The sequence below is a fragment of the Musca domestica genome, unplaced genomic scaffold (assembly GCF_030504385.1).
Source record: "Musca domestica strain aabys unplaced genomic scaffold, Musca_domestica.polishedcontigs.V.1.1 28, whole genome shotgun sequence".
In the NCBI taxonomy this organism is placed as follows: Eukaryota; Metazoa; Arthropoda; class Insecta; order Diptera; family Muscidae; genus Musca; species Musca domestica.
Window position 1 is genome coordinate 3,297,697 of NW_026712293.1, and position 72,089 is coordinate 3,369,785.

Here is a 72,089-nt window from a genome sequence, read left to right on the forward strand (position 1 = left end):
GAGTCGTTTTGGCTGTAGGAACTGCAGTCAACGACACATACCATGCTGCACAAGGGAACGGAAACCCAAACCACAGCACAACCCACAGAACGATATGAAGAACGCCCTAGTACAAGTGCTTCAGCTCTTGCAACGCTCATACAGTCCACATCGAATGAAGAACCACAGAACGTTACTACATTGACTCTCCAGGAAAATGGGAATAACAAACAAAATTTTGGAGAAACATTACTTTTTACGGCAATTGTGCAAATTGAAGCAAATGGCCACTTTTATGACGCTAGAGCAATAATTGACTCTGGGTCTCAGTCAACATTCATAACAGAAAAGCTCAAAAATCGATTAAGTCTGCCAACAAGAAGAAATCTTGTGCACGTTTCAGTCATAAATCAACTTGTTGCCGAAACATCAATCAGATCTTGCGTGTTTACTTTACGATCAAGATTCGAACCCAGCTTTAAATTGGAAGTGTGGGCACCCGTGTTAAAATCGTTGCCATCTAATTTGCCGCCATATACTTTGGATAAGATTCAACATAGAGATGCCACAAATATGGAGTTAGCAGATCCTAAATTCTATATCAGCCAACCAGTCGATCTTTTAATTGGAATGGATATAGGCCCACTTATTTTTAAAACTGGAGCTCCGATGAAATCAATTGGTACTCTCTTAGCCCAAAGAACAGTTTTTGGATGGATTGTTGGCGGACCATTAAGAGATGGATCACAGAAACAAAGGCAAATTACACTCTGCAACACAATATCTCTGGAGAAAATATTAACACGTTTTTGGGAGGTAGAAGAGACTCCAAAACAGGTTTTGAAGTCAGAAGATGACGTCTTTTGTGAACAAAATTACATAGAAACCACTAGAAGAAACAAGGTTGGAAGATACATTGTTACCCTCCCATTTAAAAAGTGCGAAGAACTTGGGATTCGAGGAATATAGCACTCGCACAATTTTACAGGATGGAAAGAAAATTAATGAAAACACCTGAAATTAAGGAACTTTATGATAAAACGATCCTGGAGAATCTTGAATTAGGACATATGAGGAAAGTTTCTGCCCAGGATATTAACAAAACCCCTAACTATTATCTACCTCATCATGCGGTTATTAGACCCGAAAAGGTAACATCGAAGCTCAGGGTTGTTTTCAATGCCTCGAGTCCAACATCAAATAAAAGGAGCTTAAATGATAACTTATTAGCGGGACCAATTTTACAACAAGATATTGTTTTACAAGTGTTGAAATGGAGATTTTTTAGATATGTCTTCAACGCCGATGTGACAAAAATGTACCGGCAAATCTTGCTGGACCCCAATCAAACTCAATATCAAAGGATCTTATTCCGGAAGACGCTTGAGGATCCAGTGGAAGATTTTGAATTACTTACTGTAACCTTTGGAGTAAATTGCGCACCTTTTCTAGCTTTGCGGACTCTAATACAATTGGCTGAGGACGTAAAGGATACTCACCCTTTAGCATCAAAAATAATACTGGAAAATTTATATGTCGATGATGTGTTAGCCGGAGGGCACACGTTACAAGATACGATTAATTCTCGAAAACAACCCATTTCCGCGATGGAATCTGCAGGATTCGAGCTAATGAAGTGGACGTCAAACGATCCACAGATTATTAATGAGTTACCAGCGGAAAAATTACTTCCTGTAAACTTACTCGACATTTCTGATGATGCATCTACAAAAACCTTAGGGATCCGTTGGAATATCATAGGAGATTTCTTTACATTCAACCCACCAGACATGGAAAATAAGGATTCTTATACAAAGAGAGAAGTACTTTCAACGATCGCGAAATTATTCGACCCCTGTGGTTGGCTTGCACCTATTGTAGTTGTAGCGAAGGTAGTCATGCAACAAGTATGGCTAGATAAGATAACCTGGGATGATATCCTAAAACCCCTCACAATGCTAAATTGGAAAAACTTCGTCAAAAATAGTTGCGATATAGAACACTTGAAAATACCAAGATGGATTCATTTCTCACCAGACACAAATATCGAGATACATGGATTTTGCGACGCCTCGGAAAGTGCCTACGCAGCCGCCTTGTACATTAGAGTTGAAAAATTCAATAAAGAGATTGAAACCTTTTTGCTAACGGCTAAAACGAGAGTTGCACCTAGTAAGAAAATCTCCCTTCCGCGGCTGGAGTTATGCGGAGCCGTTTTACTGTCAAAGTTGACCCATACAATCTTAAAGAACCTTCAAATTTCAAACTTTTCCACCCACTATTGGACAGATTCTACGATAGTCCTTGCGTGGCTCAAAAAACCTCCGTGTCATTGGTCAACTTTTGTGGGAAATAGAATATCTGAGATTTTAGACAATGTGGGGAATGAAAATTGGACTCACATCGACTCAGCGGATAACCCAGCAGACATAGCTAGTCGCGGTTGCTCACCCAATGAATTGAAAAGTCACCAGCTGTGGTGGCATGGCCCGCAATGGTTAAAATTCCCGAAAGCCAGGTGGCCATTAAAGGAAGTTAATGAGGAAACTAATCTAGAAGCAAAAACTGTAAAAATTCTGGCGATTAACATCGATGAAGATCCCTTGCAGAATTTTTCCTCTCTATCAAAACTTTATCGAACATATGCGTATGCTTTGAGATTTTGGCGGAATGCCGGTGGAAATAGGCGACATCATCGAGTTTCATCGTTGGAGCTTACAGCAGAGGAGATTCAAAACGGAAAACGAGCCGCTATTATACGAACCCAGAAATTCTATTTTCCCGATGAGTACGACATATTGCAGAAGCGGGCTCGAATATCATCAAACAGTTCTTTGCTGACTTTAAACCCTTTTCTAGATACAAAAGGCATTTTGCGCGCAAATGGTAGACTCGCACAATCGCCGGCACTAACCTACAATGAGCGTCATCCTATTATTCTGCCTTATAATGCGAAGTTGGCTCAGTTGCTTGTTGAATTTTCACATAAAGTCACCCTACACGGTGAAAACCAGTTGCTAACACGCATATTGAGGTCTGAATTCTGGATATTCAGATTAAAACCGTTGATCAAAAAGGTTGTCAACAACTGTAAGCCGTGTATATTGTACAAAAGTCATGCTCAAAAGCAGATAATGGCATCTCTGCCACCAGAAAGGACAATGTTATCACGGCCATTTACCACAACAGGGGTCGATTTCGCTGGACCGTTCAACATAAAAAACTTTACTGGAAGAGCGTGTTTAATCACTAAAGGATATGTGTGCGTCTTCGTTTGCTTCGCGACCAAGGCTATACACTTGGAAGCAACTAGCGATTTATCAACTCAGTCGTTCCTAGCAGCATTCTCTCGATTTATTGGTCGACGAGGCTGCCCATCACGCATGTACTCGGATAATGGAACTAACTTCGTCGGAGCTGCCGAAATCTTGAAAAAGGATAAACTCAATTTTCTAAAAACACTACAAAATTCGGTTATTCACCAAAATATGCAGTATAATCTCGCTTGGAAATTCATTCCTCCTGGCGCTCCACATATGGGCGGCCTCTGGGAGGCAGGTGTCAAATCCTTTAAAACTCATTTGCGCAAATCTGTTCCGAAAATGAACTTTACTTTTGAGGAATTTTGTACTATATTAATACGCATTGAAGCATGCCTGAATTCTAGACCCCTCAGTCCTGCTAGTGAGGACCCTAACGATCTATCCCCACTAACACCGGGTCACTTTTTGATTGGCACGCCAATTCTTGCTCCACCTGAACCTGATTTGTCAGACAGCGATATAAACTTTGCAAACCGTTGAAAACGACTCAAGATTATTTCCCAAAATTTTTGCCAGAGATGGAAGTTAGAGTATCTTAGGGAATTACAACGTAGAACTAAATGGAAATATCAAAAGGACAATTTAAAACAAGGAGATTTGATAGTCATTAAAGACGACCGACTGCCTCCTAATGAATGGAAACTGGGAAGAATAGAGAAAACATACCAGGGGGTAGACACCAATGTTAGAGTTGTAGATATCCGTACTACTGGAGGAACAGTGACTCGACCCATAACAAAAGTCGTCAAACTATTTTCTGACTAACTGGTCGGACCCCCTTTGTTGCAAAATCTTGGTACTCGCCTCTCCCTCTTTTCAGACATGGCAGCATACTTGGAAGAACCCAACATGGAAGTTAACCACCGAGCCCCAAGACCAGCCCAACCACGATCCCGTTCATCACATCGCCAACACCTGCAGAAGCCTTCAGGAAGCCGGTCTTCGTATCGCCCCCATCGAGTTGGTCGCCAAGAACATCCCAGCTATTGGCAGCGTGCCTGCGGTCTTTGCCAGGAGGACCATGCCATCAGCTCATGTCGAAGATTCCTGAGCCTCTCACCCCAACAACGTTATGAGACTGTTGAGAGACGGAGCTATTGCAGAAATTGTTTAGCCAGGAGCCATTTGGCGCCAGACTGTTCATCCCTTTCAACCTGTCGCAAATGCAACGTCCGACATCACACGCTCCTCCACGATGCTCCCCAGACAGAGGACCCCCAGCCACCTTTGCTTGATGTGACTAACAAGTTTACCTGGGATTTGGTTTTTGTACCTACGGCTATGGTACGTGTGATGGGCACTGGCATAGAGACGTATGCCACCCTCAGATCCCTAATAAACCAAGCCTCAGTAATGTCCAGAATATCATACTCGTCCTTCAGAAGACTTGGTTTGAGATCCTTCCTGCACAAGGAGCGCAGATTCACAACCTTTAAAATCATGGGGCGAAATACTAATGATACGTGGGCTTTAAAGGTGAATGCTCTCATCACGAATGAGCTCCCTTACCGGCCGTATGATGACCCCATCATCGAAGACCCAGCCCATGATATTCCTAGCAACCGTCTGGCTGATGTGGACCCCAGAGGGAATACCCCAATAGAAATTGAGCTTGGTGGCGATACTTACTCAGCATTAAGGCGTGAAGGTAGACTATTTACTGGTCTTGGGGACGTCTATGCCTACGAGACTGCGGTGGGCTTTGTGCTATCTGGGCCAATTAAAAACATGCCGAGAACTTGAGCGGAGATTTCAACACTGTGTCACTGTGGGGGGGGAAGAATGTATGGTCTCGGACCATATTCTTTGAAACATCAATGGGGGAAAACTTTTGTTCCCCACTGTCCTGTTTACTGAAAGTATGTTTTTTGGTTAACGGTTTGCAACGGTGTATAACATACATACATACACCAGCAACTGCTCTCATAATTTCTCGTTGCCTTCCAATATCTTGGAAAACATAAGCTGGTCTTATAAGCGATCGTTGCAACGAAGTAGCTCTCTAGTCTTTTACCGGTATTCAACGCGTCCGTTTTTCCCCCGCAGTGACAAAACACAAAATTGTATAAAAAAAAAACCAAAAATTGTTAAAACACACAAATTGTTAAAAACACACAAATTGTTAAAACACACAAAATTGTTAAAAACACACAAATTGTTAAACGCACAAATAGTTAAAAACACAAATTGTTAAAAACACAAAATAGTTAAAAACACAAAAATTGAACAAACATCCATGTTGTTAAAACACATACACTTGTACATACAATTACACAACAGTACAAACAGCATAAAAATTGAATTACACATACTTATCTTCTAATTAAAAACATAAATAATATAAATAATTCAAAAAGTTAAAATACATATCCATTTAATTTGCACATCCCTAGTTGGCCTAAAATTTACTTAAACCTAAAAGAAATTGCACATACACCCTTGAATTACAACATTACTTACACATAACCTATTGTACATACCACATTGAATTACACCAACAGAAAATACACTACATAAAATTACAAATAACACTTATTATTTCTAAGGGTAAAAAGGTTTGTAAAGAAACACCCCACAAAGTATTTATTTTCTTGATCGGCATAAAATTCTGTGGAAATCACTCTAGCTTCCGAACGAATTGAAGTAGATTGATAAAATTTTACTCAAATGTGTGTTATGTCTGCAGGACTTTTGGTATTGAAAATGGGCCATGTAGATCCACGTTGTGGTATAGCCCCCATATAACAGTATCGATATTCGGTATTTTGATGATTTTAGCGACATTTTTCACCGGAATTGCTTGAAATTTGGTATTTGAGATTAGTAAGGGATACTACAGCCTAAGACAAAAAATTGTCTGTACCAGTCCACGTCTTCGTTTAGCCCACATATAACGGTAGCTCCCGATATTCTGTATTTTGATGACTTCAGCTATATTGTTACCGACTTTGTTTTTGAAGTTTCGCCTTCGCCGGTCCATGCTGTAGTATAGACCCTAATATGACAGCTACATTCGGCATTTTTAAGATTTTAACAGAATATTTAATGGATTTTATTGTTTTTAAGAATTTCCAAATTCGTTCCAAATGGTGGAGGGTATTCAAAGTTCGGCCCGGCCAAACTTACAGCTTCTTTACTTATTTGTTATTAGCGACGTAGTCGTATCCGGGGAGGGGAGGCAAATAGACCGATCGTAGAATTCAATGTCTTTGCTGCGCAGCTGTTGTTTCTTGCTTGTTTGTTTCCTCGTTAAGGTAGGAGACAGATTGTAAAATCCGTGTCGATCGGAACAAAGATTGCGTAGCAATGAAAATATAAGACATTGGAAAAAAAAAACAAGTAAAATAAATATTGAATTCGGCCGAGCCAAACTTTTCGTGCCCTCCACCATAAGGTAAAGGAAATATGTTTATATAAAAGTATCTGAATTAAAGCCTGTTTCACTTTTAACTTCATGGACCAGTTAGATTGTTTGGATAATATAAGGTAAACTGATAAAAAAAAATAAATTTAGTGAGGCCATACCAAAATATATATATATATATATATATATATATATATATATATATATATATATATATATATATATATATATATATATATATATATATAAAGCTTCCAAATATCCACTCACTCGTAAAAGCTTTTCTCTTGCTTGGAAATCCCTTCACGACACCTACGACAATAAACGAATTCTGGTTAATAGTCCATTGATTCGATTCTTTTGATCTTCCATCGGTACCAAATGAGAGGAGTTCTGGTCTTAAAACACTACAAAGAGGCATAAACGGTTTTCTAGCGGCTATGTCAGTTTATGATATTGCTACAGAACAATGGGACCCTATTTTAGTGTTTTTCTGTACTCAGCGTTTACCAAAACTTACAGTGATACTCTGGGAACAGAGTCTCACGGATAAGTCCTCCTTATCGTCATGTTCTCAGCTCGATTTTTTCCTTGCGGAGAGAATTCAGACGCTTGCCTGTTTGTGGGACATAAAAGATATAGACTCTTCAAAATCGACTTCGCGTAACGTTAAAACACATTTGGTAAAATCAACTGACACAATAAAACCTTATGCGAACAATCGCTGTCCTCTTTGTCCTAATGGAAATGATGCAATATACTCATGCCTCCGTTTCAAAAGGCTTACTTTCGATCAAAAACTAGCTGCTGTTAATAAAAAGAACCTATGTTTTAATTGTTTGTCAAGAAGTCATTCAGTTAGTAATGTAACTGTAATGTATGTCGTGGAAGGCATCATACACTTCTACGCAAACTAAGTCGAACGGACTCCGCAATGGATCCCGCTAGTAGTTAATCGTCGGGTATATCATAATGCCCACCATTCCAATGTTCTTCTAGGAACCGCCATAGTAAATCTGGTTCACCAAGGTAAATGTAAATGGTTCATCCGCAGTCAAGTCTACGAAAAATTGTCTTATTAGTCTCTTTTCTCGTTTCGATTCCTCCATACTATTGAATACTTAAGCTTTTGAATACTGAAGCTTAAATCTCTGGTGACTTGCCCTAGATATCCGCCTGATATCCGTTTAGCTGACCCACATCTTTTTGATTGTCGTTCAGTAGATATATTGCTGGGTGCTGATATGTATCCTCGCATTTTGTTGCCTGGAATAAAACAAAACCTTTGGGTTCCTTATTAGCGCAAAACACGGTCTTCGGATGGATCCTCTCGGGTCCCATCTCTCGTTCTCCTGTGCAGGTCTTTACGGTCAGTTTAGAGGTCAAGGTAGAAAACAGTCTTAATAAAACTCTTTTACGTTGTTGGGAGTTAGAGAAACATCCCAAACGCAAATTGCTCTCTCAATAAGACAAGTATTGTGAGGAGAATTACAAGTCCAACCCCACTAGGAATTCCGAAGGTGCCTTTTTTGTTACACTGCCCATCCGTGCGGTTTTCATAATGTTTTAAAACAGTCCATCCGCAAAGAAAGTTCACTTTTGTGCAAACCTTCTATTAAAGAGATGTATGACTCTGATATTAGTGAATACTTGGAATTAGGTCACATGCGTTCCGTCTCCCCATCACAACCGCCTTTAGTATGTTATTTATCCCATCACCCAGTGATTAGTTTCGAAAAACACAGCTCCCAATTGCCCGTAGTGTTTAATGCCTCGAATAAAACTTCAAACGGTACAAGTCTAAACGATATTCTTCATGTGGGACCGACGCTCCAATCAGACTTGGTTTTACTGATATTGTGATGGCGTCTATATATATTTGTTTTTAACTGTAACAGCACTCAAATATATCGACACATACGAGTGCACCCAAAGCATAGCCCTATGCAGAGAATTTTGATTAGAGAGTCCCCAACTGAATCCATTAGAGATTATGAACTGCAGACCGTCGCCTTTGGGTTAAATTGTGCGCCTTATCTGGCCATCCGTACTTTACTTCAACTTGTCGAGGATTGTCACTCCGAATCTCCTTCGGAGTGACACACATTTTACGCAGGAGTATATATGTTGATGATGTTCTGGCTGGGGCCCATGATCTCGATACAATTTTGGTCGCTCGTGATCAACTTATTGCTGTGCTGTCTACCGCTAAATTTGAGTTGAGGAAATGGACATTTAATGATCGAACTGTACTTGACATTTTGCCCCCCACTCATTTAGTTCACCGTCAGGTGCTGTCCCTTGTAGAAGCCAGTAGTTCAAAACCCTTGGGTATCAGATGGAATGCCTCACTAGACTCTTTCTAGTTTGACGTCAAGTCCAAATATTCTAAACGGAAAGTTCATTCGTATATATCTAAGATGCTCGATCCCGTAGGATGGTTATCTCCTGTAATTGTGGTTGCGAAAATTGTTATGCAAAGGGTCTGGCTAGACAATATTGATTGGGACAATGATCTTCTCCCAACAACACAAACCTCTTGGAAATCCTTTCTAGAAAATTATTCCCACGTTAACTTCATAAGTCTTCTGCGTTGGGTTCATTACGAACCAAAGTCGTTGGTAGAATTACATGTTTTTTCTGATGCGTCCGAGAGGGCATTCGCATTGGTGGTATACATTCGAATCGAATCCCCTCAACGCAATGTTCAAGTTCACCTACTAACCTCAAAAACAAGAGTTGCTCCACTTAAATTGATTTATTTTCCTCGTTTAGAGTTGCGTGGGGCGGTATTTGCTTCTGAACTCCTAAAAACTATTTTGAACGAACTAGAAATTCCTATTCCTCAGATATATTGCTGCACCGACTCAACAATTGTATTAGCCTGGCTATGTCAACTTCCTACTACATGGACCACGTTTGTGCAAATAGGGTTTGTCGCATTCAAGAAAATGTAGGAAAGGCTCGTTGGCTTCACGTAAAGTCTGAGCACAATCCGGCTGATCTGGGCAGTCGTGGGAATTCGTTAATTGTTTCCGGCGGAATTCGTTAATTATTTCCGTTGGTGGAAGGGGACTAATTGGCTGAGATTAGACAACACCGCATGGAATTCTGGAAATCTGACACCACTTCAAACAGATTTGGAAAGGCGTTCGGTTAAAACCCATTTTTTAATTCTTTTGCCAATATGAAGACGCTTTAGAAAAATGTTCCTCTCTTGATAGAGCTTTGCGAGTTTTGTCTTACATGTTACCGGAAATGTTTCAAATTTGGTACTCGAGGTTCGAAATGGATACTACAGCTAAGACTGAAAATTGTCCGTGCAGGTATACGTCTTTGTATAGCTTCATATAACGGTACCTCCCGATTTTCGGTATTTTCACGATTTTAGCGACACCGGTATTATTTCAAAATTAGTATTTGAAGTTCGTAATGAATACTGAAGCCTATGACTTAAAATTGTCAGTGCAGATCCACGTCTTCGTATAGCTCCATATAACGGTACCTCCCGATTTTCGGTATTTTGATGATTTTAGCGGCATTATTTACGGGAACTATTTTAAATTTAGTATTTGAAGTTCGTAATGAATACTGCAGCCTATGACTGAAAATTTTCTGTGCAGGTCCACGTCTTCGTATAGCCCCCATATAACGGTACCTCCCGATATTCGGTATTTTGATGATTTTTGCGACATTATTCGCCGGTATTGTTTTAAATTTGGTGTTTAAAGTTTGAAATGGATGCTACAACCTAGGACGGAAAATTGTCTGTGCAGGTATACGTCTTCGTATAGCCCCCATATAACGGTACCTCCCAATATTCGGTATTTTGATGATTTTAGAGTCATTATTCACTGAGTACTTTCAAATTACGTATTTAGAGTTCGCACAGTTTGTGACACAAAATATTTTATGCACGTCGAGGTGTTCGTATAGGCCCCATATATCAGGGCCTCCCTATATTCGGTATTTTGACGATTTTATGTACAATACTCACCGAAATTGTTTGAGATGTCCTATTTGAAATTCGTAATTAATGCTACAGCCTGTGACAGAAAATTGTATATGTAAGTCCAGGTCTTTGTAAAGCTCCGATATAACGGTAGCTCCCTATATATGGTATTTTGAAGATGCTACATTATACCCGTTTAAAAAATGGTAATGGCTTATAACAAACAATGCCTATGTAGTCTACGTAGTATAGACCCCAATATAACGGCTGTTTTTAATAATGAAAAAATAGACCCCAATATAATGGCTATTTTCATTTTTTGAAAATTACCAAATTCGTTCCAAATGGTGGAGGGTATTCAAGTTTCGGCCCGGACGAATTTGCTGCTTTTTAACTTGTGTTTAATTTAGAATTGTATAAAATATTGCTTTTTATTGATCCCTGTTTTCGTCCTTAATTATTCGTTAAAATGTACGCGCTACGGTTTATTGCAACCTTGTGCTAGCGCTTTTGACATTTTACCGAGTAATTAGTTGGTCACTTGTTTTGCCGCCTCCTTTAGACATCAAGGAGTATTTCGCTGTCATTCGGACAGACAACACCCGCAATATCGTTTGCAGCACATATCGTTGTGCATAGAAAGGCATATTGTGGCCACAGGTAATATCGTTACCACCCACCAAACTAGCAGTAAATAGTTCTATATATTAAGAAAAACTATTGTGTTTTATTTCTTTTTATATTTCCCCCCCTACGGTCCACTGCTCGACGCATTCGGCGTTTTACTCCCATCGGCGGAGCCCCTCTGAGCTAAACATTGGTCCAATCCAACCGGATATTCCAGCCCTCTTGAACGCATTTGGAATCCAAAATTTACAGTCCATTAATCCTGCATTACAAGGTACGTATAGTGCAGTGTTTTAAAGTGAGCTCGCGTTAATAAATTGCCGCGACAATAACAAACAATCGGTTTGTTTAGGTACAAAGGTCGTTTTACAACGTCACCTCTTTGCCTCTTGTTTCGTTTCCTGCCAATCGTCGGCTTCTATTTTGGATGCTTACATTCGGCAGCATCATAATCAAAACAAAACTCCAAAAGAAAATTATTGCAAAAATCGTTTGCTAATATTCTTTTTGTTTTGGTTCATTTAAAACAACAAAACATTTAACATCTCGTTTCGTTGATACCAACAAACACGTCGTCGTTGTTAGTTCTTAATTTGGTATGCTTTACTATGGTCTGTGCGCTTTAATATTGCATATTGTTGTTGTTACACCTATTGTCTTTTTCTCGTTGTAATAACAGTCAAATTCATTTTCTGTTTTATTTGTCGCAAACAACAACTACACTGTTGGATCATCCACCAACATCACTGCTTGCTTTGTCGTTGTTCTCTGATCAGCGCTTGTTGTTTGTGCTTTGTTAGATCAGTGAACGAACATAACAAACGAAGGAAGAATATTTTTGTGTATTCCTCTTTCTGTCGTGTCCGTTTAGGTTGAGTAGCTACACTACGTTGGTCGGTCACTTTGGTTTGTTATATTAGTTGGCATTGGGTGTAAACTTAACGTTATTATTAAAGTTAAAATAATATAAATACTATAGTGTATTTAATTTTTGTTGTTGTTTTCGATCTTTTAAAAATTAATACACCCTATAGGCGGTCACTTTGGCTAATTAAATAAATAAAAATAAAATTGTTATTTTATTTATTTTTGTATTTTTCCCCAAACTTGTTCAGCGTTTCGTGTTATAATTATGGCCTTCGCTCCTCTACAAACTTTCATAAGAGCATCTGACGCTCTGACAGAATTTGGTGCACAAATCGGTGCAATAAAAATTGACGATTTAGATATTAGTTTGTTAGAGGAAAGGAAGAGCAAGTTAGAAAAACTATGGCAATCAGTAAATAAATCGTTGCGTCTTTTAGAAAATTCGGAAAATGTAACAAAAGAACATCTGCATTTGGCAGAAAATAAACACAACGCTTCTTTAAACATTTATTCAAGCACTTTGGCCAGAATTAATAGAAAAATTATAAAAACTCGTTGTGTATTAAAAAATTTGAGTAAAAACGCGTATAAAAATCAAGAGCAATCGGCTCAATCTCTTTTGGTTCCTGATTCGCAGGAAAATATTGCCGCAAGTATTTCTTCTGGTTGTGATATCGTTCACAATATGGCATTGCCCCCAATTGATATTAATGTTTTTGAGGGAGATTTTTCTTCTTGGCCTTCCTTTCGGGATTTGTTTAGTGCTATTTTTATAAATAACTCTCGCTTGAGTGATGTGCAGCGCCTGTATTACTTGCTTAATAAAACTGCTGGAGAAGCTCGGGAAATCGTTTCGCAGTTTCCTCTAACTAATCGTGGTTTTGCTTTCGCATGGAAAGCATTAAATGATGAATACAACAATATTCGATTATTGGTTCATCATCAACTATAGTCGTTGCATAATCTTCCGATTCTTGAGAAAGAAACTGCAGTGGGTCTTAAGGAGATCCGACGGGGAATTAGTAGTTGCATTTTTTCTATGTCGATCTATAACGTTCCCACAGATCAATGGGATCCGATACTTGTCTTTCTTTGCCTGCAACGCTTGCCGGAAGAAACGACAATGCTATGGGAACAAGGTATTAAAAACAAATCGGCCCATTCTTCGTGGAAAGATTTAGATACCTTTCTTTCAGAAAGGATTAACACGCTCGTGTGTTTAGAAGGTTATAGAGAGAAATCCATTCCTTTGCAGGATTCAAATTCGCTTGATACCGTTAGAAAGTCAAAATCTAAATGTTCGTCTTCCCCTTCTATTGGAAAATCGTGTCGTCTTTGTCATGAGAAAATCCATCGCCTTCATTTTTGCTCAAAATTTAAGGAATTATCTCCCGCAAAAAGGTTTGCATTCGTCAAGCGCCACGAACATTGTATAAATTGTTTGGTAAAGGGACATAAACTAGTAAATTGTACTAGTAAAAATTGTTGTTGGAAGTGTGGTCAACGTCATCACACGTTACTACATCGCGAGTCATTAAAACCGAATAGTTCGTTTCCGGTTCAGACTCCAAAAGCTCAGGCAAGCTCGTCAAAATCGTTGTTGTCAGCTGCAGCCCCAGTTTTTCGTCCCTCAAAATATACATCCTCCACATCGGTTGGAGTAGAAAATCCTAAATCTAATTTTGTTCGTTCGAAATCGCTGTACAAAATGTCCAAAAAGAACCTTATTAAGTTTATAAAAATGAATTTATCGGAAGGTAATAAGTCAACAAAACGTAAATTTGTAAGCAATGTTGTAAAGCGACCTTCGCGTAAAATCGGTCTCACGACAGCTGGCGGTTTATATACCAGCATTGGCACAGGGTCTCAATTGGAAACCCTCTCGAATATCGTTTCGAGAAACACATAGCTCGATTGAAGTCCGAATCTGTAACTGCAGGTTCATCTGCGGCTTCAAAGTATTACATTTCGTGTATAAATATAGCTTGTTTGAAGTCCGAATCTGTTACTGCAGATTCATCTGCGGCTTCATATTATCCCGAATCTGTCATTGCCGATTCATTTGCGTTTCCATTCCCTACATTTTGTTCGAAAAAAAGCTCACACTGCACTATATAACCCGTACCTACTGTTGGAACTAATTTAGATTAAGATTATTTGTGTTGAAACATGCTTTGATGTTTCAAGGGAGTCGGCATGTTTAATTTAGAATTGTATTAAATATTGCTTTTTATTGATCCCTGGTTTCGTCCTTAATTATTCGTTAAAATGTACGCGCTACGGTTTATTGCAACCTTGTGCTAGCGCTTTTGACATTTTAACGAGTAATTAGTTGGTCACTTGTTTTGCCGCCTCCTTTAGACATCAAGGAGTATTTCGCTGTCATTCGGACAGACAACACCCGCAATATCGTTTGCAGCACATATCGTTGTGCATAGAAAGGCATATTGTTGCCACAGGTAATATCGTTACCACCCACCAAACTAGCAATAAATAGTTCTATATATTAAGAAAAACTATTGTGTTTTATTTCTTTTTATATTTCCCCCCCCCTACGGTCCACTGCTCGACGCATTCGGCGTTTTACTCCCATCGGCGGAGCCCCTCTGAACTAAACAACTTGTTTTCTCTACATCGTTTACCAAAAGAAACGACATAGCTGAGAAAGGTATCAAAAATTAATCGGCTCTTTCTTGTGGAAAGATTTAGACATCCTTCTTTTAAGAAGGATAAACATGCTCGTGTGTTTGGAAAATTATACAGACAAATCAATTTCATTGCCTACGAAAACACGATAGTGTGTTTGGAGAGATATGCACACAAATCAAAGGCTTTGCATAGGAAGTCCAATTCAAAATGTTTATCTTCCCCTTCAATTGAAAAATCATGTTCGCTTTGTCGATTGAAAAAGATTGGCTTCATTTGTGCTCAAAATTAAAGGAATTATCCACCGCAAATTGGTTTGCATTCGTCAAGCGACACGAACATTGTATACATTGTTTTGTAAAGGGACATAAACTAGTAAAATGTACTATTCAGAATAGATGTTTGAAATGTGGTCATCGTCATCGTGTCATTAGAACCGATTAGTTCGATTCCGGTTCTGACTCCAAAGCTTCGTCAAGCTCGCCAAAATCGTTGTTGTTAGCTTCATCGTTTCCGTTTTAGCGGAGATGAATCCCGAATATGTTACTGAAAATCCATTTGCATTTCCCTACCCCACATTTTGTTCGGATAAAAAGCAACCCGTACCTGCTATTGGAACTAAAAAAAATTGAATTAATTGTGTTGAAATATGCTTTTGTGTTACAGGGTGGTCGGCATGTTTAATCTAGAATTGCATTAAATTTTGATTTTTATTGACTCTGTTTTGGTCCTTAATTATTCGTTAAAATGTACGGGGTACGGTTTATTGCAACCTAAGAAAAAATGTTGTTTTATACCCTCCACCATACTATGCAGGGTATATTAATTTTGTCATTTCGTTTGTAACTCCTCGAAATACTCATGTCAGACCCAACAAAATACATATATTCTTGATCAGAGTAAAATTCTAAGACGATTTAGCCATGTCCGTCTGTCTGTTGTAATCACATTATCTTTCGAACAAATTGAGATAGAAGGCTAAAATTTTGCGCACATGTATATTTTGCCAGTAGGCAGGTTAAGTTCGTAAATGGGCAATGTAGGTCCAAGTTATCATATAGCCTCCATATAACGGTACCTCCCGATATTCGGTTTTTTGGTGATTTTAGCGACATTATTTACCGGAATTGTTTCAAATTTGGTACTTGAAGTTCGAAATGGATACTACAGCATAAGACTGAAAATTGTCCGTGCAGGTCCACATCTTCGTATACCTCCCATATAATGGTACCTCCGATATACGGTATTTTGACGATTTTAGCGACATTATTTCCCGGAACTATTTCAAATTTAGTATTTGAAGTTCGTAATGAATACTACAGCCTGTGACTGAAAATTTTCTGTGCAGGTTCACGTTTTCGTATAGCCCTCATAAAACGGTACCTCCCGATATTCGGTATTTTGATGATTTTAGCGACATTATTAACCGGAATTTTTTCAAATTTGTCATTTGAAGTTCGTAATATATATTTCAGCTTATGACATAAAATTGTCTGTGTATGTCCACGTCTTCGTATAGCCCCTCTATAACCGCACCTCCCAATATTCGGTATTTTGATGATTTTAGGGTCATTATTCACCACAGTACTTTCAAATTACGTATTTAGAGTTCGCACAGTTTGTGACACAAAATATTTTATGCACATATAACGGTACTAACCGATATGCGGTATTTTAATGAATTTTGCGACTTTATTTACCGGAAATGTTTCAAATTTGGTACTCGAGGTTCGAAATGGATACTACAGCTAAGACTGAAAATTGTCCGTGCAGGTATACGTCTTCGTATAGCTCCATCCAACGGTACCTCCCGATTTTCGGTATTTTCACGATTTTAGCGACACCGGTATTATTTCAAAATTAGTATTTGAAGTTCGTAATGAATACTGAAGCCTATGACTTAAAATTGTCACTGCAGATCCACGTCTTCGTATAGCTCCATATAACGGTACCTCCCGATTTTCGGTATTTTGATGATTTTAGCGGCATTATTTACGGGAACTATTTTAAATTTAGTATTTGAAGTTCGTAATGAATACTGCAGCCTATGACTGAAAATTTTCTGTGCAGGTCCACGTCTTCGTATAGCCCCCATATAACGGTACCTCCCGATATTCGGTATTTTGATGATTTTTGCGACATTATTCACCGGTATTGTTTTAAATTTGGTGTTTAAAGTTTGAAATGGATGCTACAACCTAGGACGGAAAATTGTCTGTGCAGGTATACGTCTTCGTATAGCCCCCATATAACGGTACCTCCCAATATTCGGTATTTTGATGATTTTAGGGTCATTATTCACTGAGTACTTTCAAATTACGTATTTAGAGTTCGCACAGTTTGTGACACAAGATATTTTATGCACGTCGAGGTGTTCGTATAGGCCCCATATATCAGTGCCTCCCTATATTCGGTATTTTGACGATTTTATGTACAATACTCACCGAAATTGTTTGAGATGTCCTATTTGAAATTCGTAATTAATGCTACAGCCTGTGACAGAAAATTGTATATGTAAGTCCAGGTCTTTGTAAAGCTCCGATATAACGGTAGCTCCCTATATATGGTATTTTGAAGATGCAACAAACAATGCCTATGTAGTCTACGTAGTATAGACCCCAATATAACGGCTGTTTTTAATAATGAAAAAAATAGACCCTAATATAATGTCTATTTTCATTTTTTGAAAATTACCAAATTCGTTCCAAATGGTAGAAGGTATTCAGGTTTCGGCCCGGACGAATTTACTGCTTTTTAACTTGTTTTCTCTACAACGTTTACCGAAAGAACCGACATAGCTATGAAAGGTATCAAAAATAAATCGGCTCTTTCTTGTGGAAAGATATAGACATCTTTCTTTTAAGAAGGATAAACATGCTCGTGTGTTTGGAAAATTATACAGACAAATAAATTTCATTGCCTACGAAAACAAGATAGTGTGTTTGGAGAGATATGCACACAAATCAAAGGCTTTGCATAGGAAGTCCAATTCAAAATGTTTATCTTCCCCTTCAATTGAAAAATCATGTTCGCTTTGTCGATTGAAAAAGATTGGCTTCATTTGTGCTCAAAATTAAAGGAATTATCCACCGCAAATTGGTTTGCATTCGTCAAGCGACACGAACATTGTATACATCGTTTTGTAAAGGGACATAAACTAGTAAAATGTACTATTCAGAATAGATGTTTGAAATGTGGTCATCGTCATCACACGTTATTTCATCGCGTGTCATTAAAACCGATTAGTTCGATTCCGGTTCTGACTCCAAAGCTTCGTCAAGCTCGCCAAAATCGTTGTTGTTAGCTTCATCGTTTCCGTTTTAGCGGAGATGAATCCCGAATATGTTACTGCAGATCCATTTGCATTTCCCTACCCCACATTTTGTTCGGATAAAAAGCAACCCGTACCTGCTATTGGAACTAAAAAAGATTGAATTAATTGTGTTGAAATATGCTTTTGTGTTACAGAGTGGTCGGCATGTTTAATCTAGAATTGCATTAAATTTTGATTTTTATTGACTCTGTTTTGGTCCTTAATTATTCGTTAAAATGTACGGGGTACGGTTTATTGCAACCTAAGAAAAAATGTTGTTTTATACCCTCCACCATACTATGCAGGGTATATTAATTTTGTCATTCCGTTTGTAACTCCTCGAAATACTCATGTCAGACCCAACAAAAAACATATATTCTTGATCAGCGTAAAATTCTAAGACGATTTAGCCATGTCCGTCTGTCTGTTGTAATCACATTATCTTTCGAACAAATTGAGATAGAAGGCTAAAATTTTGCACACATGTATATTTTGCCAGTAGGCAGGTTAAGTTCGTAAATGGGCAATGTAGGTCCAAGTTATCATATAGCCCCCATATAACGGTACCTCCCGATATTCGGTTTTTTGGTGATTTTAGCGACATTATTCACCGGAATTGTTTCAAATTTGGCATTTGAAGTTCGTAATGGATACTACAGCCTAAGACAGAAAATTATCTTTGCAGGTCCACGTCTTCGTGTAGCCCCCATATAACGGTACCCCCCGTTATTCGGTATTTTTATGATTTTAGCGACATTGTTTACCGGAATCGTTTCAAATTTGGTACTTGAAGTTCGTATTGGGTACTACATACTAAGTCAAAAAATGAGCCATGTAGGTCCACGTCTTCATATAGCCCCCATATAAGGAAACCCCCCCGTTATTCGATATTTTTATGATTTTAGCGACATTGTTTACCGGAATCGTTTCAAATTTGGTATTTGAAGTTCGTATTGGGTACTACACACTAAGTCAAAAAATGAGCCATGTAGGTCCAAGTTATCATATAGCCTCCATATAACGGTACCTCCCGATATTCGGTTTTTTGGTGATTTTAGCGACATTATTCACCGGTATTGTTTCAAATTTGGTATTTGAAGTTCGTAATAGATACTGCAGCATAAAACAGAAAATGGGCCATATAGGCCCACGTCTTCATATAGCCCACATATACCGTACCCCCGATATTCGGTATTATGATGATTTTAGCTACATTATTTACCGGGATTGTTTCAAATTTCGCATGTGAAGATCGTAATGGATACTTCAGCCCATGCCAAAAAATTGTCTGTGCAGGTCGACGTCTTCGTGTAGCCCCCATATAACGGTACCCCCCATATTCGGTATTTTGATGATTTTAGCTACATTATAAACAGATTTTTCTTCAAGTTTCGCATTTAAATACTGTAATAACTTATGACAAAAGTTGCCTATGCAGGCCCACGTCGTCGTATATTTCGGTATTTTTAAGATTTTAACAGAATTTTTAACGGATTTTATTTTTTGTAAATTGCCAAATTTGTACCAAATGGTGGAGGGTATTAAAAGTTCGGCCCGGCCGAACTTACAGTTTTTTTACTTGTTTATTTATCTTTTACGTGTAACCCTATGTTCCACTGCTTGACGCATTCGGCGTTTTACTCAAATCGTTTGCGTACATAATAATAAATGATGCTGCTGAGACCTGAATATAGGCGAAGATTGTTGCGGTTATTTAAAAACAACAAATCGATGAGAGTGGTGGCAGTGGAAAAACTGTGTAGGCTGTGTATCAATTATTGATTACATCATTATCACCAAGTGGATTGTTTTCCAAGATATTGTGTAATGGGCCAATGTCTATTGTATTGTTAGCACGATTGATGCCGTCACTAACGCAGAAAATTACAATACGAGAATATATATTTTAGTATGAAAATAGTGGTAAGATAGTGTAGTATGCTATATTTAAGTAGATCTGGTCATATAATACCAAAGCACTCAATTGTTATCACTCTCTCTCTTTCTTGAGCGTAGGTAAAGATGAACGGTTGTGTGTGTTTAACTTACGTGTAGCTAACCACCTGAAAGCAAGAAGTGGGATTTCGGCCTAAATAATACATTACCTAACAACGCTGTTTTTTCTTTTCCGCTAACAAATAACATTAAGTCAGTGAACAAATGGCTGCGAATAAAGTGGAGGATCAACTGCTATGTGACGTCACCACATTAGACAATGTTAGTGATGGAGAAAATAAAAGCACAACATTGCGTTGCGCACAACGTCACATTGCGGTAACAAAAAAAAATGTTGTTGTTTTTTATTGTTGACCTGTATATTGATTCTTATTAACTTTATTTTGGCTTAAGGTCAATTGAAAAACATCAGTGTTTTCTTTTTATAATTTTGATTTTTATTTTCCGATATTTCGACTGTCTTCGACAGTCATCTTCAGGGAAAATTACTACAAAGATACAAAACAATTAACAATTAGGATAACAATAATAACACACAATTTTACTTTTTATTGAGAAAAGCAACAGTCTTGTTTCACCGTCTATTTCTTTTTCTCAATAAAAAGTAAAATTGTGTGTTATTATTGTTATCCTAATTGTTAATTGTTTTGTATCTTTGTATTTTTTTTCCTGAAGATGACTGTCGAAGACAGTCGAAATATCGGAAAATAAAAATCAAAATTATAAAAAGAAAACACTGATGTTTTTCAATTGACCTTAAGCCAAAATAAAGTTAATAAGAATCAATATACAGGTCAACAATAAAAAACAACAACATAAAATCACGGAAGGCACCCCGCGCAAGAATACGATCTACACATAATACATAAAAATGCATTTATACAAAGATATACGGAGAAAATATAACACAACCACAATCAACAAAATAAAACAATATTCAAAATGTAACAGGCAAACAGCATCGTTGTCCGCATCAGTTACATTTTTAATAAAATGCAGAATTATTGGTATTATACCAAACTTCATACACAACACAACCAAAAACACTTACAATATGTTCAAAGCAAACGACAAAATACCGCCAAATTTATTAGCTTCTTTAAAAACACACAACTACAATTTTCACTTAAAACTACTCAAACTTCTAATACAGCACAAACATAAAGAACTGCACAAAATCAAAATCACAGTTACAAAAACCAAAGAAACACTTCAACAAGTAATGGACGAGAACGATTTTTCTCTTCTCATGGAGAGCGAAAATCATTTACATAAAACACACAACAACAATAACAAAACAAGACACGTCAGAAAATACGAAGCACTGCTACAAAAACAACGCGAAAAACTCAACATTAAACACAACAATGAGTGGTTTTCGAACAACACAAGCACAGTCATACCTGAAGATATTCAGTGGCTACTTTCGTTGGGACCAAAATATGCGTTACCAACAACAAAAGCACCATTCCCTTTATTAAATGTAATAGCAGAGAGCGAGGAGTGCGTGCAAACTTTAATCAATAAGGAAGATCAAGAAAACGGGAGAATAAAACTAGTCTCTCTGATTGACGACCACTTACAACGGACAAAACTGAGTATAAGAGATAAAATAATAATTGACACAGTGGGTAGAACAAAACAATTTTTAAAACAAAACAAAGATATCTTAATTTTAAGTGCCGATAAAGGGGGAAAGACTGTTGCTATGTATAAGAATGAATATGATACCAAAATGAAGAACATACTGCGGGACATGTGCATATATAGACGACTAAAACGGGATCCAACTTATAACCTACAAAATAAAAACAACAAATTGACGGAGAAATTACTAAAAATGAATATAATAAATGTTTTTGAAAAAAACAAATTGAGTACAAACACAGCAGTTGCGCCAAGAATTTACGGACTACTCAAAATCCATAAAGAAGGAAACCCACTTAGACCGATATGTTCATCAATAAACTCCCCAACATGTGAGCTTTCCAAATACATCGTGGATATTTTAAAACATTTGACAAAGGATTCTAGTTATAATATCAAAGACGCGCTGGATCTAAAAGACAGAATTAAAGAAGTAAAAATTGAAGAGGACGAAATCTTATTATCATTTGACGTTGTATCGCTGTTTCCCAGCATACCTATACATTTAGCTTTGAAGACAATAACAGAAAAATGGGACATTATTAAAACACATACACAAATTCCGAAGGACCTCTTCATAGAAATACTGACTCTTTGTATAAAAGAATCAAGATATTTTATGTATGATGACAAGGTGTATGAACAGAAAAAAGGACTTCCTATGGGATCTCCGGGGTCACCGATTATTGCGGATATCGTAATGGAGGAGTTATTGGACGCTACAATGGGAAAAATGATGACAAAGCCAAAAATATTGATTAAATATGTTGACGACCTATTTTGCATTGTAAAGAAAACGGAAATTGACAATACTTTAAATGTTTTAAACTCCTATGATAGAAATGTGCAATTTACCCACGAAAGCGAAGAACAAGGAAAGCTAGCATACTTGGACGCCCTTATAATTAGACAAGGCAATGAACTGATCCTTGATTGGTATCAAAAACCGACAGCTTCAGGACGACTTATCAACTATTATTCAAAACATCCAAGACGAATAAAAATAAATACAGCCGTAAATTTTATTAAAAGGGTACATAGCATAAGCGACGAAAGATTTCAATAAAAAAACGAACAGCGAATACGTAATATCCTTCAAAACAACGACTTCCCGTATAACACTATTGACGATCTTATAAAAGGCGCAAAAAACAATAACAAAATCAAAACGAGGGATACAATGGAAAAATTATACAAGCCAGTTACATACATATCTGGACTTTCGGAGCGATTCTGCAACTCCAACATTTATAATAAGGACAAGTATCAATTAGCCTTTAAATCGAAGAATAACGTCAACTCTTTATTTAGCAAAACAAAATCGAAAATAAAAAAAAGAAGATAAGTGCAATGTAGTATATAAGATAAAATGTGCAGGGGACGAAACTAACATATGCCAGAAGGTATATGTTGGTACAACAAAAAGCAAACTTAAGACTATCTGGACATAAGTCAGATCAAAAAACGGACAAACCACTAGAACAAAAGACGGCGCTTGCGGCACATTGCACGATGACTGGCCATAAACCAAATTTTAAAGACGTTGAAATACTGACACAAGAAAATAATTATAAAAGACGTTTTACTCTAGAAATGTTAAATATTATAAACATACCAACAGATGTTAGAATGAACTATAAAACTGATACTGACCACTGTGCACACATTTATAGGAACTTAGTTCAAAAGCATAGACAGACAAAAATTTAGTTTAGCATAGACGGTGAAACAAGACTGTTGCTTTTCTCAATAAAAAAGTAAAATTGTGTGTTATTATTGTTATCCTAATTGTTAATTGTTTTGTATCTTTGTAGTATTTTTCCCTGAAGATGACTGTCGAAGACAGTCGAAATATCGGAAAATAAAAATCAAAATTATAAAAAGAAAACACTGATGTTTTTCAATTGACCTTAAGCCAAAATAAAGTTAATAAGAAAAAAAAATAAAATGAAAAATAAATAAATATATAATATAATAGTGGAAAGCAAAGATGAACAAAGTGCAGTCCTGGAAATGACGAAGAAGGTACAGTCAATGCAAGCCACACAAAAAGAAATTCAGGAATCAACTGGTTTTGAATGAATGATAAATGAAAATTACTGAAAATAAAATAAAATTACCGCTCCAGCAAAAACATACCGAGAAGAGCACGGCAGAAATAAGAAAACGAGAGCTGCAGTTGTTACGAAAAGAAAATGTATTAATAAAGAAGGAGAAAGGATTGTTGGAGAGCGAAAAATTTCTTACAACTATTCTCAGGTAACAACAACAGCACCCCTACAAAGGGCCGCACACAACATGAAACATTGGCATAATGATCACACTAATGTAGATCAAAATGATTCGCAAAATTCACAACAAACTGAGATAACCTCAACCCTAGATTTAGACTTTAATTCAGATACACAAATTAACGAAAATGATCCAGAAGGCAGTTGTGTCGGAAAGAATCAAGAGATCTTTGTAGTCAGGAAGGCCGAGATTTAGTATGTAAATAGTTGTCAGATAGTGTAATATGCTATACTTAAGTAGATATATTCATAAAATAACAAAACACTCAATTGTTTCACTCTCTCTTTCTTGAGCCCCATATGACAGTATCTCCCCTGTTGTTTAAAATTCGGAACTTACAGTTTGTAACTGGTTATGCCTCCTAAAGCAAAATAATGTCTATATAGCCACATGATTTATCTTCATTTGTTACGTATTTTAAGAATATAAACGGAAATTCCCGATATTCATAGATTTGATGACACATGCTCTAATACATATACAGAAAAGCATTTTCATATAGGTCCTCTATTTCTTGTAGCCCCACATAACAGTATCTCCCCCCGAAATTCGGTACTTAGTCTTTTCGAATGTCTGGTATTTTAATGATTCTAGCCACAGTTTGAAGCAGAATCGTTGGTATGTAGAGTATGAAATGGGTTCTGTCTTTTGATTGAGAAGATTATTTATACCACCAATAAGGCGGTCCCGATATTCGGTATTATGATTATTTTCGCCATTTTTTTCCACGGAGTTGCCTAATAATTAGTATAGGTTTAGGGTTTAAGCTCCAGTGTCTATTTTGTGTATATGTCCACGTTTTTGTGTTGCCCCTATATAACGATACTTTCCGATATTCGGAATTTTGATGGTTTTCGCCACATTTTTCCACGGATTAATCTAAAAATTGGCATATGTAGGTCATACTGGGTCCTAATTCCGGAGGCGAAACATTGAATGGCTACCGGAGCTACAACCCATTATTAACTACAAATACCAATTTTTAGACGAATTTGTCGGAAAATGTTACAAAAATCATCAAAACGCTTAATATCGGGAGGTACCGTTATATGAGTTATATACCAAAACGTGGACCATGTACACTATGTTCCCCCAAGGGAGCTGGAACCCATTACGCACTACAAATATCAATTTTTGGACAAATCCGTGGAAAATGTGGCAAAAAACAATAAAGTACCGAATATCGGGAAGAGGAATATCGGATAGAGGACGCGTAAAGGCGTCTCCCACATATACTAAATTTTTTTATAATCCTAGTCAGATACATCCACAAATGGTTTCAAATTCAGTATTCGATATTTTGGCGATTTTAGAACCATTATTTACCGGAGTGTTTTCAAAGTTCGTATTAAGCCTATGACAAAAAATTGCGTATGCACGCCTACGTGTTTGTATAGCCTCCATACAACTATACCTCAAAATACTCGGTACCTAAACATTCACCGAAATTGTTTAAACTTTCGTATTTAAAGTTTCGAATAGGTACTACAGCCTGTGAAAGAAAATTGTCTATGCAGGTCCAGGTCTTTCATATAGCCCCGATATAACGATATTCACCTTTTTTTCAAGTTGTGTATTTGAATATTGTGATGGCTTATGACAATAGTTACCTATGCAGATCCATGTCTTCGTATAGACCCTAATAAAATTCAAATTCGTTCCAAATGGTAGAGGGTATTCAAAGATCGGCCCGGTCGAACTTACTGCTTCTTATACCCTTCACCTTGAAAAGTAGGTAATATTAACTTTTTCATTGTGTTTGTAACATCAAAATCAAAGTTTGGAAAAACAATTTGTATTGTGTCTAGGATGTTTGGTATTGAAAATGAGATTTATCGGTTGACGTTTTGGTATAGCCGACATATAATGGTACCTCCGGATGTTTGGTACTTTGATGATTTTCGTCGTATTTTTTCCACGGATTTGTCTAAAAATTGGTATACGTAGGTCATAATGGGTTCTAGTTTTACTGTCATAATACGCAGAGGTCCACGTTTTCGTATAGCCGCAATATAACGGTACCTTCCGATATTGGATATTTTGATCATTTTCGCCACATTTTTCTACGGATTAATCTAAAAATTGGCATATATAGGTCATACTGGTTTCTAATTCCCGTAACGAAGCATATTGTGTATTTTCATGATTTTTGCCACATTTTTCAATGGATTTGTCTAAAAATTGGTACTTTTAGGTCATAATGGGTTCTAGTTCCGGTGCCGAACATTGTATGTATAGGTCCATTTTTTTGTATGGGCGTGTGCTGAGTCCTGTTAGAATGTCCAAGGTCTGCGAACAAAAAAAAAATAAATATATTCGACATTTATTCTGATACCATGGACGTTTTCGTATAGCCCTCATATAACGGTACCTCCCGATATTCGGTATTTTGATGATTTTAGCGACATTATTAACCGGAATTTTTTTAAATTTGGCATTTGAAGTTCGTAATAGATATTTCAGCTTATGACATAAAATTGTCTGTGTATGTCCACGTCTTCGTATAGCCCCTCTATAACCGCACCTCCCAATATTCGGTATTTTGATGATTTTAGGGTCATTATTCACCACAGTACTTTCAAATTACGTATTTAGAGTTCGCACAGTTTGTGACACAAAATATTTTATACACATATAACGGTACTAACCGATATGCGGTTTTTTAATGAATTTAGCGACTTTATTTACCGGAAATGTTTCAAATTTGGTACTCGAGGTTCGAAATGGATACTACAGCTAAGACTGAAAATTGTCCGTGCAGGTATACGTCTTCGTATAGCTCCATATAACGGTACCTCCCGATTTTCGGTATTTTGATGATTTTAGCGGCATTATTTACGGGAACTATTTTTAATTTAGTATTTGAAGTTCGTAATAAATACTGCAGCCTATGACTGAAAATTTTCTGTGCAGGTCCACGTCTTCGTATAGCCCCCATATAACGGTACCTGCCGATATTCGGTATTTTGATGGTTTTTGCGACATTATTCACCGGTATTGTTTTAAATTTGGTGTTTAAAGTTTGAAATGGATGCTACAACCTAGGACGGAAAATTGTTTGTGCAGGTATACGTCTTCGTATAGCCCCCATATAACGGTACCTCCCAATATTCGGTATTTTGATGATTTTAGGGTCATTATTCACTGAGTACTTTCAAATTACGTATTTAGAGTTCGTACAGTTTGTGACACAAAATATTTTATGCACGTCGAGGTGTTCGTATAGGCCCCATATATCAGTGCCTCCCTATATTCGGTATTTTGACGATTTTATGTACAATACTCACCGAAATTGTTTGAGATGTCCTATTTGAAATTCGTAATTAATGCTACAGCCTGTGACAGAAAATTGTATATGTAAGTCCAGGTCTTTGTAAAGCTTCGATATAACGGTAGCTCCCTATATATGGTATTTTGAAGATGCTACATTATACCCGTTTATAAAATGGTAATGGCTTATAACAAACAATGCCTATGTAGTCTACGTAGTATAGACCCCAATATAACGGCTGTTTTTAATAATGAAAAAATAGACCCCAATATAATGGCTATTTTCATTTTTTGAAAATTACCAAATTCGTTCCAAATGGTGGAGGGTATTCAAGTTTCGGCCCGGACGAATTTACTGCTTTTTAACTTGTTTTCTCTACAACGTTTACCAAAAGAAACGACATAGCTATGAAAGGTATCAAAAATAAATCGGCTCTTTCTTGTGGAAAGATTTAGACATCTTTCTTTTAAGAAGGATAAACATGCTCGTTTGTTTGGAAAACTATACAGACAAATCAATTTTATTGCCTACGAAAACACGATAGTGTGTTTGGAGAGATATGCACACAAATCAAAGGAAGTCCAATTCAAAATGTTTATCTTCCCCTTCAATTGAAAAATCATGTTCGCTTTGTCGATTGAAAAAGATTGGCTTCATTTGTGCTCAAAGTTAAAGGAATTATCCACCGCAAATTGGTTTGCATTCGTCAAGCGACACGAACATTGTATACATTGTTTTGTAAAGGGACATAAACTAGTAAAATGTACTATTCAGAATAGATGTTTGAAATGTGGTCATCGTCATCACACGTTATTTCATCGCGTGTCATTAAAACCGATTAGTTCGATTCCGGTTCTGACTCCAAAGCTTCGTCAATCGTTTCCGTTTTAGCGGAGATGAATCCCGAATATGTTACTGCAGATCCATTTGCATTTCCCTACCCCACATTTTGTTCGGATAAAAAGCAACCCGTACCTGCTATTGGAACTAAAAAAAAATTGAATTAATTGTGTTGAAATATGCTTTTGTGTTACAGGGTGATCGGCATGTTTAATCTAAAGACGATAAAATTCTAAGACGATTTGGCCATGTCGGTCTGTCTGTCGTTTGTAATCACGTTATCTTTCGAACAAATTGAGATAGAAGGCTAAAATTTTGCACACATGTATATTTTGCCAGTAGGCAGGTTAAGTTCGTAAATGGGCAATGTAGGTCCAAGTTATCATATAGCCCCCATATAACGGTACCTCCCGATATTCGGTTTTTTGATGATTTTAGCGACATTATTCACCAGAATTGTTTCAAATTTGGCATTTGAAGTTTGTAATGGATACTACAGCCTAAGACAGAAAATTATCTTTGCAGGTCCACGTCTTTGTGTAGCCCCCATATAACGGTACCCCCCGATATTCGGTATTTTTATGATTTTAGCGACATTGTTTACCGGAATCTTTTCAAATTTGGTATTTGAAGTTCGTATTGGGTACTACATACAAAGTCAAAAAATGAGCCATGTAGGTCCTCGTCTTCATATAGCCCCCATATAACGAAACCCACCAATATTCGGTATTTTGATGATTTTAGCGACATTATTTAGCGGAATCGTTGCAAATTGTTGATGTTGCATTTGTTCTTTTTCTCGTTGTAATAACAGTCAAATTAATTTAATCTTTTAATCATTTTATACCCTCCATCATATTATGGAGGGTATATTAAGTTTGTCATTCCGTTTGTAACACCTCGAAATATATATTTTAGACCCCCCAAAGTATATATTCTTGATCAGCATTAAACATTTTGTCGATTTAACAATGTCCGTCCGTCTGTGGAAATCACTCTAGCTTCCGAACGAATTGATGTCAGTTGATTAAAATTTGCTCAAATGTGTATTATGTCTGCAGGACTTTAGGTATTGAAAATGGGCCATGTTGGCCCACATCTTCGTATAGCCCCCATATAACGGTACCTCCCGATATGCGGTATTTGAATGGCTTTAGCGACTTTATTTACCGGAATTGTTTCAAATTTGGTACTTGAAGTTCGAAATGGATACTACAGCATAAGACTGAAAATTGTCCGTGCAGGTCCACATCTTCGTATACCTCCCATATAATGGTACCTCCGATATACGGTATTTTGACGATTTTAGCGACATTATTTCCCGGAACTATTTCAAATTTAGTATTTGAAGTTCGTAATGAATACTACAGCCTGTGACTGAAAATTTTCTGTGCAGGTCCACGTTTTCGTATAGCCCTCATATAACGGTACCTCCCGATATTCGGTATTTTGATGATTTTAGCGACATTATTAACCGGAATTTTTTCAAATTTGGCATTTGAAGATCGTAATAGATATTTCAGCTTATGACATAAAATTGTCTGTGTATGTCCACGTCTTCGTATAGCCCCTCTATAACCGCACCTCCCAATATTCGGTATTTTGATGATTTTATGGTCATTATTCACCACAGTACTTTCAAATTACGTATTTAGAGTTCGCACAGTTTGTGACACAAAATATTTTATGCACATATAACGGTACTAACCGATATGCGGTATTTTAATGAATTTTGCGACTTTATTTACCGGAAATGTTTCAAATTTGGTACTCGAGGTTCGAAATGGATACTACAGCTAAGACTGAAAATTGTCCGTGCAGGTATACGTCTTTGTATAGCTCCATTTAACGGTACCTCCCGATTTTCGGTATTTTCACGATTTTAGCGACACCGGTACTATTTCAAATTTAGTATTTGAAGTTCGTAATGAATACTCAAGCCTATGACTTAAAATTGTCAGTGCAGGTCCACGTCTTCGTATGGTCCCCATATAATGGTACCTCCCGATATTCGGTATTTTGATGATTTTTGCGACAATATTTACCGCAACTATTTCAAATTTAGTATATGAAGTTTGCAATCAACACTACAGCCAATGCCAGAAAATTTTCTGTGAAGGTCCACGTCTTCGTATAGCCCCCATATAACGGTACTTCCCGATATTCGGTGTTTTGATGATTTTTGCAACATTATTCACCGGTATTGTTTTAAATTTGGTGTTTAAAGTTTGAAATGGATGCTACAACCTAGGACGGAAAATTGTCTGTGCAGGTATACGTCTTCGTATGGCCCCCATATAACGGTACCTCCCAATATTCGGTAGTTTGATGATTTTAGGGTCATTATTCACTGAGTACTTTCAAATTACGTATTTAGAGTTCGCACAGTTTGTGACACAAAATATTATATGCACATCGAGGTGTTCGTATAGGCCCCATATATCAGTGCCTCCCTATATTCGGTATTTTGACGATTTTATGTACAATACTCACCGAAATTGTTTGAAATGTCCTATTTGAAATTCGTAATTAATGCTACAGCCTGTGACAGAAAATTGTATATATAAGTCCAGGTCTTTGTAAAGCTCCGATATAACGGTAGCTCCCTATATATGGTATTTTGAAGATGCTACATTATACCCGTTTATAAAATGGTAATGGCTTATAACAAACAATGCCTATGTAGTCTACGTAGTATAGACCCCAATATAACGGCTGTTTTTAATAATGAAAAAATAGACCCCAATATAATGGCTATTTTCATTTTTTGAGAATTACCAAATTCGTTCCAAATGTCCAAATGTGAATACCCTCCACGTATTCAAGTTTCGGCCCGGACGAATTTACTGCTTTTTGACTTGTTTTCTCCACAACGTTTACCAAAAGAAACGTCATAGCTATGAAAGGTATCAAAAATAAATCGGCTCTTTCTAGTGGAAAGATTTAGACATCTTTCTTTAAAGAAGGATAAACATGCTCGTGTGTTTGGAAAATTATACAGACAAATCAATTTCATTGCCTAGGAAAACAAGATAGTGTGTTTGGAGAGATATGCACACAAATCAAAGGCTTTGCATAGGAAGTCCAATTCAAAATGTTTATCTTCCCCTTCAATTGAAAAATCATGTTCGCTTTGTCGATTGAAAAAGATTGGCTTCATTTGTGCTCAAAATTAAAGGAATTATCCACCGCAAATTGGTTTGCATTCGTCAAGCGACACGAACATTGTATACATCGTTTTGTAAAGGGACATAAACTAGTAAAATGTACTATTCAGAATAGATGTTTGAAATGTGGTCATCGTCATCACATGTTATTTCATCGCGTGTCATTAAAACCGATTAGTTCGATTCCGGTTCTGACTCCAAAGCTTCGTCAAGCTCGCCAAAATCGTTGTTGTTAGCTTCATCGTTTCCGTTTTAGCGGAGATGAATCCCGAATATGTTACTGCAGATCCATTTGCATTTCCCTACCCCACATTTTGTTCGGATAAAAAGCAACCCGTACCTGCTATTGGAACTAAAAACAAGTAAAAAAACATTAAGTTTGGCCGGGCCAAACTTTTAATACCCTCCACCTTAGGGTAAAAGAAACATTAGAAGAAATGTGGCAAAAACCATTAAAATGCCGATTATGGGGAGGTACCGTTATATGGGGGCTATACCAAAACGTGTACCTATAATTACAATGTTTCGCCACCGGAGCTGGAACCCATTATGACCCACAAATACCAATTTTTAGACAAATCAGTGAAAAAATGTGGCAAAAACCATAAAAAAACCGAATATCGGGAGGTACCGTTATATGGGGGCTATATCAAATCATGGACCCATGCATGCAATGTTTCGCCACCGAAGTTGGAACCAATTATGACCAACAAATACCAATTTTCGAACAAATCCCTGAAAAAATGTGGCAAAAATCATCAAATTACCGAATATCGGGAGGTACCGTTATATGGGGGCTATACCAAAACGTGGACCTATATTTACAATGTTTCGCCACCGGAGCTGGAACCCATTATGACCAACAAATACCGATTTTCAGACAAATCCGTGAAAAAATGTGGTAAAAAACTAAAATACTAAATATCGGGAGGTACCTTTATATGGGGGCTATACCACAACGTGGACCTATACATGCAATGTTTTGCCACACGCTCAGGGACCCGCTATGACCTACAAATACCAATTTTAAGACAAATCCGTGAAAAAATGTGGCATAAATCATCAAAATACCGAATATCGGGAGGTACCGTTATATGGGGACTATACCAAATTATGGACCCATACATGCAATGTTCCGCCACCGGAGCTGGAAACCATTATGACCCACAAATACCAATTTTTAGACAAATCGGTGAAAAAATGTGGTAAAAAAAACTAAAATACTAAATATCGGGAGGTACCTTTATATGGGGGCTATACCACAACGTGGACCTATACATGCAATGTTTTGCCACACGCTCAGGGAGCCGCTATGACCTACAAATACCAATTTTAAGACAAATCCGTGAAAAAATGTGGCATAAATCATCAAAATACCGAATATCGGGAGGTACCGTTATATGGGGACTATACCAGAACGTGGACCGATATATCTCATTTTCAATACCAACCATCCTAGACACAATGCAAATAGCTCTGCTAAGCTCTACGTCAAATAATGTGGGCTGTATCGTGATTTCAACAGACAGACAGACGGACAGACAGACAGACAGACGGACAGACAGACAGACAGACAGACAGACAGACAGACAGACGGACATCGTTAAATCGACTTAGAATTTTATGCTGATTATGAATATATATACTTTATGGGGTCTAAAACGAATATTTAGGGATGTTACAAACGGAATGACAAAGTTAATATACCCTCCTTTCCAAGGTGGAGGGTATAAAAATTGAATTAATTGTGTTGAAATATGCTTTTGTGTTACAGGGTGGTCGGCATGTTTAATCTAGAATTGCATTAAATTTTGATTTTTATTGACTCTGTTTTGGTCCTTAATTATTCGTTAAAATGTACGGGGTAGGTTTATTGCAACCTAAGAAAAAATGTTGTTTTATACCCTCCACCATACTATGCAGGGTATATTAATTTTGTCATTCCGTTTGTAACTCCTCGAAATACTCATGTCAGACCCAACAAAATACATATATTCTTGATCAGAGTAAAATTCTAAGACGATTTAGCCATGTCCGTCTGTCTGTTGTAATCACATTATCTTTCGAACAAATTGAGATGGAAGGCTAAAATTTTGCGCACATGTATATTTTGCCAGTAGGCAGGTTAAGTTCGTAAATGGACAATGTAGGTCCAAGTTATCATATAGCCCCCATATAACGGTACCTCCCGATATTCGGATTATTTGGCGACATTGTTTACCGGAATCGTTTCAAATTTGGTATTTGAAGTTCGCATTGGGTACTACATACCAAGTCAAAAAATGAGCCATGTAGGTCCACGTCTTCATATAGCCCCCATATAACGAAACCCACCAATATTCGGTGTTTTGATGATTTTAGCGACATTATTTAGCGAAATCGTTCCAAATTTGGTATTTGAAGTTCGTAATAGATAGTGCAGCATAAAACAGAAAATGGGCCATATAGGCCCACGTCTTCATATAGCCCACATATACCGTACCCCCGATATTCGGTATTATGATGATTTTAGCTACATTATTTACCGGGATTGTTTCAAATTTCGCATGTGAAGATCGTAATGGATACTTCAGCCCATGCCAGAAAATTGTCTGTGCAGGTCGACGTCTTCGTGTAGCCCCCATATAACGGTACCCCCCATATTCGGTATTTTGATGATTTTAGCTACAATATAAACAGATTTTTCTTCAAGTTTCGCATTTAAATACTGTAATAACTTATGACAAAAGTTGCCTATGCAGGCCCACGTCGTCGTATATTTCGGTATTTTTAAGATTTTAACAGAATTTTTAACGGATTTTATTTTTTGTAAATTGCCAAATTTGTACCAAATGGTGGAGGGTATTAAAAGTTCGGCCCGGCCGAACTTACAGTTTTTTTACTTGTTTATTTATCTTTTACGTGTAACCCTATGTTCCACTGCTTGACGCATTCGGCGTTTTACTCAAATCGTTTGCGTACATAATAATAAATGATGCTGCTGAGACCTGAATATAGGCGAAGATTGTTGCGGTTATTTAAAAAGAACAAATCGATGAGAGTGGTGGCAGTGGAAAAACTGTGTAGGCTGTGTATCAATTATTGATTACATCATTATCACCAAGTGGATTGTTTTCCAAGATATTGTGTAATGGGCCAATGTCTATTGTATTGTTAGCACGATTGATGCCGTCACTAATGCACAAAATTACAATACGAGAATATATATTTTAGTATGAAAATAGTGGTAAGATAGTGTAGTATGCTATATTTAAGTAGATCTGGTCATAAAATACCAAAGCACTCAATTGTTATCACTCTCTCTCTTTCTTGAGCGTAGGTAAAGATTAACGGTTGTGTGTGTTTAACTTACGTGTATCTAACCACCTGAAAGCAAGAAGTGGGATTTCGGCCGAAATAATACATTACCTAACAACGCTGCTTTTTCTTTTCCGCTAACAAATAACATTAAGTCAGTGAACAACTGGCTGCGAATAAAGTGGAGGATCAACTGCTATGTGACGTCACCACATTAGACAATGTTAGTGATGGAGAAAATAAAAGCACCGACAACGTCACATTGCGGTCAAAAAAAAAAAAAAAAAAAAAAAAAATAAAAAATAAATAAATATATAATATAATAGTGGAAAGCGAAGATGAACAAAGTGCAGTCCTGGAAATGACGAAGAAGGTGCAGTCAATGCAAGCCACACAAAAAGAAATTCAGGAATCAACTGGTTTTGAATGAATGATAAATGAAAATTACTGAAAATAAAATAAAATTACCGCTCCAGCAAAAACATACCGAGAAGAGCACAGAGCACGGCAGAAATAAGAAAACGAGAGCTGCAGTTGTTACGAAAAGAAAATGTATTAATAAAGAAGGAGAAAGGATTGTTGGAGAGCGAAAAATTTCTTACAACTATTCTCAGGTAACAACAACAGCACCCCTAAAAAGGGCCGCACACAACATGAAACATTGGCATAATGACCACACTAATGTAGATCAAAATGATTCGCAAAATTCACAACAAACTGAGATAACCTCAACCCTAGATTTAGACTTTAATTCAGATACACAAATTAACGAAAATGATCCAGAAGGCAGTTGTGTCGGAAAGAATCAATAGATCTTTGTAGTCAGGAAGGCCGAGATTTAGTATGTAAATAGTTGTCAGATAGTGTAATATGCTATACTTAAGTAGATATATTCATAAAATAACAAAACACTCAATTGTTTCACTCTCTCTTTCTTGAGCCCCATATGACAGTATCTCCCCTGTTGTTTAAAATTCGGAACTTACAGTTTGTAACTGGTTATGCCTCCTAAAGCAAAATAATGTCTATATAGCCACATGCTTTATCTTCATTTGTTACGTATTTTAAGAATATAAACGGAAATTCCCGATATTCATAGATTTGATGACACATGCTCTAATACATATACAGAAAAGCATTTTCATATAAGTCCTCTATTTCTTGTAGCCCCACATAACAGTATCTCCCCCCGAAATTCGGTACTTAGTGTTTTCGAATGTCTGGTATTTTAATGATTCTAGCCACAGTTTGAAGCAGAATCGTTGGTATGTAGAGTATGAAATGGGTTCTGTCTTCTGATTGAGAAGATTATTTATACCACCAATAAGGCGGTCCCGACATTCGGTATTATGATTATTTTCGCCATTTTTTTCCACGGATTTGCCTAATAATTAGTATAGGTTTAGGGTTTAAGCTCCAGTGTCTATTTTGTGTATATGTCCACGTTTTTGTGTTGCCCCTATATAACGATACTTTCCGATATTCGGAATTTTGATGGTTTTCGCCCCATTTTTCCACGGATTAATCTAAAAATTGGCATATGTAGGTCATACTGGGTCCTAATTCCGGATGCGAAACATTGAATGGCTACCGGAGCTACAACCCATTATTAACTACAAATACCAATTTTTAGACGAATTTGTCGGAAAATGTTACAAAAATCATCAAAACGCTTAATATCGGGAGGTACCGTTATATGAGTTATATACCAAAACGTGGACCATGTACACTATGTTCCCCCAAGGGAGCTGGAACCCATTACGCACTACAACTATCAATTTTTGGACAAATCCGTGGAAAATGTGGCAAAAAACAATAAAGTTCCGAATATCGGGAAGAGGAATATCGGATAGAGGAATATCGGATAGAGGACGCGTAAAGGCGTCTCCCACATATACTAAATTTTTTTTATAATCCTAGTCAGATACATCCACAAATGGTTTCAAATTCAGTATTCGATATTTTGGCGATTTTAGAACCATTATTTACCGGAGTGTTTTCAAAGTTCGTATTAAGCCTATGACAAAAAATTGCGTATGCACGCCTACGTGTTTGTATAGCCTCCATACAACTATACCTCAAAATACTCGGTACCTAAACATTCACCGAAATTGTTTAAACTTTCGTATTTAAAGTTTCGAATAGGTACTACAGCCTGTGAAAGAAAATTGTCTATGCAGGTCCAGGTCTTTCATATAGCCCCGATATAACGATATTCACCTTTTTTTCAAGTTGTGTATTTGAATATTGTGATGGCTTATGACAATAGTTACCTATGCAGATCCATGTCTTCGTATAGACCCTAATAAAATTCAAATTCGTTCCAAATGGTAGAGGGTATTCAAAGATCGGCCCGGTCGAACTTACTGCTTCTTATACCCTTCACCTTGAAAAGTAGGTAATATTAACTTTTTCATTGTGTTTGTAACATCAAAATCAAAGTTTGGAAAAACAATTTGTATTGTGTCTAGGATGTTTGGTATTGAAAATGAGATTTATCGGTTGACGTTTTGGTATAGCCGACATATAATGGTACCTCCGAATGTTTGGTACTTTGATGATTTTCGTCGTATTTTTTCCACGGATTTGTCTAAAAATTGGTATACGTAGGTCATAATGGGTTCTAGTTTTACTGTCATAATACGCAGAGGTCCACGTTTTCGTACAGCCGCAATATAACGGTACCTTCCGATATTGGGTATTTTGATCATTTTCGCCACATTTTTCTACGGATTAATCTAAAAATTGGCATATATAGGTCATACTGGTTTCTAATTCCCGTAACGAAGCATATTGTGTATTTTCATGATTTTTGCCACATTTTTCAATGGATTTGTCTAAAAATTGGTACTTTTAGGTCATAATGGGTTCTAGCTCCGGTGCCGAACATTGTATGTATAGGTCCATTTTTTTTGTATAGGCGTGTGCTGAGTCCTGTTAGAATGTCCAAGGTCTGCGAACAAAAAAAAATAAATATATTCGACATTTATTCTGATACCATGGTCGAGTAATACGAGCGGAAAGCGACCATTGGCTGTTATTACGGCCCACGCAATCACCATAGCCGCTGCTTGAGTTCTGGTGGCCAACCGAAGGTGCACATTTTCAGCTGACCTCTTTGGCAAGTAAACACGATCATTTTGTTTGTTTACAAACTGCTGGACAACGAATGCTTTCTCATCGGAGAAAACCAAATTCGGCATCTCACCACATTCGTCCAAGCGAAGCAACTCTTTAGCTCTTTTGAGTCTATTTTCTATCTGTTGCGGTGTAAGTTCTTGCATTTTTTGGGATTTCAATGGCTTTAATCTGACCTCATTTTTCAATATTTGCCGAATGGAATATTGCGATATTTTCAGCTCATTATCCACTGTTGGCCACTGCGAGACGGTTTTTTTATTTTTCGAACCATTTATGCTGCTGTTTTCTTCCGCCTCCTTGAAGTCGGACTACGCTACCAGTATCACGGTAAATAACGATGGTACGAGACACACAAGATCTATTCACAGTTAAATGCTAGAGTGGTCTAACGATAGGCACTTGTGGTTTTCCAGCCAAATATGAAGAAATCGCACTATCACGCTTGAATTCCATCATGAATAACTTTTTTTTCTAGAAAATTATCGCCAAAATACTTTTGTACGCTTTTAAAAAATATAATGAACTGTCAGTGGAATAATTTTAACAGCTGTCGGACGAGTGGCAGAAAATGACAGCAGTCTGAAGTTGGTTGCAGTGTTTTCGCCTCACCCTGTATAATACAATTTTTGTGATTCATCATAATGATTAATTAAATTAAATTTCATATAATAATTTATAAATAAGAGCATTACATTTTAGTTGATTTATAAGAAAAAGGATACAAAACCAATATTTAAACTACAAAAAATGATTTCAAGTATAATTATTATTAATATAAAAATAACAAATTTTAATACATTACTTTTATATTTGATAATCTTAATTTGTCATATAAATATACAAATATTTAAATTCTTCAATACATTATCTTATCTTAGAATAATGAGATGTCAAAATATAAGGCTCTAGGCTTTTAATGCCTTCTAGCACGATGATTGAACATGATATTTAAATGTAAGTTTTTTGTCCAGTGTTATTCCGAAATAATTTATTTCATCGGCGATGCTAATTTCATCTCCAAAGAACCGTAATGGTCTTTTGGGAATTCCCTTTGGAGACTTGTTAAATGGGAATATAGATATGTAAATTAGCATTCGCCAATATATATTGAAGACCATTGTGGCACACTGTGTCAAATGCTTTTTCTATATCAAACGGACGATTTTATTGGTTATGCTTTGGTTTTATCTGAACCCTAAGTGGTTATCAGAAATTATATGCAATTCAGTTACATGATCCAAAACTCTTGAACGAATTATTTTTTCGTAAATTTTGTCCAAATTGCTTAGTAAACTAATGGGTCTGTAACTTGTTAGTTCACCTGGAGGTTTTTTCGGTTTTCTCACTGCAATGACACTTGCCTCTTTAAATGCGGATGGAAAATAATTGAGCCTTACAGAGTTGCTAAAAAGATGGCAAGAAGATTTATTGCCCTTTCTGGTAGATGTTTTAATACAATATTGGTTACTTTGTTAAAACCGGTGATTTTGACGGCTTTAACAGTGAAATAATACTTAACAATTCATTATTTGATATGTAGGTTATATCCTCTACGGACGGGGGTCGGAGCTGTGATTCAGATGAGATAACAGTGTCATCAACGGAATGGAAGTATGTTATATCCCCATTTTATATTAATAAGTATTGGCAACTCAATTGATATTTATGATCTGTCATTCATCATTCCTTTTTGTTAGTCTTAAGTTATCCGTTGTGAAATAAACTACTGAAATGAAAAATGCGTTTATTATTGCAACCCCTTCAAGTTACAACAGATTGGCGACGAGATAAAAAGTAAAATTCATTAAAATAAATTCAAACAACTTAAGATGAACGCAGATCAATTTCAACAATTACTGGATATTTTCAACAAAACTCAAAGCGAATTGCTGAAACAACTTGCAGAAAGGCAAACAGCTTTCCAGCCGCAACTAGTACAACAACAAAATGCGCCGCCATTACAAATAATAATACCACCATTTGAGCAATACGATGCTGCCAAGGAAAACTTCAAATTCTACATGCAAAGGTTCGAAAATTATCTGTCAATGAGAGGAGTATTAACCGATAAAGCGGTATGTCACCAGATACTGATAAATTCGATTGGCCCTAAACATTTTATACTGATGGTATCCTTAGTGGTCCCACAAAAGATAAGTGATGTTGAGTATGATGTATTGGTACGCAAACTGGAGACACATTTATGCCCCAAGAAAAACGTTTTTGTAATTCAACACCGATTTTTATCAACGTACCAAGGGGAAGGTCAAACACTTTCCGAATATGTAGCTATGCTCCGCCGAGATATCAACGAGTGCGAGTTTGTGTCAACTTGTGACTGCAAAGCTGACATATCCAACATTTTCCTTCGAGCTCAGTTTATTCGGGGATTAAAAGATGGGCACATCACAGAACAACTCCTACAGTCGGAAGAACCAGACTTCAACAAAATATTAGAAAAAGCCGTATCATTGGAAGCTTCAAGAATAGACAGATGGGAGTTGGAATCCAAAAACAGCGCAACAAGTGATGTCAACAAAGTACGATCCAGATCATCAAATCGAAATGGCCGACAGAAATTTCAAAGGTCTTCTTCAAGGGGTTCAACATCTTCAAAAACAAAGGTAAATTTTTCCCAGTTGGGTATCGACAATTTATGCATTCGCTGCGGTAGAAATAACTATAAGGTAAAGGATTGTCGTCTAAAGTGCAAAGCTTGTGGAAAATCAGACACGTCAAACAAGTTTGCATAAAAATTTGATTGTCAACATCAAATAATAATTCAATCGTAACGAACGACGAATACTACGAAACAGTTTTCAACATGCATGGCATAAATAAAATCATTGATATTACATGGTGATAGTACATGGTCAACGTTCGAATAAATGGTCGCCGTCAACAATTCGAAGTAGACTAAGGAGTTAAGTATACACTTATAAGAAAGAGTGAGCATAATCAGCTGCAAATTCAAACACAATTACAACCGTCGACGATAGCGTTTCGATCATATACAAAAAACATATTAATTCCATACGGAAAAGTAAAAGTAGCTGTTCAATACAAAAACAAACGTTCAACTGAGGAGATGTACGTCGTGCCGAATGATTATGAGTCATTACTAGGTCGAATTTGGATTCGTAAATTAGACATTAATAGCCAAGATATCGATGAAAAGGGATTTTATACAATAAATAATACAGCATCAGGATTCACACACTCGAGGCACTTATTTGGTAAATCGCCTGTCCTTTGGCATAAAGACAGCATCTTCAGAATTCAACCGAATTATGGAACAGATTTTATCCGGGCTAAGAAATACCATGTCTTACTTCGATGACATAATCGTATACGGAGCTACAGACTCCGAATGTAAATATAATTTGCACGAATGTCTAAAACGCCTGAAAGACCATGATTTACATCTCAATTTAAATAAATGCTCATTCATGAAGATAAAAATAGAATACTTAGGTCACGTTATTGAACATAACAAAGTTTCAAAGTCTCCATCAAAAGTTCAAGGAATAATAAACATACCTCGACCAACAACGGTAGATGATGTTGGACGTTTCTTAGGTATGGTGACTTATTATGCCAGATTTATTCCAGAGATGTCATCGATAACGTCACCACTACGTCAATTATTACAAAAAAAATATTGGTCAACAGATTGTGAAGCATCATTTTTAAATCTTAAAAATACCATAGCCAGCGATTAAGTTCTAATGCCACAATTGCCCGTAGTAGTTGCATGTGATGCCAGCCCAACGGAAATAGCCGGTGTGATGTCGCATATAGTTAATGGACGCGAACATCCTGTGGCATTTGCTTCTCGATCATTAACGCAAGCCGACAATCGCCCATTGTCCAGAATTTTTCATCAGCACAATAAATTACCCGCAATGACATCAGCGAGGTTATTGCGATATGCAGAGTTTTTATCGAATTTTGATTATGAAATTATTTTCAAAAAGGGTTCAGAAAATACAAATGTCGACTGTCTTTCCCGAGCAACAAAAGATTTAGTAAAACCTTCAACTGATCAAGTAATAAATGAAGAGGTAAATCAACTATGCCTATTATCAATATTCGAAATTTCGAGTGAATTTATCAATACTGAGATTCTAGCAAAAGAAACTGCATATGATCCAGAACTATCCAGTATTTTAAAACAATTAGTCAGTGACCATGACAATAATGAAATGTATACGCTAAACAATGGTATAATATTCAAGGGTCAAGAGTATTGATCCCAAAAAAGCTTCAAACTCAAATTCTCCAAGAGCTTCACTACACACACCTAGGCCTTACTAAAATGAAACAACTCGCCAGGAGTTACTGCTTCTGGAAAGGTATCGATGCTGATATAGAGAGAATGGTAAGGTCCTGCGATGCCTGCGTACAGGTTCAATCTAAACCAGCAAAAGCCTCGCTACATAAATGGGAGGAACCAGATGAAAACTGGGACAGAATTCATATCGACTACGCTGGTCCTTTTCAAGGCTATAATCTTCTAATTGTTGTAGATGCAAAATCAAGATGGGCAGAGATAAAAATACTCAAGATTATAATGGTCTCAGACAATGCAACAATTTTTAATAGTGATGTTTTCAAGTCATATTGTTCCAAAAACGGAATTTTCCAAAAATTAATAGCACCGGGACACCCTAGTACTAATGGGTTAGCCGAGCGCAACGTCCAGACTCTTAAGCGAAAATTAAAGGCAATGTCGTCCGAACAAGGAGCACTTCAAAATAAAGTCAATGAGTTTAAGTGTTTGTTTTCTCTTTCGAGACGAGCTTAATGATCTGAAATTTGCAGTGAAAAGGAAAGTCAGATAGACACTATCACACACTCACCACTATGCGACGCGTTTCGCCGTTGGTTAAGCGGCTCATCAGGCGAATTATACACTAGAAACTCTCCAGGTTCGACTCAAGTTCTATTGGCAGATCTTTTTCACAGCAACGTTTTGTTTTTGTAGTGATGGATTTTTTGTCCACAACAACTACATTGCTTCCAATGCATTCTACAAAGATATCGAGCTACACCTTTGTCAAGCGGGAAGAGTCCAGCCGAATTATACTTTAACCGACGTATTCGAATATGACTAGATGCTATAAAGCCAAAGATGCAATTTCAACCAACCAACAGCGTTGGAGGAAGAGTCCAAGTTTTACACATGAGATATAATAAAACTGTATGGAAAACTGGTACCATAGTTGAGAAGTATGGACAGTTACATTACCTCGTGAAGTTAGATGATGGCTATGTTTTGAAACGTCATATGGATCAGCTTAAAGCAACCAATGTTCAAAAACGTACAGCCCACTTCGATCCAGACATAGATAATTCGTCAACAGAACAACCAGAGAATAGATATCAACATTACTCATTTCCAGCATTCCAACAATATCAATATAATCCAGGAAATAACCCAACACTTCAACAACCTCCACAACAAAATCTTCAACCATCTCAAGAAAATATACCATCTACGCAAGAACCGCAACACACATCAACTCAAGCAGATACTCAAGAATCTTCTCAACATAACGACAATAGACCAATTACTCAAACACAGTCTCAACCAGCTTTTCAAGATAATAATTTAAATGTCCGACAACCTCAAGTAGACCAATCATCGATGGAACCACAACATCAACCTCTAAGAAGATCTCAGTGTTCTCGAACAAAACCAAGTTATCTTAGAGATTATGTGAACGAAATTGATTAATGCAATTGAATTCAATACCCTATTATTTATAATTATGAATTGCATTTTAATGATCTCTATTAAGCGTGGGAGACTGTTATATCCCCATATTATATTAATAAGTATTGGCAACTCTATTGATATTTATGACCTGTCATTCATCATTCCTTTTTGTTAGTCTTAAGTTATCCGTTGTGAAATAAACTACTGAAATGAAAAACGCGTGTATTATTTCAACCCCTTCAAGTTACAACAATGTATGATGTAAGTATATGTGAATTACTGAATGTTTTTGCAAGTAACTACGCTTTTTCTGGATCCGAAATGAATTTGGTAGGGCCATCAAAAAGAATTGACCATTTCCTGCTTTTATATTCGTACAATCTCTTATCTATATGTTTGCTAAAAAATTAGGTGCACTGACCATAATGATTATATTCTAAGTTGTCCCGAGCTATAATACACCCCGCGAAAACTGATTATAACTTTCTGGATCGCATTGTGACGTTTTAAGAACTCTGACTGTTAGTATAAGTTTTATGAATTTTTTAGAAGAACAATTCCATGAGGAATATTTGGCATTAAGGTCGCCTATTAATACCAAGTCAGCATTATCAGGAGTACGATCTTTGATGTCGTTTGTAAAAGAAGATGCAAATCTAGGAGAATGCAACTGTGTGCGTATTTCTCTGATTTGCAGTTACTTTTTGTCTTATCTCGATATATTTTCGGCGAATAGGACAATCTTTTGTATCCTCTTTTGTATCCTCTTTTGTTTTGTGTGCTTTTGCACATGACATACATATTGATTTCCTATTGCAATGGTCACCAGCATATTGTAGGTCTCTCTGATTTTTTTGGTTTGTATTTTTTCCAGGTTGCGTGGATTTTGCAAATTAGTTTAATATTTTGTAAATTATTAGGATTAAAAGATTTCCTATTACACTGGACCTTGTATACAGTGTTATCAGCACTACTTAATCTGAGTTGAACTACAGTTACCGATGATAGAGGGAGATTGTATGCTATGAAATCTTTCATGATTTCTTTTACATTTAACCTCAGGAGACCGTATAGGAAAGTGGTATACAGCTTGGTTGATTTTTGAATTAAACGTGTGGAACTCAATCAATCCTTCTTTTAATACCTTTACACAGGAATCATATCTTTCCTGCGTTTACGGAAACAAATTTGTACCAATTTCCTTAAATGATACATTTACATCCGCTACAATCGGTGGTGATTTTGATAATTTTTTGGAAGAATTTAAGTTAATATTCGACTCGCAAAATTCAGACAAATCATCCATATCAGATAATGCACTGTATCTTGAAATTTGAACACGATGGTTGGTCAGATATTGATTTAGTCGAGGAAAACAAAAGACACGGCTTTGCCTTAGATCTTGTTCGAGATGGATAATCGGCACGGTGTGCCGCCGGTTTGCCCCGGGTGCTTGTCCATGTGCGGCGTAACAATGCCAGATCAGTGGGTATGAAGATTAACACGTTATTTTTTATTGTTTCGCCGAATAATGCAAATATAAAGAAACAAAATAAAATTCACAATATACGGTATTGATTTTTGCTTATGCCTACTAACAACCGTCAACCGGCGAAAGCTAGTTAAGCACTGACTGTTATCAATATGCATACCTATATATCCCAAAATACCACATGATACATCAGCAATTTATTTTGTCAACTATTACTTTGCCCATGTTTTATTGTTTTTATTTAAGGATAGAAGTTTATAGAAAATAAAAAACAAAAGTGAAAACTCGTTAATTATGTATATATGTCGGACGTTCTTAAAATATAAATTAATTACCGAAAATAAAATAAAAAAACAATAAGAACGGCCGGGCCGAAATTTTAATACCCACCAACTTTGGGAAAGGAAACATTTTTATATAAAATTATCTGAATTTAAACGTGTTCCACCTTTAACTACAAATACCAGTAATACCCTTTGGCTAATGTTGTTAAACTTAAAAAAAAAACAAACATATACTGAGCGAGGCCGTTATGTGGGGGCTATGCCGAAACGGGAACCTCTACAGACAATTTTATACTTCAAGGATAGTCATCTATCAAATATTTTTAAATAGAAAATTTTAGACCTATATATATTTACAATGACCTATATTTACAATGTTTTGCCACCGGAGCTAGAATCCATTATAACCTACAAATACCAACTTTTAGGCAAATTCGTTGAGAAAATCATCAAGATTCCGAATATCGGGAGGTACCGTTATGTGGGGGCTATACAAAATCGTGGACCTATGTATACAATATTTTGAAGAAATGTTAAAAACATTTAAAACTAAAGGATAAAGATTATAGAAAGTTTATTAAATGTGGCGCAGTTTGATATTTCATTTGTAGGGTAAAACCTACAGGTATTCAAGGGTACATTAAAAATATTTAGACGATTTTTTGTCGCAAGCTGAACAGCTAACGATTTAGTTAGCGACAGTTAGTTCAGTTCAGTTAGCGACAATATAGCGTTAAATGTATTCGTAAATGGACTCAATCCAGAGAATCAAACTATACTGCTGTCCAGTCCACCAATCAATATAAACGATGGGCATATAAACGATTTACAACGATGGGCATACAAACTATAATAATTACAACAATTAGTCAAGGGAACGATAGATTTAATTGCTATGAAAATAATAGAAACGACAGTCATATTAAACACTCTAACTATTATATTAATATAAATAGAACAGTGTTGGCTTGTTTGTTCGGGATACCGTAGTATTTTGTGGTCAGGCTTTATCCCTTTATTGTTGTTTTTATAAAAACAACGTTTGTTTATTAGTGGAGAACGATGGTAATGTCTAATATAAATTACAGGAACAGTTATAATGACAATGCTTAGAACAGTGACACTCGATCTTCTAACACAAACAATGGAAAACAAACTTATAGATATGAAGGGCTCACAGCTATACCGAACCAAGTCATAATTTAGAGGTAAAAGTAAGCATTGCCATTAATTACTGGAAATAATATTTTAGTCTACCAAAAGAAAATGTAAAAGTCTATAATCATAATTGACTAATGATATTAATTTAAAATAAAAATAATTTAAATATATTACTAAGAAAATATTCAAAAAGAAAAAAAATCTACTTTGGTTCATTATTACTCTGAATAAAATTTCAAGGTTTTACAGCTAAAGCGAACCAAGTCAAAAAAATAAAATAAAGTGTTCGTTAAATGACTAAATATAGTTGACTTTAGCGATTAATTTCCCACTATTTTCGGAGTTTTATTTTAAGTCATGTCTTGGTTTGGCGGCTGGCACTTGCGGGTGCTGTTATTGTAACTGACAATCATTGTGATTTTTAGGAAAATAAAACAAAATCATTTAAAAAAAAATAAATAAATAAATTAATGTTAACAAGGACAAAGGAAAATTTAAGGTTTCAACTATAATAGAAATAAGAAGGTAAAGTCATACAATTATATGTTTACACTTTTTTTCTCCTTCCATCATAGTATGGAGGATATAATAAGTTTGTCATTCCGTTTGTAATAGCTCGAAATATATATTTTAGACCCCACAACGAATATATTCTTGATCAGCATTAAAATCTATGTCGATTTAACAATGTTCGTTCGTCTATCCGTCTGTGGAAATCACTCTAGCTCCGAACGACATGAAGTAAGTTGATAAAAATTTACACCAATGTGTACTATGTCTGCAGGACTTTTGGTATTGAAAATGGGCCATGTAGGTCCACGTCTTCGTATAGCCCCCATATAACGGTACCTCCCGATATGCAGTATTTTAATGATTTTAGCGACATTGTTTACCGGAACTATTTCAAATTTAGTATTTCAAGTTCGTAATGAATACTACAGCCTATGACAGAAAATTGTCTGTGCAGGTCCACCTCTTCGTATAGACCCTAATATACGGCAACATTCGGTATTTTTAAGATTTAAACAGAATTTTTAATGGATTTTAATTTTTTTTTTGATATTTGCCAAATTTGTACCAAAGTTCGGTCCGGCCGAACTTATAGCTTTCTTACTTGTTTTTTTTTTTTTTTCAAATTTATGCATTTGACAACATCTCATTGTCAAAATATATATTTATAAAACCATTGTACATACAAATCAGAGATTGGAACCGGCTTTCTAGGCAGGGAAATTTAATAGAGTATATTACACTAAATGCAGAGATGGATATGCGTATGTGAAATGACTACCATTTATAGAAAACCCTGATTTTTTAATATTGCTTACAACTGAACGACAATTAACATGTGCTCACTACTAGTACTCGTTCAAAGTGAAACACACTGACTTGGTTCATTTTTGCTTTGAAAAAAGTCAAAAATGACAGTCGTTGACTTAGGTTTTTTACCGTTGTTTTTGAACGAAACACTTTTTCACATTGTGCTTTACAGAGTAAACAGAGTTTCCATATACGGGGACATTGGCACTAATTTCGGAAATTTTTATTTTTCATGGCTTGGTTCGGCATAGCAGTGAGCCCTCCATATAGGTGTATGCCTTCTAATAGTGCCCATACATCCGTACGTCCCGATATTCGATATTTTAAGAATTTAAACCACATTGCTTATAATTCGGATCATAAATTCAGTAGGCATTTTTTATAGATTTAGATTAGGAATCATTTGAAATTCGTTATGTAGAGTTTGTATTAGATTTTTCCTTCTGTAAGAGAATACTGCTGGTGTAGAATGATTATTCCTTAAATCGCTCGTTTTTTATGACTTTATTCGATCTAATTTCACCGGCTAAAATAGAAGTTGACCAAATATTCCCGAGCTTGATTGTGGAGGATATTGAAAGTTTGTCCGGCCGACTTTAATGCGTATTTACTTTTTATTAACTTTTTATATTAACTTTGTCATTCCGTTTGTAACTCCTCGAAATACTCATGTCAGACCCAACAAAGTATATATATTCTTGATCAGCGTAAAATTCTAAGTCGATTTAGCCATATCCGTCTGTCTGTCTGTCTGTCCGTCTGTCTGTCTGTTGTAATCACGCTATCTTTCGAACGAATTGAGATAGAAGGCTAAAATTTTGCACACGTGTTTATTTTTCCAGTAGGCAGGTTAAGTTCGTAAATGGGCCATGTAGGTCCACGTTTTCATATAGCCCCCATATAACGGTACCTCCCGATATTCGGTATTTTGATGATTTTAGCGACATTATTCACCTTATTTGTTTCAACTTTCGTATTTGAAATTCGAAATGGATACTACAGCCTATGACAGAAAATTATCTGGGCAGGTTCACGTCTTCGTATAGCCCCCATATAACGGTACCTCCCTATATTCGGTATTTTGATGATATTAGCGACATTATTCACCGGAACTGTTTCAAATTTGGTATTTGAGATTCGTAATGGATGCTAGAGCCTATGACAGAAAATTGTCTGCGCAGGTCCACGTCTTCGTATGGCCCCCATATAACATTACCTCCCAAAATTCGATATTTTGATAATTTTAACGCCATTATTCACCGGAATTGTTTCAAATTACTTATTTAGAGTTCGTGATGGGAACTACAGTCTGTGACAGAAAAATGTCTATGCAGGTCCAGGTCTTCTTATAGGCCCCATATATTAGTACCTCCCTATATTCGGTATTTTGAAGAGTTTAGGTACAATACCTACCGAAATTGTTTGAGATGTGGTATTTGAAGTTCGTAATGGATGCTACAGCCTGTGACAGAAAATTGTCTATGCTGGTCCAAGTCTTCGCACAGCTCCAATTTAACGGCACCTCCTTATATACGATACTAGCTGGCCCGGTCCGCGTTGCCGGCCCGTAGTTTTTGTCTATTATGCATATTTGTCAAAGCATAATTATTCAAAGATATGAATGTTATAAATGTTCACGTGCTGGTCGATTAGTTTTTAATATTTAGTGAAATGAGCAGTAATTTGGAATTTACTGTACTTTGTACACCTCATAATTGAGGGCTAATTGATTTAAGAATAGCCAAAGTTAATTACTTTTTTAAACCCATTAGCACCTCAGATTGTGCATTAGAGTCCTCATAAGTCCCCCTAACCATGTCGGTCTGTTTGTCCGCCAAAGGTGGACTTGAGGGGGTACTATTACAAGGAGAAAATTCTAAAATTCGTAGATATGTTGAAATTTTTGTGTAAGATTTTCACCCCCAAATATACATTTTTAGCCAAATCCTTTGAAATATGGTAAAATGCGAAACATCGACCTACATTGAAAACTTTCTTCACCCCTTATAATCCAAGATGACAAATAGAGGCCAAATCGAAAATATAGCAGAACAACATAGCATATCAAACTGAAAAAAAAATCACGTGATTTAAATAAGTAAAAATAGTTTTATCCACCTCATAATTGAGGTCAGACTAATTTCAGAATAGTTTTCACAATTTATTTCATATAGATGTATATCCCAAATCTACGTTCCCAACCAATATTCTCTTGGAGGTTACTAATTCAATAGAATACAAATTTTTCTTTTCTGACCACACATTAGATGTGAAAGTGGACTTGGGAATACTCCAATGTGGGGACTTTACATGAATAAATTTCTATGTGGCAATTATCTGTACGATGCTTCCTTACCCCAGGGTAGCATAAATACAATTTTTTAGTGGTCAAGACCAATATGGGCCCTACTCCGAAAATTTTTAGAAACAAAGATGCCAAATAAGGGCCAAAAATAGAAGTAAGTGGCGAAGACTCCAAAAATGGCTTAAATCATACGATGGTTATTTATGATCGATATCATGACCTGCAAAAGCGATTTAAGGTATCTAAAATGTTCAGGAAGAATTTGCGGAAGGATAGAAATCCTTTTCTTACTAAAAGTCCCATTCGCTCTACTATTTTGCACCCCTTATTATTTGGTATTTTACTGATTGTACTCCCAAAAAATTTTGCATTTGGAGCTCTCATTGGACGGATTATTGTCATATGAAAGAAGTAGGGCCACGCTTTGAAATAAGCCCCATTAGTCTTTTCAGTCATTTTTGTTTGTTTAAATGTCTGCGCATCTTCCAGCTGAAGCACGATGTAGGCCCTGGAGTTGAAAGGTAGATGTCAGTTACCATCGTATTTCGCACTAATCTAATTTTTTTGGTGAAAAATTGTATATAGTGAAAAATTATTCTTTATTTTGTCCACACTACTGAATTCTACTGAATTCAATATGATATTACAAATTGAAAAAATTGACAAAAGAAGAATAACAAATTGAAAAAATCTTCAACTTGTTCGCTGATTTTTTACAGCAACTGTTTAAAGATCCTTAAAAAGTTTGTCAATAGAATGTACTTTTATTTAAAAATTCTATTGCATTGGACATTTTTTTTCTCGATATTTTCCCGTTTTGAGAATTGTTGCAATGAGATCTCTTGTTTCGTGATTTTTAACGATTTTGAAAAAGTAATTGTTTTTTAACTTTGGTGTGACCGCATTAAATTATTTCGGTATCATCTATTCCGTTTCGCAACCACATAATTCGGTACTACACTTCCATGTAACCCGCCATCAATTTCAGTTCTCAAGAAATCAAGTCAATTAAATAAACCCTTATTAATAATTAGTGTTTTTATACCCTCCACCTTGGAAAGAAGGATATATTAACCTTGTCATTCCGTTTGTAGACCCCATAGAGTAAAAACAGTCATAATCAGCATATATATAAGGAAGTTTTTCTCGAATTGGCCTAAAATCTGATCTCTAATCTCTGAATTTATTGTTTTACCCTTTGCAGATAATAACCACAACCTTACCAGCCGATTGAATTGTTTTTGTCTTCTTTGGGGCATATCCTCCTTCTATATATAAGTTAAGGACTCTCGTCCTGGTTTGGATAAAAAATTAATCCGTCAAAAATAACTTCTAAGACAAAAAACATTTTTTACCCAAGTGACGAGATCGTAAGCTCAATAGAAGAGGAACCAACGAATTAAATACAACTAAAATTCTTTTGGAAAGTCTTCTAAATCTTACAACCGCACTTACAAACATATACATCTTTCTCCACTTGTTACGCTTTCGTTCAACCTGAACGAAGTAGCATAACCATGTAAGTTGGTTTTGTCTGTTACAACAAAAACCCCTTTGTCGACCGTGCCTTGTCTATTAATACCATCGTTCTCCACCAATAAACAAACGTTGTTTTTATAAAAACAACAATAAAGGGATAAAGCCTGACCATTTTGCAACAACAATTTATTTGAAATTTAATATTTCAATAAACAATTAAAAAGAAAGGAATAACTTAAAATTGTGGACTCTGCACGTTCTACTCTCGAACTCCACTGAAATCTGCCAGTTGCAATAGTTGTCTTCATAATTCGAATTGTTGGCAGCGACTTTGGAATTATGCTGCGAAATGTGTTTCCCACAGGTGCATTATGCTGAAGGTGCGCCTCGTGCACAGGTTCAATGTCTATGGGAAGATATCATATTGCAATTTCGCAATGGAATTAAAGTGCTGAATAAGCGACACGTGTAATGTTAAAATAGGGCAACACAGTGGTTCGGTGAGATTTGAATGTGTTAACTCTCCCCCGTTTAAAAATCTGCATCCCGCAGATCATGATGTTGGGAAGAATTTTTTGTAGTACTGACAGTCTAAATTGGGTCTTTGTTAGTTTCCTCCAGATTATCTTGACGTCATGAACCAAGTTGTTTTCCTTAAGGTTGCTCAAAAGTCATATGTTCGTTGAAGCCATTTCATGTATCAGATTAAGATTTACCGATACGCTCCTATTCGTGATAGTGGTTCATACCGATGAAAGTACTTGAACGCGAGAACTAGTCATACTCCAATACATTTTATTGTTTAATGTTAAGGATTAATTTTCCATTTGTAGAAATAAACGTTTCATCCTTGTTTATCAGTATCGTCTGATGATTCAAATCCACTTTTTGATCCTTTTTTATAACAGCTCGTACAACCAGGTGGTTCAATTTGGCCACATCTACTTTTGGCATCGATAAAATGTAAAGTAAGCGGATGTCATGACTGAAAATGGAAGGTTCGCTGTACTCAATGACTTCGATGAAATTACTGCATGAAAGAATTTCAATTTCGCTATTAATTGATTCATCTCTTCTTTATTCAACAAGTTTGTGTTTACAATTTTCGCCTTTGCCATTTGGCAGCCTAAGACTAATTCGCCTACTTCCTCCTTCAGAATCATCACATTATGATGAATTACTTGCGAAATCTTTGATTGAATGGTATGTCTTAGGATGTCGTTGGTTGTAGTAACGGCTCCATTATTAATTAATATTATTCCAGTCGGTTGCATCAGGCGATCCAGCTATCCATTCCCAAGCCCACCCAATCCAATAAATTGAGCGTTTGTATTTTTTGATTTTGGGGCCCTTCAATTCATAAGGTTGGGTGCGAATTTTTCCAGCTGGAATTCAAAAACATCTTTGACACTAGTGGTCTTATATAATTCTTATTTATGAAACAAATATAATGAGACAAAATCATAAAAGTGTTAATTTGGAAAAGTACTTTCACAACCTAATATAATTTATAATTTAAGTAGAAAGTGTATTATGCCAAATTTTAACAAAACTCTTATTCCGTCAAGTTTTGAAAAGAAAACGAAATAAGTTTTAAAATAGTTAATGATATCAAAACAGAAAAAAGTCAAATTTTACTTCCAAAATTTAAACATTATCTTAGTACTATAAAGTGTAGAATATGATTTGATATTTTATAGGGCGTAAATACTAATTATCAAGATATTCTTATATTATTGAGTTAGTAGAAATTTGTTAATTAAATGAAGTGAGAGGAGTTCGGGGCGACGGAGTAGTCCGGATAGGATCAGTGGATCAACAATGGATTAACAGTGGAGAGGAAGGTTTATAGTTAGAAATGATTAGTATTTTTTGTAACTTTTAGGTTTTTTTATTATTCATTTTATTATTGTGGCCCATATTTGGGTTCCTTTTTAGTTTACAATATTTTTAATTGTGACCCCTTTTTATGGGTTCCTTTTTGCTAGTATTTTTTATATGTTATATGACCCTTATTTATGGGTTCCTTTTTTGTTGTAATTTTTATACTTTTTATTTATTTGATATTATTTTATAATTGTGTCCCTTATTTATGTGTTCTATTTATTTTTATTTATTTTTCATTTACCCTTATTATAGGATCCCTTTTGGTAATGTAATATTTTATACTTTGCGCTTATTTTCGGAAAGACATAGGAAGGCTCATGTTGTTCCCTTGTAGCTATAACCTTTAGCAATTGTTATATCCTACTCATGGCATGAGTACCTTCACCGTCAATTAAAGCTATAAATTACCGGTGGACTTGAACCACTTCGAATACCATCTCTCGGACAACCGAGTAAACTGGAATTGAACCAATGTGGATGGATCGAATACAAATATTGAACAATTTGCACCCAAACCGTCGGAGCTAGATATCTATGCATGAGCCATCTCACCTCTTGACCAATAATCGCTTTGTCTTTAAACATTTTTTATGTTGTTTCGGGTGTTTCTTGATTCCTGTTCATGTAATAAAAGATGTTTCCGTTTTGTAATAGAATATATGGTATCAACCGTTATCGCTACGCGTTCCTCGGGTGTCAATCTAGGAATATATTTAAAAAGACACCGATATATTTCGATTAACGTGGAATGCAGCCTTCCTGTGTGTCCATTAATCTCGCCACGCTGTGTCGGCGTGTAATAAATGTCAATCCCTAATGAACGAATGTAATTTAGCACTAGTTAATTTAGCACAGAATCTGCTGCACCCTTAATCTTTTGGCGAATAAGTTGCAGTATTGCTCGCTATAAAGGTTTACCCTTTACCTCTGAAAAATTTGCCAAAATTTCTTCGAGATAATGAACCTAGGACACGTAGTGCACCAGATTTCCATCAAAGACATGAAGTTCTTTTACACACTCAGGGAGACGACTAATTTCTTTAATATTAATTGTAGGTGGAGGTTGCATCACCCCCTGTAAGTGTCGTTAGAAATAGCATACGCTCTGTAGGCCCCGTATAATTGTGAGCTATATATTATAGGATCTTTGTCCATAATTTCTTTTTTGGCATTACCATTAATGGTTTTAAGTGTCAATACTTAAATGGTTTCTTTTCTACATTAGTGTCTAGCGCAATATTCTATTCTAGGCAAACTTCTTTACTTGTATTTTAACAACTTTGGTCCATGCTACCACAAATGATGTGTTTTTTAAATCGGTCGGTGAGCGTGCACGAGCCTCAGAGTCATAATTTCCAACATTTTTTATGATTTCGGAAATTCTGTTTCCTATAAATGTCACGATGTCACGATGTTTTTTTAAGGAAAGCAAAAACAATTGTGGAGTCTGTCCAATAATATGACCCAGTATTTAAATTTGAAGGTTTGTAATTGTGAAATGGACTAATTTATACAAACTCAAGTGATCGATAAAAGGCGCTCTAACCCAAAAACAATCTCCTGAGATGTTCCTTCTGACACATAGAGCCTTAGTAAATGTATTTTCAGATAAATGTAGCCAATTGAGGGGTAACCGTTGATCCTCTGGTATATCTTTGATTATTTTTGGTTCATTTGAATTCAAGTTTCCATGTTGAAAACCTACCTTACCTGAGTCAACTGTTTCCTCAATCGAATGGCCCCCGCAATGACCTGGCTTCCCACATACAAATGTTGTAAAATAATTTTGACAGCTTTAGGGTATGTGTCTTTAATGTCACTACATATTGCATGAGTGTGCAAAGTGCTAAGGAGGGTGCGCAGTTTACTCCGAAAGTGACGTTCAAAAGTTCAAAATCTTCCACAGGGTCGGACGAATTTTTCCTAAAGAGAGTTCTTTGATATCGAGTCTGGTTTCTATGCAAAAAATCTGAGGGTGCATTTGCGTAAGATCAGCGTTGTAAACGTATTAAAAAGACCTCCATTTAAGTATTTGTAGAACAAAGTCTTACTGCAATATTGTCCCAGTGAAAAGATTATCATTTAGACTTTTTTATTAGAAGTGGGGCTTGAAACATTAAAAATTACACGAAGTTTCGTAGTTAAACGATTGGGTATGATGGCTGCATTGTGCGGCAATTAATGATTTGGGGTTTGATTTATTTCCTCAAGTGAAAGTTTTCTTCTATCTCAAAAAATCTAGGTATTCTAATATCACCTTGTCTTACGAGTCTTTAATTTCAGGAGTCTTTGAAAAATTGTTTCTCCTTTCTAAAGAATTATGCGGGGACTATATTTCGAGAATTTCCCAACCCAAAGCGTAGGGTAACAACATATCAAAGGGTAGGGTAACAATATGTCTCCCCTTTTTAATTTCTCTTCGTTGTTTCAAGGTAGTTTTGTTCAAAAAAGGTGTCTTCCTTTGACCTCAAAACTCTTTATGGGTGCTCTTTCACCTTCCACCAACGTGTAATAATTCTTTCTATTGAAATTGTGTTGAACAAGGGAACTATTGGTTTCGGGTATTGGACCGTCCTATAATATTATTGAAGAGATAAAGCGCGGTGGTTATAATTCGTTTATAAAGGTTATTTAAAAAAATTAAATATTCAGAGTGTCACAATACCACTCTCAATTACTACGTTTCAATTGTAGTTCATCTCGAAAGCTTATGAATGTGCTTGTGTACAATGATTTTGTAAACTTGTGTGTTACTTGAGACTCTGTTGATATACTTATGTTGAAGCTTTATGAATCCTTCGGCTATGTAATTTCGTATAAAGTGATACTTCACATCAATATGTTTTGATTTTTTGCTGTGAGAATTTTACGCTATTCTGATACATTCTTTATTATCCTCATAAATGTTAAGAGGTTTATTCTCATTTAGAACGTTCGAATCTATAAGAATTCCTCTAAACCAAAGAGCTTCCGAAACAGCATAACTGAGTGCTATGTACTCCGCTTTGCTTGATGATGTTGCAACTATAGTCTGTTTCTTATTGCTCCATGATACAGGGCAACTAAACATCTTGAAATTAAACCCGCTTACAGATTTGCGTTTTGTGTTATCTGAAGCCCAATCCGCATCTAAAAACCCAATAAGCTCTTTATCCTTCAAATTATCTTTCTAAACCATGTCGAGCTCTTTGGTTCCTTTAATGTAGCGATCAATTCTTGTCATTGCAGATCAATGTTATTGCAGACCCATGTACGATATTTGATAACATAAGTCGGACACTTAACATTAAATACATTAGGCTTCCCAGCATTTTACGATGTGGTTTGTTCGTTGACTCTTGGATTTCTATTGGGAGAATGAATGACTTTTCCATTGAAATTTTTGTAGGATTGCACTCCTTCATTGCGATTTGTTTCAAGAATGTTTTCGATGTGATTTTTATAATTCAGCTTCATTGTGCCTTTAGTTCTATCATGTTCAACCTTCGTTCCCAAGTAATATTGTAGCATTGCACAATCGGACATTTTGAATACTGCACGTAGATCCGATTCAACCTTCTCTATTGCTTTGAAATAATTTCCCGCAATCAATACATCGTCCAGATATGGTAGCAAGTACAAAACTTAATTTCTTTGAAACATTGTATAAATATCTCTTAAAACCAAGTTGGACCCAGAAATCATTAAAATTTTCGTTCCAGCACCTTGGGATTTGTCAAAGTCCATAAAGCGTCTTTCGTAACTAGCATACTAGGTTTTTAGGAGCGTTAAATCCGTCAGGAACTACCATGTAAATATCTTTTTTAAATATCCGTAAAGAAATGCAGCTTTTACATCAAGCTGGTACAAATGTAAATGTCTCTTAACGCTCGACGCAAATATTATTCGAATTGTACTAAGTTTCGCCACCGGTGCATAGGTCTCTTCAAAGTCAATTCTGGCTTTCTGAAGGAAGCCTTTCGCTATTAGTTGGGCTTTGTATCGGACGGGATTAACCTTTGCAACCTCTTTGATATGATTTTCTTCACAATAGTCAATATCCTCCATCACAGCTCTCATCCAATTACCATTAAAGGAATCCCTCATGATTTCATCATATGTTTTAAGATCCACTATACAATGGGAAATTGCAGAATTGGCATTTGCTGTAATATAAACTATCAATTTCCCCTTTAATCTTTGGCTCCAATGAAACAGCTTCTGAATTTGGTGGTTCAGATGGCGTAGCCGTGGCTTCATTTTCGTTAATAGTAGTTCCTTCATCGGCTGATTCACCACATAATTCTTTCGTAGAAGCAGATTCTATTATCATAGATCTTACTTTTTCAACCAAGGGCGGTTAAATCTTTCAGCATCTTGCCGCTGTCGGGTATGAGAAACTGTGTGTTGAAGCTGAATTCCTTTTATTTTAAAATATTCCTTTGCTGTGTTTGAATGATATTCTGTGCCTTGGTGTACTGTTTCTGCTGATAATGCCGTAGCCATTGCTTCAAATTGGACAAATTTGTGCGAAGTTGCCATAATCATATATGAAGCTTACAAAATACCTGCGGATCAATTGATCCACATATACCACTGTGGTCTCTTTCGAGAATTGGAGATTGGATTGGACTTTGGACGACTATCATTAAAAGCGCGACGATATTGCTCAGCCTGAACACGTTCATTGCATATGCCAACAGGTTTAACATATTTCAGACCATCTAACATTTTACGTCGAACCATTTCTTCCAGACAATTGTCACTAGGGTGTCCCATTCTTGCGTGCTATAATTTTCCCAACTCAACTGTACTTAAACTTGCATTGGCCCCATCTTCATTTCTTTTTTGCAAGTCGTACAAACACCTTTTCATCCCTTTTCAAAAGAGCAACATTTTTGGAAAATTCAACGCATATTCTTTTTTCTGTTAGCTTTGGCACAAAGAGCAAGTTATCCCCAAGTCATTTAACATATAGGACATCTTTCATTGTGATTGATGTATCTTTTCAATATTCTTTGATTGCACCTCTCTTGTAAGCTAAAAGATGTTCAGTGTCTTTCGCAACATTTATGGTAATGGGTTCATTCAAATTTTGGAGATCATGTTCACACATGTGATCCGTTGCCCTAGAATCTATTTTGAATGCTAAATCTTCAGACTTATCTTTAATTATCTTACAATCAGGGATCACTAAAATGGAACAAATTGATCTCGAAGCTGACGCTGTATTAGCTTTTGCTTTTTCCAAACGAACGCGGCAATTATTTTGCTTATGTCGGCTTTTTCTTACAGTAGAAGCACACAGCAAGGATTTTTTCGACTTCTTTACACTACAACAGATGTCGTGGAAATATCCATGTCACAACGATCTTGCCTCTTCGCATCATCTGCCAATAGCCCTTGCTTAACTATTTCGATAGATAGATTTGATATGCCAATACGGTCACTAACGACTCAAAAACTCCTGGTAGCGTGACAAAGCAACGTGAAAAGTTAGCAACGGCATCTCTTTCACCCACATTTGCTCCAGACGTTTTTAATTTTCGTAAAAGCTCATCAAACAATAGTAAATGTTTTTGCAAATCATAATCATCTTTGTTTTATTACCAATGTTTGACTTTTACCGACTTTCATGTCGCGAACACATTCCAAATAATCATCTGCTATTAGGCTGATGAATGTTGTCTTAGCCTTTTTATCCTTTTTAAAGAATGCTTCAGAAAAGTTTTGTTCGTATGGTGGAGTTTTCTCTATGCCATGCAGCATATCCAACGAATCTATATACATCCGCATTCAAAAGTTGCACAGATAAAACGTGGTGATTTTTATTAAATTTACAATTGTGACACTATGTTATAAAAGTCTTATTAATTAGAGAACAAACTTGAAAAATGGTATGTAAACGCAGAAGAATCAAATTTAAGGTAAAGAAAAAATATTTCTAAAAAAATGAGAGAAGATCGACAGGTTGACATATGTGGAATTTATTACCTGCTTAGTTAAGACCTATAATATTTGTAAGTTTATCTTAACAATATTTTATTTAGGTAAATTAGACGGAAGTGTAGAAATTTCCGAGTAGCATGAACAAGGTTTTTCTTAGTTAACAAATTCTACTTGTCTTGAGATAAATAAAGATTGAGATCCACGGTTTGTAGTTGGTCTGGCATCATATGAGTGTCCTCTATCTTGGACTTGTACAATTGCAGTAAAAAGCAAAGTTGCTCTAGGATTATGTTCATTATGTTATGTTATTCTTGAAGGGTTATGGCTGTGATATTTGCCGATTCTGTAGACTGTATCTCTGGCTAAGTTGTGATTTTGGATTCTTTGATGACCCTCTGTTCCCTTATGTTGTCTCAAATTGCAAGACTTTTACATTCTTTAACGCCATGATTTGAAGAAAGGCGATTATAATAGAGGTGTGAAACTTTTACAAAATTAATTCTTATATTCATTGACTTTTCTATAAATTGCGGACAATCCTTTTTAAAATGGTTTGCCTTACAAATTTGACAATTTAGTGTGACTTGATTCCTTCGCGATTGATTCGAAGGCCCCTTGTGGCTGAGAGTTAGAACATGTAATGGTCTCAAATCTATTTGTAAATTCCAGTTTCACTAAATTCCGTTTTTTGCGGAGTATACTTTGGGTTTGTGTATCTAATACTTCCCACAGATTCTAAAGTTTTAAAATTCTTCTAAGAAAGATCGAGGTAATTTTAGGGGCAAAGAGAAATAAGGATCGGGTCCAAGCCTTTTATAACACGCGGATTAAGTTACAGAGAGTTTTCATCTGCTCGTTTACCTGAAATCTTTTGTTTGCATTAGGCTCGGAAAGATTTGTCCACATCATTCGTAGTGGGGCATAGCTGATTGCATTTCGCGTTTATTCTGTTGTCTTTTGTGACAATGGAAAGAGTTGTTTAACATTGCTTATTTTCGCGTTCTTTATACATATCGCTGAAGAGAGATCTCGGAACATCGAAGATCTCGGAACACTGTGGAAATATAGGAATTGGAGTGATTCAGCATCATTGTGCTTTAGTTTGCTGTATATTTTAATTCTCTCTTCCGACTCTCTTACCTTAGCTGCCTGGAGTTGACCATTAATTTCTCCAACATTTTTATATGAGTTAATGGCCTCCAAATATTGACTTCTTAATTAATTTTTCTCCACTTGTTTCTCTTCTTCTTGAGGAAAATAATTCCTGCATTCCACATACTTTCTTTTGACCTGAACACTCGATTCCTCTATTCTAAGTGGTCCGACTTCTGTATTTGCTATGCTTAGGATCCAAGTTGCCCAATTATGATTACCAATCGTTCTGTTGTAGGGTTAAAAACAGGATCAATAAATTTGGACTTAGCAAAACGTCGTTGTTTGTTCCCAAGTAGATTTAACGACAAGAGTAATATGTTGTACAGTAGAATCCGATACAAATTTTTCTGGTTTTTAAAAAAGGGGTTTAAAACATTTTATGATAAAAATATTTTGTTAAAGGAGCGTCGTAAATGATAAAGAAGTGTTGAAACTGTAAACCGTTGTTCCAAAAACGAAAAAATTGTCCAAAAATAAATCGAAGAAAAGATGTGTGTTGGGTGTCCAGACAAGAAAAATTAAAAACAGCAATAAACAAATAAAGTAAAAATAAGGTAAATCTCTTTCGTGTTGCTCTTTAACACCGCCAAATTTAAAAAATATATGTTTTTGGGTCAAAAAATTTGAGCAAAGAAATCAGATAATAAATCGTGATATCCCAGCAAACCGTATTAATTATTCTGGGTAAAAAACTTCCGAATTTTTCAGCACAAATAGAAATATGATCCAAGTGCAAAATGTTCAGCAGAGATACGAAAATAAATTGCATCACATCACCACAAATTTTGTAAAAATTTAAATATACAAATATGTTCGGATTCTGTTTAATAGTGTGAAAATAAGTTTTTGAAATAAGAATTGTGTGGTTAGTTAATATTCAATTTTTTAGCACTCGTCCAGCAAACACTTGGATATGGAATGATTTTTTTTTGTCCAGTCCCAAAGGCTGTGTGTTTGGATATCAATATGGCGTTTATGTATAAATTATGTGTCTTATAAACTTCAGAAGATGATAAGTAAGTGTTGAAGTTGTATTTTTAGGTAAGCCAACCTTAAATTTTTTGGCGTCTATCCTCCAGATGCGCTTTTTGAATGCGAAAACAGCAACGGACTTGCCAAATGTTTGAACCAATTAACAAACATTTATGATGATAAACAATTTTGTTACTATTTTTGAGTCAGCAGTAGAAAAAATATCAATTTATTTCAAAATAGTATACCAACCAAATGAAAACCCAAATATTATGATTCATAAATGTCATACAATACATTCAAAAACGCAGAAGAATGTCGACTTTCAGGTATTAAATTGTTTAGTACTGACAAAATTTTTTTTCCAAAATTGCTGAATGTTAAATCAAATAAATCAAAAACATATTTTTTTTTTCATTTATTTTGTCATTCCAAAAAAAAAAACTCTTTGGAGGTATTCGAGGTTATTTTCCAATTTCTAAGTTTTGCAAATTTCCCAGATATAACAAGATTTTGTATGTATTTGTGTTAGAATGAATTTTTAAAAATTCCCAATTATGCTCCAAGTTTTCCAAAATTTTACCCCAAAAAAATTATGACGGATAAAGCTGTATGTATTGGTAATAGAGCCTTTCCAATAAATTTATTTTTTCCATCTGTATGAAGATTAGTAGATAAGCAAAGGGGCACTCAATTAGTTTTGCAAAAGGTGTAAATGTATCATTATTATTCGGGAACCAAAGAAAGCACAAGGGTCTTTGAATTGGTTTTCGAATAATTTCCTCCAATCTGTCTGGTTAGGTAGAAAACTGTATTTGGATGTTTAGGGTAAGTATGGGTGTTTTCAGCTTACTTCCGCTGTTTCTTCGGCAAAGCACCGCGATCGCGTTTTAGATTTAATTTTGTCGTTTGTTGAAATAGCTTAATTTGATTATATTTTGTATATAATTTTTTATACGATCACTCAGTTTTTGTGTAATATTTTTGTTTAAATTTTGTTAAAATTCGTGAAGATTGTATTTTGTTTAAGGTTCCACTGTGCTGTGTATCCCAGTATTTCTAGTATTTTCAAAAAAAAAAACCTTTGTAAAATTTATTTTTGGTTTTTTAAATTTCTTTCTTACTATTGAGGTGTTACAAATATGATGTCGAAAAGCCGAAAAGGTTTTCGCGGCAATTCTAAAACTTTTTTGATTGCTAATATTTTTGGTCATGGTCCAAATGTTCGAATTCACCTTTTTTTGTATACTTTTCCAAAAGAAACATTTTGGTTTTAATTTTACTTTATATTTTATTGAGTAAATTCGAGGATAAGGGATAGGCGAGTATTACAATTTACTTATTTTTTAACATTCATTATAAAATATTTAATTTGTTTTTCACAATTATCAGTTTCAGCATTTAACTTTTAAACTTGCAAACTTCGAATGAAAATGAAAAGTTAGCAACGTTTATAACACTTAAACAATATTCTCCCGCTTATTTAATTATTTGTGTGTATGTGTATGTACAAAATACATACCGCTATGCTACAGTGGTGTACAAAATAAATAAAATCCACAATTGTGGGAATAAAATGATGGTATAAGATAATAATAAAATGGTACATTCATGTACAATATATGGGTTCACGTTTTCCTGTAGCCCTCGGTATTTCGACGACGTAGATCACAATTGTTAACAAGTCAATAACGGGCTCTACCTCCTGTGGCAGAACATTGTCTCTATCTTGTCCTTGTTTTTGGTGCTCCTTTAATTGATTATTGCCTGTAGAGGTTAGCATTTTGCTATAGACCCCCCATCCCCCTCCTTTTTCAATACCTTTCTATATCTGTTCAATATAAGTTTGGTATGTAGAGGTTATATTGGGTTCTGTATTCTGTTAGAGGATACTGCTGGAATAAGCTCATTTTTCCTTTTTGTTGCTCATAAGGCGGCACCTTGGTATTTTGTTTCTCATTTGATGTATTAACTTGTATAAGAGCCTTTTTATACCCTCCACCTTGGAAAGGAACGTATATTAACTTTGTCATTCCATTTGTAACATCCCTAAATATTGTAGGTATTGACATACATCGGTCCGCGTTTAGGTACGGTCCCCATGTAACTGTACCTTTCGATATTCGGTTTTTGGTTGACTTTTGCCATATTTCCCCACAGATTTGCCTAAATATTGGTATTTGTAGGTAATAATGGGTTCTAGATCATATGGCGCAGCATTGTATGTATATTTCCACGTTTTGGTATAGCCACCATATAACGGTACCTTCCGATATTCGGTATTTTCATGATTTTTGCCACATTTTTTTACGGATTTGTCCAAAAACTGGAATTTGTTGGCCATGATTGGGTGTAGCTCCGGTGGCGAAACTTTGTACGTACAGACCCAAGTTTCGGTATAGCTCTGGTGGCGAAACATTGTATTTATAGGTCCACGGGTTAGAAAAATTGGTATTTTTAGTTTAAAATGGTTTCTATCCCAGTGGCAGAACATTGAAGTCAATGTTTTTCTTTTTGTTTTTTTTTTTATTATTTTTTTTTACTTATATGTATTTATAGCGTTCTCTTGTTCTCTGCTAAACCCTATTCTGAATGGATTCTTCTCCCTTAGCCATAATATTGAACAGTGTGAAAGTAGTTTTTGTTGTTGGCAAAGATAAAGCGCGGTGGTTATAATTCGTTTATAAAGGTGTTTTCAAATAGAGAAAAAAACTTACAAATGGTATGTACACGAAAAGGAGTAAGGAGAATATATTTTCTACAAAAAAAGTATTCAACAAAAAATGCAAAGGCGTGTGATTGAAACAATATTAAAATTACTGAGTTATTTAAAATAATTAAATATTCAGAGTGTCACAATACCACTCTCAATCACTACGTTTCAATTGTAGTTCATCTCGAATCTTTATGAATTTGCTTGTGTACAATGATTTTGTAAACTTGTGTGCTACTTGCGACTCTGTTGATATATGTTGAAGCTTTCTGATTCCTTCGGCTATGTAATTTCGTATAAAGTGATACTTCACATCAATATGTTTTGATTTTTTGCTGTGAGAATTTTACGCTATTCTGATACATTCTTTATTATCCTCATAAATGATAAGAGGTTTATTCTCATTTAGAACGTTCGCTTCCGAAACAGCATAACTGAGTGCTATGTACTCCGCTTCGCTTGATGATGTTGCAACTATAGTCTGTTTCTTACTGCTCCATGATACAGGGCAACTAAACGTCTTGAAATTAAACCCGCTTACAGATTTGCGTTTTGTGTTATCGGAAGCCCTATCCGCATACAAATACCCAATAAGCTCTTTATCCTTCAAATTATCTTTCTAAACCATGTCGAGCTCTTTGGTTCCTTTAATGTAGCGATCAATTCTTGTCATTGCAGACCCATGTACGATATTTGATAACATAAGTCGGACACTTAACATTAAATACATTAGGCTTCCCAGCATTTTACGCTGTAGTTTGTTCGTTGACTCTTGCATTTCTATTGGAAGAATGAATGACTTTTCCATTGAAATTTTTGTAGGATTGCACTCCTTCATTGCGATTTGTTTCAAGAATGTTTTCAATGTAATTTTTATAATTCAGCTTCATTGTGCCTTTAGTTCTATCATATTCAACCTTCGTTCCCACGTTAACGGTCCACAGTCGGACATTTTGAATACTGCACGTAGATCCGATTCAACCTTCTCTATTGCTTTCAAATAATTTCCCGCAATCAATACATCGTCCAGATATCGTAGCAAGTACAAAACTTAATTTCTTTGAAACATTGTATAAATACATGTGAATATCATGTAAATATCTCTTAAAACCAAGTTGGACCCAGAAATCATTAAAATTTTCGTTCCAGCACCTTGGGATTTGTCAAAGTCCATAAAGCGTCTTTCGTAACTAGCATACTAGGTTTTTAGGAGCGTTAAATCCGTCAGGAACTACCATGTAAATATCTTTTTTTAAATCTCCGTAAAGAAATGCAGCTTTTACATCAAGCTGGTACAAATGTAAATGTCTCTTAACGCTCGACGCAAATATTATTCGAATTGTACTAAGTTTCGCCACCGGTGCATAGGTCTCTTCAAAGTCAATTCTGGCTTTCTGAAGGAAGCCTTTCGCAATTAGTTGGGCTTTGTATCGGACGGGATTAACCTTTGCATCCTCTTTGATATGATTTTTTTCACAATAGTCAATCTCCTCCATCACAGCTCTCATCCAATTACCATTAAAGGAATCCCTCATGATTTCATCATATGTTTTAAGCTCCATTATACAATGGGAAATTGCAGAATTGGCATTTCCTGTTATATAAACTATCAATTTCCCCTTTAATCTTTCGCTTCCTCTTGGCTCCAATGAAACAGCTTCTGAATTTGGTGGTTCAGATGGCGTAGCCGTGGCTTTATTTTCGTTAATAGTAGTTCCTTCATCGGCTGATTCACCACATAATTCTTTCGTAGAAGCAGATTCTATTATCATAGACCTTACTTTTTCAACCAAGGGCGGTTAAATCTTTCATCATCTTGCCGCTGTCGGGTATAAGAAAATGTGTGTTGAAGCTGAATTCCTTTTATTTTAAAATATTCCTTTGCTGTGTTTGAATGATATTCTGTGCCTTGGTGTACTGCTTCTGCTGATAATGCCATAGCCATTGCTTCAAATAGGACAAATTTGTGCGAAGTTGCCATAATCATATATGAAGCTTAGAAAATACCTGCGGATCAATTGATCCACATATACCACTGTGGTCTCTTTCGAGAATTGGAGATTGGATTGGACTTTGGACGACTATCTTTAAAAGGGCGACGATATTGCTCAGCCTGAACACGTTCATTGCATATGCCAACAGGGTTAACATATTTCAGACCATCTAACATTTTACGTCGAACCATTTCTTCCAGACAATTGTCACTAGGGTGTCCCATTCTTGCGTGCTATAATTTTCCCAACTCAACTGTACTTAAACTTGCATTGGCCCCATCTTCATTTCTTTTTTGCAAGTCGTACAAACACCTTTTCATCCCTTTTCAAAAGAGCAACATTTTTGGAAAATTCAACGCATATTCTTTTTTCTGTTAGCTTTGGCACAAAGAGCAAGTTATCCCCAAGTCATTTAACATATAAGACATCTTTCATTGTGATTGATGTATCTTTTCAATATTCTTTGATTGCACCTCTCTTGTAAGCTAAAAGATGTTCAGTGTCTTTCGCAACATTTATGGTAATGGGTTCATTCAAATTTTGGAGATCATGTTCACACATGTGATCCGTTGCCCTAGAATCTATTTTGAATGCTAAATCTTCAAACTTATCTTTAATTATCTTACAATCAGGGACCACTACAATGGAACAAATTGATCTCGAAGCTGACACTGTATTAGCTTTTGCTTTTTCCAAACGAACGCGGCAATTATTTTGCTTATGTCGGCTTTTTCTTACAGTAGAAGCACACAGCAAGGATTTTTTCGACTTCTTTACACTACAACAGATGTCGTGGAAATATCCATGTCACAACGATCTTGCCTCTTCGCATCATCTGCCAATAGCCCTTGCTTAACTATTTCGATAGTTAGATTTGATATGCCAATACGGTCACTAACGACTCAAAAACTTCTGGTAGAGTGACAAAGCAACGTGAAAAGTGAGCAACGGCATCTCTTTCACCCACATTTGCTCCAGACGTTTTTAATTTTCGTAAAAGCTCATCAAACAATAGTAAATGTTTTTGCAAATCATAATCATCATTGTTTTATTACCAATGTTTGACTTTTACCGACTTTCTTGTCGCGAACACATTCCAAATAATCATCTGCTATTAGGCTGATGAATGTTGTCTTAGCCTTTTTATCCTTTTTAAAGAATGCTTCAGAAAAGTTTTGTTCGTATGGTGGAGTGTTCTCTATGCCATGCAGCATATCCAACGAATCTATATACATCCGCATTCAAAAGTTGCACAGATAAAACGTGGTGATTTTTATTAAATTTACAATTGTGACACTATGTTATAAAAGTCTTATTATTTAGAGAACAAAGTTGAAAAATGGTATGTAAACGCAGAAGAATCAAATTTAAAGTAAAGAAAAAATATTTCTACAACAATAAGTTTAAAAAAATGAAACTATATTAAAATTACTGGGTTATTTAAAAAAATAAAATATTCAGAGTGTCACAAAAGCCAGCCTATTATCCAACTGAATACTGTATTTTGTGTTAAGAGCGAGTCTTATGATTTTATAAGTGTCTACTTTAAACATTAAGGGCCCTATATCCATTCCTATGAGAAGATCGACAGGTTGACATATGTGGAATTTATTACCTGCTTAGTTAAGACCTATAATATTTGTAAGTTTATCTTAACCATATTTTATTTAGGTAAATTTTCCGAGTAACATGAACAAGGTTTTTCTTAGTTAACAAATTCTACTTGTCTTGAGATAAATGAAGATTGAGATCGACGGTTAGTAGTTGCACTGGCATCATATGAGTGTCCTCTATCTTGGACTTGTACAGTTGCAGTAAAAAGCAAAGTTGCTCTAGGATTATGTTCATTATGTTATGTTATACTTGAAGGGTTAGGGCAGTGATATTTGCCGATTCTGTGGACTGTATCTCTGGCTAAGTTGTGATTTTGGATTCTTTGATGACCCTCTGTTCCCTTATGTTGTATGGGATGGTGTCTCAAACTGCAAGACTTTTACATTCTTTAACGCCATGATTTGAAGAAAGGCGATTATAATAGAGGTTTCACATTTTACAAAATTCATTGACTTTTCTATAAATTGCGGAGAATCCTTTTTAAAATGGTTTGCCTTACAAATTCGACAATTTAGTGTGACTTGATTCCTTCGCGATTGATTCGAAGGCCCCTTGTGGCTGAGAGTTAGACCATGTAATGGTCTCAAATTTATTTGTATATTCCAGTTTCACTAAATTCCGTTTTTTGCGGAGTGTATTTTGGGTTTGTGTATCTAATATTTCACACAGATTCTAAAGTTTTAAAATTCTTCTAAGAAAGATCGAGGTAATTTTAGGGGCAAAGAGAAATAAGGATCGGGTCCAAGCCTTTTATAACACGTGGAGTAAGTTACAGAGAGTTTTCATCTACTCGTTTACCTGAAATCTTTTGTTTGCATTAGGCTCGGAAAGATTTGTCCACATCATTCGCAGTGGGGCATAGCTGATTGCATTTCGCGTTTATTCTGTCGTCTTTTGTGACAATGAAAAGAGTTGTTTAACATTGCTTATTTTCGCGTTCTTTATATATATATATCGCTGAAGAGAGATCTCGGAACATCGGAGATCTCGGAACACTGTGGTAATATAGGAATTGGAGTGATTCAGTATCATTGTGCTTTAGTTTGCTATATATTTTAATTCTCTCTTCCGACTCTCTTACCTTAGCTGCCTGGATTTGGCCGTTAATTTCTCCTAGAACATTTTTGTATGAGTTAATGGCCTCCAAATATTGACTTCTTAATTAATTTTTCTCCACTTGTTTCTCTCCTTCTTGAGGAAAATAATCCCTGCATTCCACATACGTTCTTTTGACCTGAACACTCGATGCCTCTATTCTAAGTGGTCCGACTTCTCTATTTGCTATGCTTAGGATCCAAGTTGCCCAATTATGATTACCAATCGTTCTGTTGAAGGGTTAAAAACAGGATCAATAAATTTGGACTTAGCAAAACGTCGTTGTTTGTTCCCAAGTAGATTTAACGACAATAGTAATATGTTGTAGAGTAGAATCCGATACAAATGTTTCTGGTTTTTAAAAAAGGGGTTTAAAACATATGATAAAAATATTTTGTTAAAGGAGCGCCGTAAATGATAAAGAGGTGTTGAAGTTAGCAACGTTACAGCGAAACCTGTTTTAATTTCCAATGCTGATCGCAATCCAATGCTGATTGGTTTCAAAGGCTGATTGGAGTCTTCAAAGAGGAATTTATAACACTTAAACAATATTCTCCCGCTTGTAATGGTCTCAAATCTATTTGTATATTCCAGTTTCACTAAATTCCGTTTTTTGCGGAGTGTATTTTGGGTTTGTGTATCTAATATTTCACACAGATTCTAAAGTTTTAAAATTCTTCTAAGAAAGATCGAGGTAATTTTAGGGGCAAAGAGAAATAAGGATCGGGTCCAAGCCTTTTATAACACGTGGAGTAAGTTACAGAGAGTTTTCATCTACTCGTTTACCTGAAATCTTTTGTTTGCATTAGGCTCGGAAAGATTTGTCCACATCATTCGCAGTGGGGCATAGCTGATTGCATTTCGCGTTTATTCTGTCGTCTTTTGTGACAATGAAAAGAGTTGTTTAACATTGCTTATTTTCGCGTTCTTTATATATATATCGCTGAAGAGAGATCTCGGAACATCGGAGATCTCGAAACACTGTGGAAATATAGGAATTGGAGTGATTCAGTATCATTGTGCTTTAGTTTGCTATATATTTTAATTCTCTCTTCCGACTCTCTTACCTTAGCTGCCTGGAGTTGGCCGTTAATTTCTCCTAGAACATTTTTGTATGAGTTAATGGCCTCCAAATATTGACTTCTTAATTAATTTTTCTCCACTTGTTTCTCTCCTTCTTGAGGAAAATAATCCCTGCATTCCACATACGTTCTTTTGACCTGAACACTCGATGCCTCTATTCTAAGTGGTCCGACTTCTGTATTTGCTATGCTTAGGATCCAAGTTGCCCAATTGTGAATACCAATCGTTCTGTTGAAGGGTTAAAAACAGGATCAATAAATTTGGACTTAGCAAAACGTCGTTGTTTGTTCCCAAGTAGATTTAACGACAATAGTAATATGTTGTAGAGTAGAATCCAGTACAAATGATTCTGGTTTTTAAAAAAGGGGTTTAAAACATATGATAAAAATATTTTGTTAAAGGAGCGACGTAAATGATAAAGAGGTGTTGAAACTGTAAACCGTTGTTCCAAAAACGAAAAAATTATCCAAAAACAAGTAAAAAAACATTAAGTTCGGCCGGGCCAAACTTTTAATACCCTCCACCTTAGGGTAAAAGAAACATTAGAAGAAATGTGGCAAAAACCATTAAAATGCCGATTATGGGGAGGTACCGTTATATGGGGGCTATACCAAAACGTGTACCTATAATTACAATGTTTCGCCACCGGAGCTGGAACCCATTATGACCCACAAATACCAATTTTTAGACAAATCAGTGAAAAAATGTGGCAAAAACCATAAAAAAACCGAATATCGGGAGGTACCGTTATATGGGGGCTATATCAAATCATGGACCCATGCATGCAATGTTTCGCCACCGAAGTTGGAACCAATTATGACCAACAAATACCAATTTTCGAACAAATCCCTGAAAAAATGTGGCAAAAATCATCAAATTACCGAATATCGGGAGGTACCGTTATATGGGGGCTATACCAAAACGTGGACCTATATTTACAATGTTTCGCCACCGGAGCTGGAACCCATTATGACCAACAAATACCGATTTTCAGACAAATCCGTGAAAAAATGTGGTAAAAAACTAAAATACTAAATATCGGGAGGTACCTTTATATGGGGGCTATACCACAACGTGGACCTATACATGCAATGTTTTGCCACACGCTCAGGGACCCGCTATGACCTACAAATACCAATTTTAAGACAAATCCGTGAAAAAATGTGGCATAAATCATCAAAATACCGAATATCGGGAGGTACCGTTATATGGGGACTATACCAAATTATGGACCCATACATGCAATGTTCCGCCACCGGAGCTGGAAACCATTATGACCCACAAATACCAATTTTTAGACAAATCGGTGAAAAAATGTGGTAAAAAAAAACTAAAATACTAAATATCGGGAGGTACCTTTATATGGGGGCTATACCACAACGTGGACCTATACATGCAATGTTTTGCCACACGCTCAGGGAGCCGCTATGACCTACAAATACCAATTTTAAGACAAATCCGTGAAAAAAATGTGGCATAAATCATCAAAATACCGAATATCGGGAGGTACCGTTATATGGGGACTATACCAGAACGTGGACCGATATATCTCATTTTCAATACCAACCATCCTAGACACAATGCAAATAGCTCTGCTAAATTTTGGAGCTCTACGTCAAATAATGTGGGCTGTATCGTGATTTCAACAGACAGACAGACAGACGGACAGACAGACAGACAGACAGACAGACAGACAGACAGACGGACAGACAGACAGACGGACATCGTTAAATCGACTTAGAATTTTATGCTGATTATGAATATATATACTTTATGGGGTCTAAAACGAATATTTAGGGATGTTACAAACGGAATGACAAAGTTAATATACCCTCCTTTCCAAGGTGGAGGGTATAAATATCAAAGAAAAGATGTGTGTTTGGTGTCCAGACAAGAAAAATTAAAAACAGCAATAAATGAATAAAGTAAAAATACGGTAAATATCTTTCAGCACAAATAGAAATATGATCCAAGTGCAAAATGTTCAGCAGAGATACGAAAATAAATTGCATCACATCACCACAAATTTTGTAAAAATTTAAATATACAAATATGTTCGGATTCTGTTTAATAGTGTGAAAATAAGTTTTTGAAATAAGAATTGTGTGGTTAGTTAATATTCAATTTTTTAGCACTCGTCCAGCAAACACTTGGATATGGAATGATTTTTTTTTGTCCAGTCCCAAAGGCTGTGTGCTTGGAT